Source organism: Salvelinus namaycush, chromosome 3 (assembly GCF_016432855.1).
Source record: "Salvelinus namaycush isolate Seneca chromosome 3, SaNama_1.0, whole genome shotgun sequence".
Taxonomy (NCBI): domain Eukaryota; kingdom Metazoa; phylum Chordata; class Actinopteri; order Salmoniformes; family Salmonidae; genus Salvelinus; species Salvelinus namaycush.
Window position 1 is genome coordinate 16,437,957 of NC_052309.1, and position 72,089 is coordinate 16,510,045.

At 42.4% G+C, this 72,089-nt stretch overlaps 3 protein-coding genes across 4 annotated transcripts; 2 read left to right on the plus strand and 1 right to left on the minus strand.

Annotated features, from left to right (window-relative positions):
* The first annotated feature begins 10,701 nt into the window (after positions 1 to 10,701).
* Positions 10,702 to 12,268, plus strand: LOC120045013 (TP53-regulated inhibitor of apoptosis 1-like). Its single transcript, XM_038989825.1, has 2 exons — positions 10,702 to 10,964; positions 11,338 to 12,268. Exons 1-2 carry the CDS (start codon positions 10,791 to 10,793, stop codon positions 11,413 to 11,415), a joined length of 252 nt encoding a protein of 83 aa, XP_038845753.1. The 5' UTR covers positions 10,702 to 10,790; the 3' UTR covers positions 11,416 to 12,268.
* On the minus strand, positions 12,138 to 16,418 carry LOC120045012 (serine/arginine-rich splicing factor 9-like). Of its 2 annotated transcripts, none has more exons than XM_038989823.1 (5): positions 16,326 to 16,418; positions 14,386 to 14,565; positions 14,015 to 14,199; positions 13,060 to 13,232; positions 12,138 to 12,942 (listed from the first exon to the last, which is right to left on the minus strand). In XM_038989823.1, the coding sequence occupies exons 2-5, from the start codon at positions 14,541 to 14,543 to the stop codon at positions 12,709 to 12,711; spliced, it is 750 nt and encodes a 249-aa protein (XP_038845751.1). In that variant the 5' UTR covers positions 14,544 to 14,565; positions 16,326 to 16,418; the 3' UTR covers positions 12,138 to 12,708. The 2 variants fall into 2 exon arrangements, with proteins under 2 accessions (XP_038845751.1, XP_038845752.1); XM_038989824.1 differs by having other exon boundaries at positions 14,386 to 14,562; positions 16,326 to 16,408.
* A 3,691-nt stretch (positions 16,419 to 20,109) lies between these two features.
* On the plus strand, positions 20,110 to 34,671 carry LOC120042998 (galactosylceramide sulfotransferase-like). Its single transcript, XM_038987727.1, has 2 exons — positions 20,110 to 20,201; positions 33,519 to 34,671. Exons 1-2 carry the CDS (start codon positions 20,110 to 20,112, stop codon positions 34,669 to 34,671), a joined length of 1,245 nt encoding a protein of 414 aa, XP_038843655.1.
* Positions 34,672 to 72,089: the final 37,418 nt, after the last annotated feature.

Below are 72,089 nucleotides of genomic sequence, written 5' to 3' on the forward strand. Positions count from 1 at the left end.
TGAAAAACATCCTCACAGCATGATGCTGCCACCACCATGCTTCACTGTAGGGATGGTGCCAGCTTTCCTCCAGGCGTGACGCTTCAAATCAAATCAAATTTTATTTGTCACATACACATGGTTAGCAGATGTTAATGCGAGTGTAGCTAAATGCTTGTGCTTCTAGTTCCGACCATGCAGTAATATCTAACAAGTAATCTAACAATTTCACAACAACTACCTTACAAGTGTAAAGGCATTCAGGCCAAAGAGTTCAGACCAGAGAATATTGTTTCTCATCGTCTGAGAGTCTTTAGGTGCCTTTTGGCAAACTCCAAGCAGGCTGTCATGTGCCTTTTACTGAGAAGTGGCTTCCATCTGCCACTCTACCATAAAGGCCTGATTGGTGGAGTGCTGCAGAGATGGTTGTCCTTCTGGAAGGTTCTCCCATCTCCACAGAGGAACTCTGGAGCTCTGTCAGAGTGACCATCGGGTTTTTGGTCACCTCCCTGATCAAGGCCCTTCTCCCCCGATTGCTCAGTTTCAGCTCTAGGAAGAGACTTGATGGTTCCAAACTTCTCCCATTGTGTTCTTGGGGACCTTCAATGCCTCAGATTTTTTTGGGTACCCTTCCCCAGATCTGTGTCTCGACACAATCCTGTCTCGGAGCTCTACGGACAATATTTTCGACCTCATTGCTTGGTTTTTGCTCTGATATGCACTGTCAACTGTGGGACCTTATATAGACAGATGTGTGCCTTTCCAAATAATTTCCAATCAATTGAATTTACCATAGGTGGACTCTGATAATCCTTCAGATGTTTCTACAACTTGATTAATGGAAACAGGATGCACCTGAGCTCAATTTTGAGTCTCATAGCAAAGGGTCTGAATACCTATGTAAATAAGGTATTTCTAATACATTTGCAAACATTTCTAAAAAACAGTTTTTGCTTCATCATTATGGGGTATTATGTGTAGATTGTTTTTCAAATCTATTTTATAATAAGGCTGTAATGTAACAAAATGTAGAAAAATTCAAGGGGTCTGAATAGTTTCCGAAGGCACTGTATGTGTTATGGCTTTACACCCCTGCTATTTTGTGGATAAAGAGTTACCTGTCTAACAGAACACAGAGGGAGTTCTTTAATGGAAGCCTCTCCAACATAATCCAGGTATAATCAGGAATTCCCCAAGGCAGCTGTCTAGGCCCATTACTTTTTTCAATCTTTACAAATGAATTGCCACTGGCTTTGAGGAAAGCCATATGCGGATGACTCAACACTATACCTGTCAGCTACTACAGCAACTGAAATGACTGCAACACTTAACAAAGAGTTGCAGTTAGTTTCAGAGTGGGTGGAAAGGAATAAGTTGGCCCTAAATATTTCAAAACTAAAAGCATTGTATTTGGGACAAATCATTCACTAAACCCTAAACCTTAATTAAATCTTGTAATAAATAATGTGGAAATTGAGCAAGTTGAGGTGAGTAAACTGCTTGGAGTTACCCTGGATTGTAAACTGTCATGGTCAAAACATATTGATACAACAGTAGCTAAGATGGGGAGAAGTATGTCCATGATAAGGCGTCGTCACCACCAGAGGGCAGCATGCAGCACCTATTCAATGTACCGGCTCACTCACAGCTTGTGATGTGACAGTACATTTCTGAAACTCTGAATTCAAGATTTTCTTAACTATGTTTACGATTAACAGCACTGTCAACAAGGCAGGTCCTACAGGCCCTAGTTTTGTCGCACCTGCACTACTGTTCAGTCGTGTGGTCAGGTGCCACAAAAAAAGGACTTAGGAAAATTGCAATTGGTTCAGAACAGGGCAGCACGGCTGGACCTTGGATGTACACAGAGAGCTAATATTAATAATATGCATGTCAATCTCTCCTGGCTCAAAGTGGAGGAGAGATTGACTTCATCACTGCTTGTATTTATGAGAGGTATTGACATGTTGAATGCACCGAGCTGTCTGTTTGAACTACTGGCGCACAGCTCGGACACCCATGCATATCCCACAGGACATGCCACAAGAGGTCTCTTCACAGTCCCCAAGTCCAGAACAGAGAATGGAAGACGCACAGTACTAAAATAGAGCCATGACTACATGGAACTTTATTCCACATCAAGTAACTCATGCAAGCAGTAAAATTAGATTTAAAAAACAGATTAAAAAACACCTTATGGAACAGCGGGGACTGTGAAGCAACACAAACATAGGCACAGACGCATGCATACACACACACACACACACACACACACACACACACACACACACACACACACACACACACACAATAGCATACGCACTATACACACACGTACACATGGATTGTGTACTGTATATACCTATGTGGTAGTGGTGGAGTAGGGGCCTGAGGGCACACAGTCTGTGAATGTACTGTAATGTTTTTAAAATTGTATAAACTGCCTTAATTTTGCTGGACCCCAGGAAGAGAAGCTGCTGCCTTGGCAGCAGCTAATGGGGTTCCATAATAAATACAAATACAAAATGTATAATAATATGTCAATCTCTCATGGCTTAAAGTGGAGGAGAGATTGACTTCATCACTATTTGTTTTTGTAAGAAGTGTTAACATGCTGAATGCACTGAGGTGTCTGTTTAAACTACTAGCACACAGCTCAGACACCCATGCATTCCCCACAAGACATGCCACCAGAGGTCTCTTCACAATCAAAGTCAAGAATAAACTATAGGAGGCGCACAGTACTACATAGAGCCATGGCTACATGGAACTCTATTTCACATCAGGTAATTGATGCAAGCAGTAGAATCAGATTTTAAAAACAGATACAAATACACCTCATGGAACAGCAGGGACTGTGAAGAGACACACACACAGGCTCAGACACACATACACATGATAAGACACGCACTATGCACACGTACACATGGATTTTGTATCGTAGGTATGTGATAGTAGAGTAGTGGCCTGAGGGAACACACTTAATGTGTTGTGAAAAGTGATTTGAAATATCATGTCATGTAATATTTTAAATTGTATAAAACTGCCTTAATGTTGCTGGGGTTCCTTAATAAATACAAATGCAAAATATTTGTAGGTTGTTGTTCGTAATTGTGGTCACGCTTTTCACTCTTACAAAAATGTACCATGGTAGTACAATGAAAAAAATACCATGTTTTTTGGTCACTACCATGGCAGGAAAATTGTAGTTTTTACATTGCACTACTATGGCAGAAAAATACCATGGCAGAAAAAGTAAAGTGACCAAAAACATAGTACTTTATGATGCTCGCGTAATGCAACATTGACTAATCGCTCTGCAATGGAAAAGCATAGGACTTGTAGGCCAGTGCAGTGTTGCCAACTCCTCAGTAAGGAAAGTAGCTATTGGCTGTCCTAAAAGTCGCTAGAAGTTGCTAAATGACATCATCGCCTAATTTGCATAATTGGCCATGTGCATGTAATTGTGATGGACGCTGTAGGAGAGAGGAATAACGTCGTGGGAGAGACAAAAAGTGAGTTAAAAACACCCAAAATATGTTTAGAACTACAAATGAGCAAGCTGCAGAGAGTGTCACACACAGCGAATTGGAACAAGATATTTGAGGCCATACTCCTCCATCAGTACTTTATGGACCCCATTGTTAATCCCCGTCATAACAGAGGCATTGTCAGTCCCTATCCCCAGGAGTTTCTCTTTTTGAAGACAACACTTCTCGAGGAAAGCCACAACAGCACGGGCTATGGATTTGGCATCTCCAGAAATGTTGATACAATTGTCTGCTTGGTGTCACTAAAGTACCTTATCACAACCCCCAGGTACTTAAAAACACTTACATCCGTGGACTCATCGAGGAGGAGGCTGAAACGCTGGTCACCCACATCTGCGACCAACTTTTTCAGAAACTATGGTGCTAGAACACCATTAATCATTTCTGTGCACTTTGTCCTGTGCATTTTGAAGTGGGTAGCAGCAGTGGAGTCTGAGAAAGCAGCTCTACATGCTTCTCCAATGTGATCACATGTCACGCCCTGACCTTAGAGATCCTTATTATTCTCTGTTTGGTTAGGTCAGGGTGTGACTCGGGTGGGAAAATCTATGTTTTCTATTTCTTTGTGTTTTTGGCTGAGTATGGTTCCCAATCAGAGGCAGCTGTCTATCGTTGTCTCTGATTGGGGATCATATATAAGTTGTCATTTTCCTTTTGGGTTTTGTGGGATCTTGTTTTCTGTTTTTATGCCTGACAGAACTGTTCACTTTCGTTTTTTGACTTTCGTTATTTTGTTTGAGTGGTTTTGAATAGAAAATCATGAACACTTTCCACGCTGCGCTTTGGTCCACTCCTTTCGACGAGAGCCGTAACATCACATGCCAGCATGGAACAGTGTTCAGCGATAGCTAATGCCATGGTGGCCTCAGCCTTTTTTGCGGAGTATTTTTTTAAAAACCATAAATGGCAGCTTGTTTTGGGTGGAAAGGCTTTGCCTTTTGAGCATGTTTTTGAGTTGCCATGTGTTTTTTTACATCACTAAGTTTGGTGTAGAAATCAACCTTACAATACAGGCAGTATGCCCGTGTATCATTTCCAATAAACGGCTTCAACCAGCCTTTGAATTCAGGGGTTGATTCCCACTCCTTTCTGTATTTTTGAGTGTACAGTTTAGACTGAGACATGATGAGCTAGCCAGCTAGATGTTTAGCTTATGTCACAGAGAGGCACACACACAGTGGACAAGGTGAGTAAGTGACTGAGGCTGTGTGAGTCAAATGCAGTGATTTATTTTTGTGCAGTGATTTATTTTAGACAAAGAACATTTTACATTTACATCCCGCCCTGAATGTAAGCCAGGGCGGAATCAGCTAGCGGCTGAGGTCTGGACACTGAGGGGTGAACATCTCCTGCGCGAGGACTGGGCCGTCTGTGAGTGCTTTGGGACGGGGTGGGGCCCGGGTGGGGCCCACGGCAGCACCTGCTGCTCGTTGAGAAGAGTAAGAACGATATGTGCTTTCATGTCAGTCTCCAAAAGTCTCCAATAACACCATAAAAAGTTGCTAGATTTGTCGCTAGTTGATATTTTGAAAATGTGTCGCTAGAGGGGTCTGAATACTCACTAAATATAGCGACAAAGGCGCTAAGTTGGCAACACTGGGTCAGTGCCGTTTAAGATGAGGGAGGGCGATTTTTTTTCTTCATGAGCATGGCCTTTTACAGCATATTGGATGACTGTCATTCATATTCCATTCACCCAGTTCAATGTAACAGCTATTGGTTTAGGCTACTACATGGAACCCACATTTTCCATTTACCCATCATGAGGTTGCTACAACCTAGCCTACGAAGGAAAGTTTACAAAGTAGGTGGACACAGGTCGAGAGAAAAAAATTGAGGTGACAGAATGAGACATGGACAAACGTTGACACATTCAATACCGCCTTGCAGACTCTTGCCTGCATCTAGCTGATACGGGGTGTAATCATTAGTCCAACAGTTGCAAAAGAGAGTTTCTATTGGACAAATTGAGAAATGTTTTTCAACAGAATCGGCGCAATGAATACACCCATGATCACGAGTAAACACAGTTCACTTTCATTGCAGCCATGTTGTATTCATTCTCGCATCTATGCACTCTCCTCCCCTCACATTGTCCCTTCGCTTGTGGACTTCAATGCACAACACATCAGCTGTATGTGACCAGGCGAAAAACCTTTCCAAGCCAAACCATATCATAACTGCTACACATAGCCTACATGTTGTCACTATATTGGCTAAAGTAAAGTCATAGTCAACTTAGCTAATAGAACTAATGTGTTATTAAACCCGCTACAATCATGCAGTAAAGTTACGGTGTACAGCCAGTAAGCAGTTACATCGGTGGTCCCCGGTGGCAATAAATTAGTAAAACCTAAAGCTTACCTTGACTTGGAAGAGTTCCAGTGTTATCTTGGATAGTCATACCCAGCTAGCTAACATAGCATCCCTCTGTTTGAGCAGGGTATTTGAGTAGGCAAAACTAGCTAGCTGCATTTGCTAGCTAAGTGAAAATGAAAGTGAAATCTCTCTCTTGCTACTTCTTCATTTTGGAAGAAATTGTTTTGTTCAAAACTGTTCAACTACAGTGCATTCGGAAAGTATTCAGACCCCTTCCCTTTTTCCACATTTTGTTAAGTTTCAGCCTTATTCTAAAATTGATTAAATAAAAAATGTTCGTCATCAATCAACACTCAATACCCCATAATGACAAAGCGAAAACAGGTTTTTGGAAATGTTTGCAAATGTATTAAAAATAAAAAACAGAAATACCTTATTTACATAAGTATTCAGAACCTTTGCTATGAGACTCGATATTGAATTCAGGTGCATCCTGTTTCCATTTATCATCCTTGAGATGTTTCTAGAACTTGATTGGAGTTCACCTGTGGTAAATTCACTAGATTGGACATGGTTTGGAAAGGCACACATCTGTTTATATAAAGGTCACACAGTTGACAGTGCATGTCAGAGCAAAAACCAAGCCATGAGGTGAAAGAATTGTTCGTAACGCTCCGAGACAGGATTGTGTCGAGGCACATATCTGGGGAAGGGTACCAAAACATTTCTGCGGCATTGAAGGTCCCCAAGAACAGTGGCCTCCATCATTCTTAATTGGAAAAAGTTTGGAACCACCATGACTCTTCCTAGAGCTGGCCGCCAAACTGAGCAATCGGGGGAGAAGGGCCTTGGTCAGAGAGGTGACCAAGAACCCAATGGTCACTCTGACAGGGCTTCAGAGTTCCTCTGTGTAGATGGGAGAACCTTCCAGAAGGGAAACCAATCTCTGCAGCACTCCCCCAATCAGGCATTTATGATAAAATAAAGGTAACGTTAACTAGTTAACATACCGGTACATACTGCTGTAATGCTACGCAGTTCGTAAGGATAGCATAGCTAACAAATTGTCAGCCAACATAACGTGTAATGTCACTTATTTGAAAAGTCATTAATTTATTACATTGCTCAACATTTTGTTAACATTTGTCATAATTAGTTAAAGCAATGAATTTGTATCCGCTCTCGTTGGACTTCGGCTGCATATTTTCCGACATTTTCTTCAAATCGGAAAATGTTAAAGCCACGCCCATTTTCTGAAGAATTGCATTATGTGCCCTAAAAGCACGGAGTGTCCACTACTATTTAGTTTTTTTTTTTATTGCATTTCAGAGAGAGGTCACGCTGGAGCCAGTTATTAAAGATGGATTTTGTTTTCATTCATCTCTGAGAGATATTGAGCTGTTGATGGACAATATGTTTTTTTATGCCATGTGCACCCCTAAATATTTCACATGATTTTACACTGGAATATTCTCAACAGATTGGTAATTGGAGTTATGTATGGACAATATTTCGCATTTATTGAAGTTAAGTTCCAGACCAGAAGCAGAAGAGAATGATTTGATAATATTAAGTGCAATAGCAACTTGATCCTTGAAACCGAGCTGTATCGTCTGCTAATTTAGATTTTTTATTTTCAAAATATTGAATTGTCTTTTAATTCAGGGTTGTTTAAAATGCTAATAGATGGTAATTCTACAACTAAAAGGAATAAGAAAGGTGAAATAGGGAAACCATGGTGTACACTACGGTGAATATTACATATTTTAAATGCGTTACGATTAATCATAGAACTATTAATATCTCTATAAAAAGTATTGATAACCGAGACAAAGCTAGTCCCGAAACCAAAAGTGTACAACGAATGTATTAGGAATTTATGTTCAATTGTATCAAATGCTTTACAAAAGTCGAGGAATAAAATAATAGCCTCTGGGTCAATTGAATCTGCGTAATCAATCAAATCTAAAACTAACCTGTTACAGCTAATTTGGAGATCTTTTCACAAAACCAGTTTGGGTTTCATTAATAAGGTGGTTTAGGCCCATTTAAAGTTTATTAGAATGTGCAAAAGTGATCCATTTATAATGTATATAATCATTTAAAAGGTATCCAATTATCTATGAAAAGGGAATCTTTATCAGGTTTTGGTATTAAGGAAATAACCCCTTGTTTCATGGAAGTAATCAGCTCACCATTAGCTAGACATTCTTGGAACATGTTGAATACTGGTCCCTCTAAATGTTCCCAAAAGTGTAAATACAATTCCACAGAAAGACCGTCTGTTCCAGGTTTTTGCCCTTCATAGATTGAAGCGCATCTCTAATCTGTTCTATAGAAAACTAATCTTCACATATGGACTTGAACTCATCAGAAATAATTGGAATATGACCATGGACATGTTTCATAAAACGTTCATATTCAATCCCATTCAAATTAGATTTATATAGATGTTCATAGAAAGAATACACATAGCTAGAGATGATCTTGGTATTTACACAATCTATTGTCAATATTTAAGGCAGAAAGATATTTTCTCTTATAGTTTCTTTTTTCAAGTGCAAAAAAATAACTAGTGTTTTTCTCACCCTCCTCAACCCATTTTGCTCCAGATCTAATAAAGGCCCCTTTAGCTAAATCAATGTACATTTGAACTAGTTCTTATCTGTTTCTTTCTCTGCTTTAAGGGTATCCTTTTCTAAAAGAACATTCAATTTATTCATAGGCTCATCTTCTTTCAAACAGTTTTGCCTCTTTAGTTCCTTACAGTGTGTAATGGCAATAGAGCTTACTTTGAATTTAAATATTTCCCAGTTACTTCCATGCTTTGGTTCGAAATCATTTGAATTAAACGAGTCTATGATCAAGTTATTTATGCTCTTTTTAAAGGCTGGATCATTTAGGAGTGAATTATTAAGTTTCCAGTATGCTCAAATGCCACTGGATTTTTCAGAACATTCTAACTTCAATAATATATTTTTATGATCAGTCGAAGGAGAATGTTTATGACTTACTTCCTGTACATACTGTAAAAGTGGGGGAGAAATGAGAAACAGATCAATTTTGGATCTGATCATCATTGACCTATTACACCAGATGTATTTGTTTAAGTTTGAATTAAAGAAATGGCATGTATCAACCACTGTCAGTTTACTGCAAAATGAAGTGATAATGTCACTATTCTGTTATCTTTGAGCTATTCTAGGTGGAAATCTATCTAAAAAGTTATCAGGAGTTTAATTAAAGTCTCCAGCTATTATAAGCCATGCATTTGTATACTTGTTTTGCAGCTCAGTAAGCTTATCAGCAAGATCCAAAAATAAACTGTTATTTGAGGTGTGAGAATTGTACCCATACACATTGCATATAATAAAACAAGCATCTAGTTTGGAGATCAAAATAACCCATCTCCCATCTTTGGACACACATGACTCTGAAATATTGCCTCTAAGCTTATGAAGCAATATCATAGTACCAGCTGAGTGATTAGACCCATGACTAACTAACATTATTTCCACATTGTGATTTCCAAAAACTATACGTTTTTTGTTGTTGAGTTTCCTGGAATAGAATGAGATATGCATTGGAGTATTTACAACATTAAAGAAAGTGTTTTTCTTGTAGTTATGTTTCGTAAAACCCTGGCATTTAGGGATACAATATTTAGTGCATTGAATTCAAAATGTTGTATAACTTGAAAAAAATAAAATAACAATAAAACAAATAGAGTAGTGATATGAATAACTTGTTAACTATTTGAACTAGTATGCTAGGTAGCTAGTATGGAAACCTGAGCTTAGAGAAAGAACTGGACTACAATAAACCAAGGTAGTGGTGATCAAATCAAATTTATTTATAAAGCCCTTCTTACATCAGCTGATATCTCAAAGTGCTGTACAGAAACCCAGCCTAAAACCCCAACAGCAACCAATGCAGGTGTAGAAGCACGGTGGCTAGGAAAAACTCCCTAGAAAGGCCAGAACCTAGGAAGAAACCTAGAGAGCAGTTGATGGGTTTAAAAAAAGCTCTATCTACAGATTGGTAGACACTATTCCTAATCCGTTTTCAGATTTGAAAAGCAGAGAAGTAGGGGAAGATTTCATACACTCAATGTTTTTGTCTGACTTGTTGGGGCAGTGGTCAAAACGGCAGTTGTTTGGGAGAAAATGTGGTAATGTAGTTACTAAAACAGCTGTACCATAAGTCCGTAGTGAATATTATGGTTCCGAGAACAGATATGAACAACAGAAGTAGACGAAGATTTCACACCCTCTAGACAAAAAGTTAACTTGTTGGGGTAGTGGTCGAAACAGCAGTTTACAAAAGTTAGAGAAAATGTTGATGTGGTTACTAAAACAGCTATAACTTTTTTATCAGAATATCATTTTACTTTCAACCGCCAGATTTGAGTAGCAGAGAAGTAGACAAAGCTGTAAACGCTCTAACTTTTGTTGCAAAGTGGTCAAAGTAGCTGATTTGTGTCAAAAGTTGCATTATTGCATTTACAGTGAATGTAAATTGTAATTGATGTCACAATGTGGCCTTTTAGAATCTTGAGGAAGTCCCATACAAGGGGATGAAAAACAAAAAACAAATGTTTAACATTTAAAAAAAATTTTTTTTTAAAACAGTATACAAGAAACTCAAGCATGGCCATCCTGCACGTTTTAAAGTTTGAACGGCGTTTCTAGTTTGAACTGTGTAAGAGGAGTATCGTGCTAATTAATAATAATAATAAGTATGTCGAAGATTGAAGTTGGAGCATTTGCTTCGCAAGGTGTAGTGTAGATTTACGATGTGTCGCTTATTCAATTACGTCATCAATATACGCCGTGCTGTCTGGCCAATCAGACCACATGGTTCAAGGAAAGTCAAGCGAGCTGTGCGGAAGAGACACTTAAGCTGAAATAATTGACCGTAAACTTTATTTCTTATTCTCATATGTTCTATGGTTATTCTGTCTTGAAGATGAATAGTGTTGGAGAGGGCTGCACTGATCTAAAACGGGAATATGACCAGTGTTTTAACCGTTGGTTTGCTGAGAAATTCTTGAAGGAAGATCGAAGCGGTGATCCCTGTACCGAAATGTTCAAGAAATATCAGCACTGTGTCCAGGTAAATAGATTTGATCAAACACGGACAAATGTTGTTAGCTAGCTATCTGCTCATAATCACCACTCATTGATGCTGTACCTTACTTCTAGGTAACCAAAACAGCCATGATGCAACAGCATTGTGTCAGCTGTCATATTAGGCCCCAGAAGTATATTATTCAAAGGACTGAAGCACAGATGCAAGGGGAAACTTAGCTACTTTGTTATAAAACATCTTTGACTTATGGACATCTATGTATTGGAAATAAATATCCTCAATTCATGATATAGGCCTATTGTCTTCTCAGAATCCATTATTATTTAGTATTTTTAAATGTTGGATGCAAGTGTCTAATCTAATGATACAACTACATATGTTGTGCTTGTATTTGCAGAAGGCCATCAAAGAAAAGAACATTCCCATTGATGGTGTAGAATTCATGGGCCCCAATAAAGAGAAACCAGACAGCTGACAGATGCGATGGATGATCTCCCCAACAACATTATGCTCTGTGACTCACTTGCAATGCTCACTGGGCTTGCCATGGACAGGGTTTCCACCCTTTTATCTTGGATTGGGTTTTGTTTAAGGTCACTGTCCTTCTAATGTGGAGACTAATGAGCATTCATATGAAGGCTCCAACATGCTAAATTACATGACGATGGGTTTTGTAATTTGTATGTTGGGCATGGATTACAAGTGGAAGCTATGAATCCAGACATTTGGGTCAGGCCAATAAATATCCATGGTCACAAGATGCATGTAAAGTGGTGGTCACATCAGATACTCATTCATTGTAAAGGACTATGATGCTTTGCAAAGGGAGTTTCATTTTTTTCAGTTATAGAATTATTGACGCCTACTATAAGAGTGCCCCGGCTTAATGTCCCTCAAGACAAATGAAGGCATTAATATGGAAGCATTGGGCTAGAAGAGAAAGCTCAAACATCATACAAGGACGTTTATTTGGTTTACACTGTGCAAGAGCAGATCTTGCTCCATTGCACTTCAGAGTTTTCAGTGTATGATTTTTTTCTCTCTGTGTATGATGCAATGTAATGCTGTGATTGACATGTACATTGACAAAACAATAAATAGGAGAATCATGTTCCATTACTGCCAAGTAATATTTTTAGCTCTGGATGGACATCACTGTCACAGGAAACCTAATCTGCAATGTGACAAACCATTGAGTACAGGTGTTGGGTTTGTTTGTGTTTTAATTGAAAACAAAATGCTTGCATATAGACACCACAGGTTACAAAAACAGAGGAATGAACTGGCTAAAGTTCAATATTTCTTTAAAATAAAACATGGGATTTTCACAGAGGTTTACCAGATTACAATCAATTTCCAAATGTATTCATTCATTCTTAGAGGTTCACACACACACTTACAATTCATTTAAAAGGAATAGACGATGCAGGCAGATGTTCACATTTAGTTTTTGTTGGGTGTCGCACTTCTCAGGGCAGTGTTCATCAAACTGATAATGTTCATACATGTACTTGAGCAGCAAGACCAGTTAATTGGCATGTTAACAAATGGTCTCACCAGACATCAGAACTGAGCTGACTAGTGACCTGACATGGGGAGCTGAAGCTTAAGGAAATCAACAATATTAAGGCCAACAGGAGGGCAGGGGTGACTGATAAAGGAATGTACATAGCAAGCAAAAGGGGGACAATTATTTGAGATCTGGGATAAAAATAATAATTAAACTGCCCCTAATCATCAGTGCCCTCTTGTGCAATGGCCGGCTGGTCTATCGATAGTGGCGTGGGGGCGGGCTATGGTACGGTACTGGGTGTCGCCTCGCTGGGGGGCTATGGCGGGACACAAGGCGGCGTGGGGGTGACTGGTAGCGCTGTGGAGTGGACCCTCTGCTTTGGTAAGGAGGTGGTGAGTAGCCACGCCCTCGGGGGGATCTGGAGCGAGACCGCGAGCGACCGTAACTGGCACCACGTTCTCCGTGGACACGAATGTTCGCCGTCTCCCCCTGAGAGACAGAGCAAATTAAAAACGACCCGTTTTCCTTCATGAGCTTGAATAAGCTTGATTTGACTCGATAATGGACTCATATTTGTCTTGTTTTACCGTGGAGAGGTGTACTCACCTGATGGGAACGGAACTCAGTCCTGTCCAGTCTGCGCAGGGCGTATTCCATGTCCTCCCGACGAACAAACTCCACCACTCCTTCACCATCTCGCTGCACGTCGGCAAAACAAACATCCCCCGCCTCACGCATGTGGTCTTTCAGATCCTGCCAGCTCCCGGTTTGGGGCAAGCCTGGATGGGGATACAGCACATTGTCATTTTACCAAAAGCTCTGCTTGTTGGAGTGGAAGAGTGATATTTTTGATGCCATCAAATATGAGTTTTCAAGTAAAGTTTCTATAGACCTGTTTCAGGTGGCATGTACCCAATTCACATTTGTATTTACATTTCAGCCAAAGTTGAGGGATAGTATAAGTATGCAAATAGTCAGTCACTACTAATATTTTCCCTTGATTTGAAAGAAAAGTACTGACTGACTGCCAGTTGTGTTGAAACCTAAGAAATAAGCTCTTCTAGCTATACTAGAGGATATACAACACCGATACAGTTAGGGCCAGGACGATACCAGTATCCAGATAACTCTTTAGTCCTTTAAAAAACCTGCTGTATATAAAATAGTGTGCTATAGCTAGGAAAATAAATGTGACTCTGGATGACAAGATGATGTTTGTTTTCAACATTCGGGCTGTTTTCCTAAAGAAGATACGCTTCGTGTTGTTTCCTTGCCACGACACTAATGAGTACCGCGATACTGGTATCGTCCCGGGCCCTAGATACAATAGCAAAATACCTCTAAGCAATGGCTAAAACAAAGATTTATAAAACATACACCTACCAGTCACTATGGCCGGGTGTTTGGGTTTATGCAGTCAACATGATCAGTTTGAGTTTTTATTGTTTTGCTCGTGTTTGTTTTGGGCAGCTGACTTGACCTCCACTTAGTCCCCTTGACTTCCAGTCCGCCAAGAGATAGACAAAAATAACACTTCCTACGACTCAGAACGTCCACCTACCAGTCACTATCACCCGGAACTCAGATCTCCGAGTTGGGGGCCCAAACCTCCCCCTAGGACCCCCTCCTTCTCCTCCTCCCATAGGGCCACTAAATTTGGCGCCAGAGGAGCGAGGGTATTCTACACGCAGCTTGGAGTCTCCGAATCCATATCCATTCCTTCCATAGACCGCGTCTTCCGCATCCCTAAGAGAAGAGAGCACAGAACTCCTTACTTACTTGCCTAAGGGAAATACACTTGGCAACGCCTTCTCCATCCGTTCCCTGAGGTCAGTCCCTGGTGATGTTACTAAATCAGAGGAGAACAGCTTGCCAAACAGCCAGGAATTGTGATTGGACTTGTACACGCACTAGATCATCCCTGGAACTCACCGTGGATCATCGAAGCGAACAAAAGCAAAAGGGATGGTTCCCCTGTTATTCTTTAGTTCGATATCCCGGATTTTTCCATATTTGAAGAAGAGATCCTCTATGTCCTTCTCCTGGACGTCCATTGGAAGATTTCCCACGTAGATCCTTCCATCAGTCATTGTTGGTATTGGTTAGGTCCTGCTAAAATAAACCGAAGGCACCTGCAGGCTTCAAACTCACTGATCGATTCCAAGAACAATGGTGGAGATTATCCGTATCCTAATCCTAGTCCATCCTCTTCTAATGCTTTAAATAAATAAAAAAAATCTAGAATCCGTATCCTAATCCGTCCTCTTCTAGTGCTTTTAAATTGCATAGAATCCGTATCCTAATCCTAGTCCCAATCCATCCTCTTCTAATGTTTTAATTTGGAAAAATCTAGAATCTTTGTGGAGCAGGAGTAGTACATGTTGAGTTCAATATAATCGGCACAGCACCTTGGACCAGTCTGAAAGCTTTAGAACACAGGATAATGCTGATGAATGCCTTGGACTATTATCTAGCAGAAGTATTTTGAACATGCACTAGTTAGTGGCTAACTAACTAGTACTACCAGAAATACTTTCTTTAAGACATTTAATGTATTTCTGGTACTACTGACCTTCCTTCAATGTGACATATCATAACAAACCACTTCGATAGGTTATGTAGCAAAAAGAGGCGAGCTACAGTTAGCTTACTAGAAGGCAAAATCTAAAGAAAGGCTACGTTTCAAACTCAAAGTAGACAGCCCTCGGCCCTAAACCCTTAGCCCTTGGGTGAATCCCCGCGGTCTAGCAAGGGAAATTTGCAACGTAAGCCCCTCAGCCCTCGTTTTTAATGGAGTTTGCGAGTGTACAATTATGTTCACTTCGGGGCCTGACACGCCCCATAATAAAATGTTCGATGATTATACATCCGCTAAGAAAAGTCTGCCAAACCTTAAAACCTCAATATGGAGACAACATACAAGTGTAAGTAAAAGCGAATGTAAATAAGATAGAAATTGTGCTACTAATGCCCACACGTCTCATAAAAGTAATGATGCTTTTGTTTGGTTAGCTTTAGGAAATTGTAGAAATAAACATTTTCCTTCTTCAGAAGTAGCTAGGCAGGCTAACGTTAGATAGCTAATTCATTTGCTAGCTGTCATACAGTAGGCGTATAATAATAATTATATAGTAAATAGACATGCAATAATAAATTACCGTAGCGTATATAAAGCACCCACACGCTACCGGTGGCTGAAAACACAATCATCGCGGCATGAATGACTGACGAATTTCCGGGCAAGGGCGGTCCATTTAAAAATAATTCCTTCCCCCCTCAACCTGCAAGTGTATACTCGTCAGACGTCATCAGAAGTGTCCACTTACTTTGAGGGCTGAGGGAATAGGGTGTGTCTTAAGTGTTTGGAATGCAGACAAGGTCTGGCAGTTACAAGTACACACAGTCAGAAACAAGTCAGCCCGCTAAATAAAGTTAGCATGCTAAGCTAACAACATGGCTAGCTACCTATGTGTTAGCTCTCGAGAACACAATGGAGCCATGATAATACTAATGTTAGTTAGCTAGCTATGTGTTTGCATTCGACAAAACATGCTTTTGAATATGCTTTTCCCCCCTATTGAATTCGATTAACTAGATAACGTTATTATATCTACAGTTCGCTAGGTCCGAAAATGTGTTATAACACTATAATACGTGAACGATTAACTGGCTAGCTTGGTAGCGACGTTCAACTCTAGTTCGAGCTAGCTAGCTAACTTTAGTCCTCTTGTTGTTTCCGTCCATGCTAACGTTAGCTATAGTCTAGTCCTCTCTTTAATTTTAAAGTGTAAATATCAACAAGTATTTAGATCGGTTATTAACCTTTATGAATAACAAATTATTTGCTATTAAAAACATAATTTCAGACATACCTCAGAGTAATTTTTGGAAAATATGTGGAAGACTATCGAGCAGTCTCAAAGCAGGAAGTCAGCTCGAGTTGTCTCTGGTTCGCTACGTCAGAAATACCCGCCCACTTTTGAGACTAATGCATTTGCATAGGGCAGGCTAATCAAAAAAATCTTCCCTTTGAAGGCATGGCACAATCTGTAATTTCGACAAACTGACCCTGCCACTTTGTGTAGTGAATTGATGGTTGGATGGGGCTGGCGAATAATCACTCTCAAATTAAGTTACAGTTAGAAGCTATGGATTAAATGACAGTACAGAAGATTGACAAAAAAATTATCTGATGATATTGAACTTCTATAGGCCTATGCTGTCTATCATCAGATAATTTACACTAATTTCATGTCAATCTTCTTGACTGGCCTATTCAAGACATTTTATGATTCTGTCAATATTCTGTCCATGTTTCTGTTATGCCTTCCCAGTAAGCAAAATTATGTTGAAAATACAGTGCATTCGGAAAGTATTCCGACCCCTTGACTTTTCCCATATTTTGATACGTTACAGCCTTATTCTAAAATTGATTAAATCGTTTTTTCCCTCAACAATCGACACACAATACCCCACAATGACAAAGCAAAAACAGGTTTTAAGAAATTTTATTTAAAAAGAAACAACTGAAATATTACATTTACAAAAGTGTTCAGACCCTTTACTCAGTACTTTATTTAAGTACCTTTGGCAGCGATTACAGCCTCAAATCTTCTTGAGTATGACGCTACAAACTTGGTAGACCTGTATTTGGGGAGTTTCTCCCATTCTTCTTTGCAGATCCTCTCAAGCTCTGTCAGGTTGGATGGGGAGCGTCGCTGCACAGCTATTTTCAGGTCTCTCCAGAGATGTTCGATCGGGTTCAAGTCCGGGTTCTGGCTGAGCCACTCAAGGACATTCAGAGAGTTGTCCCGAAGCACTCCTGCGTTGTCTTGGCTGTGTGCTTATGGTCGTTGTCCTGTTGGAAGGTGAAACTTCACTCCAGTCTGTTGTCCTGAGCGCTCTGGAGCAGGTTTTCATCAAGGATCTCTCTGTACTTTGCTCTGTTCATATTTCCCTTGATCCTGACTCGTCTCCCAGTTTCTCCCGCTGAAAAACATCCCCACAGCATGATGCTGCCACCACCATGCTTCACTGTAGGGATGGTGCCAGGTTTCCTCGCTTGGCATTCAGATCAAAGAGTTTAAGTGCCTTTTGGCAAACTCCAAACAGGCTGTCATGTGCCTTTTACTGAGCAGCGGCTTCTGTCTGGCTGCTCTACCATAAAGGCCTGATTGGTGGAGTGCTGTAGAGATGGTTGTCCTTATGGAGGTTCTCCCAACTCCACAGAAGAACTCTGGAGCTCTGTCAGAGTGACCCTTACCAAGGCCCTTCTCCCCCGATTGCTCAGTTTTGCCGAGCGGCCAGCTCTAGGAAGAGCCTTGGTGGTTCTAAACTTCTTCCATTTAAGAATGATGGGGGCCACTGCGTTCTTGGGGACCTTCAATGCTGCAGACATTTTTGGTACCCTTGCCCAGATCTGTGCCTTGACACAATCCTGTATCGGAGCTCTACGGACAATTCCTTCAACCTCATGGCTTGGTTTTTGCTCTGACATGCACTGTCAGCTGTGGGATCTTTATATAGACAGGTGTGTGCCTTTCCAAATCATGTCCAATCAATTGAATTTACCACAGGTGGACTCCAATGAAGTTGTAGAAACATCTCAAGGATGATCAATGGAAACAGGTAGCACCGGAGCTCAATTTCGAGTCTCATTGCAAAGGTTCTGAATACTTATGTAAATAAGGTATTTCTGTTTTTTATTTTTTTAAACTGTTTCGCTTGTCATTATGGGGTATTGTGTGTAGATTGACGAGGAGGAAAAAACAATTTAAACCATTTTAGAATAAGGCTGTGTCGTGACTTTACTTTCATTAATCTGATGACTGTTATTTATTTAATCCACTAACTATGTTTAATTGTTACCCGATTAAATTAATCATGTAACAATTAACCCATTAGGAATTTGGGCGCCACGGAAGAGTTTGTTTAAAGAGTTATCATCTCCCGAATTAAACTCTATAAGATATATATCCATTTCATCAATAAACCGTCATCTTATTAATCATTACCTCTTATATCATAATTCTGAACGTCGTCTACTCCTTGCATCTGCAAAAACCTTACTCATGATTCAGGACTACACCAATTGGTTTAATTATTTATTTACTAGCTAACTAAAATGAGAAAACAGGATAACATACACACTTAATACATGAGAAGAAAGTCCCTAGCGGACTGACAATATGACGGATTATTACACAGAGATGGAGAGGGGGAAAAAGTGAGAGATAGAGAAAAGGGACACTTATCGTGGATACATTTTAGGACTATTCCTCACATTAATCATATGCTTTGCACACGAACCGCCGCCTGTTTGGAATAAGAAATCATGAATGTATTTACATTGAGTGACCTTGTTCGCCGTCTATATCTGTCAGAACCAGGCCTTCTTAGGAAGGAGATGGTTTGGCCTTTCAGCAGCACGCTTGTAAGGGTCAGGACCCGTCTCTTCTGCTGTTGTTCTTCTACGGCTCTTCTACAGCTGTGTCAACGATTCCCATGGGTGATGATAGTCGGAGAATACAGTGATTTGAGAATCGTAGTAGGATGGGAGGGTTTGCAGTGTAGTATGAAGGTCCCTCTTCGATTCGCTTTCCTCGAAATCTGACTTAGGACAGCTAATCAGCCGTACCAGTGATTGTCTGGGAAGTGAGCTTCTAGCCTACACCTCATGTTGATTATTCAGTATTCAGACCACTTTACACGCACAGCAGCAACCTGCCAATGTTCTGGTCTGATAAGTTCATTCTTAGCCAGTTCTTTTAAGCACTCTGGTTCGAAAAGGACTCTGACATGCTCTTCTGACTTCACTCAGGGCGTGGCTACTTAATGTGCAAAGGATATGATTAGAAGTTATCTTATGACTACTAAAATGACATTCATATCTTAACATAAATACTTTCATCATTTTAATATCGTATTGGATGGAAACTTTACAGATAAAGGGGGTATCCTTTCCAAGTTACAGTATTTAAACAATATGACATTTGTTGTCTACATCTCCCCACCGTCCATTCCCAACATTCTTTATGTAAGAATTATTGTTCCATTATCCACGTTTGACTGTGGATAGGGTTTCAGTGTGAAATGTGTGAACGGTCGACCATCCAGCAGCTCCCCCTCTCACCTCTGTGGGAGAGAGAGGCCTGGTAACTGTCCGGACATTGAAAATACTTATTTTCCGGACATTTAAATCAGGTGCATTATAGGTGATGAATGAAAGGTAAAAAATACCTATTTTCCGGACATAAAACATTTGTATCTTCTGGAAGTTGAAAACATGTAATTTACAGACATTGAAAATACATATTTTTCGGGCAAATATGGGCAAATTTCCACTGCTATACATTCTCAATTAAGTAAGCATTATATCACCATCATATTTTGTTCACACCTCTTAATAGGAAAGATGAGCCAACTTAAGATCGCAACAAAATATTTATTATTGCTCCCATCTAGCACGTGAGCTTTAAAACTGCCAGCGCTGATTTTCAAAATAGTCCAACTGTCACGCCTGCTCCCACTCCCCCTCCCTAACTGGCTCGAGAGGTTAACCGGTCGGCTCGGCAGGCACCCATCCCAAGTCAAGCCTCAGCCGGATCGCCAGGCCTAAGCCGGATCGTCAGGCTGCCACACCTCAACCGGATCGTCATGCTCCCACGCCTCAGCCGGTTTGCCGGGCTCCTACGCCCCAACCGGCTGGTCCAGCGCCCAGGCCTCACCGGCCCGTCGGGCTCGCCCGGGTGGGGGGTACTGTCACGCCTGCTCCCGTTCCCCCTCCCCAGCATTGCGCACTCCTGCCACCATCATTATGCACACTGCCTTCCCTCGTCATGCAAATTATTGGACTCACCTGGACTCAATCACCTGTTTATTACCTCCCCTATATTTGTCAGTTCCCCAGCTCTGTTCCCCGCTGCTGCATTAATGTTCGTATGTCGTTGTGTTACCCGTGTGCTGACGCTGTTCCTGTCCTGTTACATGTCCGTTCCACATGAAATGTTCAACTCCCCATACCTGCTTCTCTACTCTAGCGTCGGTCCTTACACCAACGTACAGAATAAACCAACAGACCATTTCAACACCAATAACATTTTGAGTAATGGTTACAGATTTTTTTATTTTCATGCTATGACTGTGCCATGTTGTTGATTACCTTAGTTGAAAAAAAAGAATGCTGGGTTCTACTCTAATTAGCTTCAGTAGAGTACAGTACAGTAAAGTAGAGTTCAATTTTGTAGATTAGAGTACAATAGAGTCAAGTACAGTACAGTATAATTCAGTACAGTACAATACAGTAGAGTTTAATTCAGTAGAGTAAAGTAGGGTACAATACAGTACACTATACTTTTCTTTACTGTACTCTAGTGTGCACTACTGTATTGTTCTGTACTATACTCTACTTTTCTTTACTGTACTGTGTACTGTACTCTGCTGTGCTCTACTGTATTGTGCTGTCCAAACTTGTGAAACATAGCCTATGGCCTATAGACGTCTATGTTTAGTCTAAATCAAGGCTGGTCGGGACCGTCGCCTGACTTCAAATTGTTAGTGGGAGCGTTGAACCATAGAGACGAGGAAATAGGCCAACAGAAGAAAGTGACAATCACTTCTCAGAGTGTCAACACTGTCTATGTCATGACAATCACTTCTCAGAGTGTCAACACTGTCTATGTCATGTTCTGAGAGGGGACACATCTCATCTGACATCTCAATGTTTTCACAACAGAGATGTGTATGTGAAAGGGAGGTCAGATTTTTCAGGAACAGGTAGAGAGTGGTAACTCAGAACAGAGGATTTAAACATCTGCAGATAGTCCTATCAGGTAAAGCATATCACTTTATTTGTTTCAATTAAGTTTATGTGATTTGTCTCTGATAAAAGGATTTCTGATTGAAAATGCAAAAAAAGGAAATGTCTAAAACATTACAGCCATTTTGCTTATCACAAAGTTGTTACAGAGGGTAAATATGATTTATAACATGAAATGAGCATTGATTGATTACAGTGTCTTGCAGGCATGGTATTCGCTAGAAAATCAAGTCACACACACACACCACCATGAATCATACACAAATAATGTGTGCTAAACATAGGCCTACAGTATAATGACAAGAAAAAACAAATAAACAATACAAAGCAAAAACAAAGCCACCTCAATGACTCCCTTCCGAGGCATCTCAAGATAAGCTGTAGACCACACTATCTACCTAGAGAGTTTTCATCTGTATTTTTCGTAGCTGTCTACATACCACCAGATACCGAGGCTGGCACTAAAACCGCCCTCAATGAGCTCTATTCCGCCATAAGTGTCACGCCCTGACCATAGTTTGCGTTGTATGTTTCTATGTTTTGTTTGGTCAGGGTGTGATATGAGTGGGAATTCTATGTTGTATGTCTAGTTTGTCTGTTTCTATGTGTTTGGCCTGATATGGTTCTCAATCAGAGGCAGGTGTTAGTCGTTGTCTCTGATTGGGAGCCATATTTAGGTAGCCTGTTTTGTCTTTGTGGGTTGTGGGTGATTGTTCTTGTTTCCTGTGTCTTTGTGTATGTCACCAGACAGGACTGTTTCTTTTCGTGTTATTCTCGTTTATCGTTATTTTGTTGTTTTGTTCGAGTATTCGGTTTTCATTAAAAGGAATATGAATACTCACCACGCTGCAGTTTGGTCCTCCTCTCTTTCGCCCGACGAAGAACGTTACAATAAGCAAACAGGAAAACGCTCATCCGGAGGCGGCGCTCCTAGTGGCCGGGGACTTTAATGCAGGGAAACTTAAATCAGTTTTACCTAATTTCTATCAGCATGTTAAATGTTCAACCAGAGGGGAAAAAATTCTAGACCACCTTTACTCCACACACAGAGACGCGTTCAAAGCCCTCCATGTCACACCCTGGCCTTTGTTATATTGATTTTCTTGATTAGTTTAGTTAGGTCAGGGTGTGACATGGGGGATGTTTGTGTGTTTTGTCTAGTTTAGGGTGTGTGTATTGTTTAGGGGGTTTTGTAGTATGTATGGGGTTGTGTTCAGTGTAGGTGTTTAGGAAAGTCTATGGTTGCCTGATTTGGTTCTCAATCAGAGACAGCTGTTTATTGTTGTCTCTGATTGGGAGCCATATTTAAGGCAGCCATAGGCTTTAGGTGTTTGTGGGTAATTATCTATGTTTAACGTTTGTAGCTTATGTATGCACTAACGTTTGTAGCTTCACGGTCGTTTGTTGTTTTGTTTTGTAAAAGTGTTCGTTTTCGTGTTTCGTCATCTCTATTAAAAGAAGATGTACTCATATCCCGCTGCGCCTTGGTCCGCTTATTATGACGATCGTGACACTCCATTTGGCAAATCTGACCATAACTCTATCCTCCTGATTCCTGCTCTACAAGCAAAAATTTAAGCAGGAAGCACCAGTGATTCGGTCTATTAAAAAGTGGTCAGATGAAGCAGATGCTAAACTACAGGACTTTTTTGCTAGCACAGACTGGAATATGTTCTGGGATTCTTCTGATGGCATTGAGGAGTACACCACATCAGTCACTGGCTATATCAATAAGTGCATCGAGGACGTCCTCCCCACAGTGACTGTTCGTACATACCCCAACCAGAAGCCATGGATAACAGGAAACATTCGCAATGAGCTAAAGGGTAGAGCTGCCACTTTCAAGAAGCGAGACTCTAAGCCGGAAGCTTATAAGAAATCCCGCTATGCCCTCCAAAGAATCATCAAACAGGCAAAGCGTCCATATAGGACTAAGATCGAATCGTACTACACCGGCTCCGATGTGGCAGGGCTTGCAAACTATTACAGACAACAAAGAGAAGCACAGCCGAGAGCTGCCCAGTGACACGAGCCTACCAGCCGAGCTAAATAACTTCTATGTTCGCTTCCAGGCAAGTAAAACTGACACATGCATGAGAGCACCAGCTGTTCCGGACGACTGTGTGATCACACTCTCTGCAGCCGATGTGGGTAAGACCTTTAAACAGGTCAACATTCACAAGGCCGCTGGGCCAGACGGATTACCAGGACATGTACTCTGAGCATGTGCTGACCAACTGGCAAGTGTCTTCACTGACATTTTCAACCTCTCCCTGACTGAGTCTGTAATACCAACATGTTTCAAGAAGACCACCATAGTCCCTGTGCCCAAGAACACTAAGGTAACCTGCCTAAATGACTACCGATCCGTAGCACTCACGTCTGTAGCCATGAAATGCTTTGAAAGGCTGGTCATGGCTCACATCAACACCATTATCACAGAAACCCTAGACCCACTCCAATTTGCATACCGCACCAACAGATACACAGATGATGCAATCTCTATTGCACTCCACACTGCCCACCTGGACAAAAGGAAGACTTATGTGAGACTGCTATTCATTAAGTACAGCTCAGAGTTCAACACAATAGTGCCCTCAAAGCTCATCACTAAGCTAAGGACCCTGGGACTAAACACCTCCCTCTGTAACTGGATCCTGGACTTCCTGACGGGCCGCCCCCAGGTGGTAAGGGTAGGTAACAACACATCCGCCACGCTGATTCTCAATACGGGGGCCCCTCAGGAGGCTTGCTCAGTCCCCTCCTGTACTCCCTGTTCACTCATGACTGCACGGCCAGGCACGACTCCAACACCATCATTAAGTTTGCCGATGACACAACAGTGGTAGGCCTGATCACCGACAAGCAGGAGGATAGAATTATGGTCAGATTTGCCAAATGGAGGGCGAGGGAGAGCGTTGCATGCGTCTCTGTGTGTGGAGTAAAGGTGGTGCAGTTTTTTTCCCCCCTCTGGTTGCACATTTAACATGCTGATAGAAATGTTAAAGTTTCCCTGCATTAAAGTTCCCGGCTACTAGGAGCGCCATCTCTGGGTAAGCGTTTTCTTGTTTGCTTATGGCGGAATACAGCTCATCAATGCTGTCTTAGTGCCAGCCTCAGTCTGTGTTGGTATGTAAACAGCTATGAAAAATACAGATGAAAACTCTCAAGGTAGATAGTGTAGTCTACAGCTTACCATGAGACAGTCTACCTCAGGCGAGCAATAGCTCGAGACTTCCTTAGATATTGTGCACCAGCTGTTATTTACAAAAATATGTAGTCCGCCACCCCTTGTCTTACCAGACGCCGCTGTTCTATCCTGCCTGTATAGCGTATAACCAGCCAGCTGTATGTTGATAGTGTCTTCGTTCAGCCACGACTCCGTGAAGCATAAGATATTACAGTTTTGAATGACCCGTTGGTAGTTTAATGTTCCGTGTAGGTCATCAATTTTATTCTCCAAAGATTGCACGTTTGCTAGCAGAATGGAAGGAAGTGGGGGTTTATTCGATCGCCTGCGAATTCTCAGAAGGCAGCCCGCCTTCTGGCCTCTTTTTCTCTGCCTCCTTTTCACACAAATCACAGGGATCTGGGCCTGTTCCCGAGAAAGCAGTATATCATTTGCGTCAGGCTCGTCAGCCTAGTTAAAGGAAAAAAAGGATTCTGCCAGTCCGTGGTGAGTAATCTCAGTCCTGATGTCCAGAAGTTACTTTCGGTCATAAGAGACGGTAGCGGAAACATTATGTACAAAATAAGTAAAAGAACAAGTTACAAACAATGCAAATAAACAAACAAAAAAACACAATCAGTTGGGGACACGTAGAACGTCAGCCTTCTTCTCCGGCGCCATTTAACACGACTCCAACACCATCATTAAGTTTACTGATGACACAACAGTGGTAGGCCTGATCACCGACAACGATGAGACAGCCTATAGGGAGGAGATCAGAGACGTGGTCGTGTGGTGCCAGAACAACAACCTCTCCCTCAACGTGATCAAGACAAAGGAGATGATTGTGGACTACAGGAAAAGGAGGACCGAGCACGCCCCCATTCTCATTGACGGGGCTGTAGTGGAGCAGGTTGAGAGCTTCAAGTTCCTTGGCGTCCAAATCCCCAACAAACTAACATGGTCCAAGCACACCAAGACAGTCGTGAAGAGGGCATGACAAAACCTATTCCCCCTCAGGAGACTGAAAAGTTTTGGAATGGGTCCTCAGATCCTCAAAAGGTTTTTACAGCTGCACCATTGAGAGCATCCTGACGGGTTGCATCACTGCCTGGTATGGCAACTGCTCGGCCTCCAACTGCAAGGCACTACAGAGGGTAGTGCATATGGTCCAGTACATCACTGGAGCCAAGCTTCCTGACATCCAGGTCTCTATACCAGGCAGTGTCAGAGGAAGGCCCTAAAAATTGTCAAAGACTCCAGCCACCCCAGTCATAGACTGTTCACTCTGATACCGCACGGCAAGCGGTACCGGAGCGCCAAGTCTAGGTCCAAGAGGCTTCTAAACAGCTTCTACCCCCAAGCCATAAGACTCCTGAACAGCTAATCATATGGCTACCCAGACTATTTGCATTGCCCCCCCCCCCCCCCCCCAGTCCTACGCTGCTGCTACTCTCTGTTATTATCTATGCCAAAAGTAAACTGCCTGTTTCTCAGGCCCAGAAGCCAGGATATGCATATAATTGGTACCATTGGATAGAACACACTTTGAAGTTTGTAGAAATGTTAAAATAATGTATGAGACTATAACACAATTGATATAGTAGGAGAAAATCCAAAGACAAACTAACCGGAATTTATTAAACCTTTGTTCAAGGTTTCAGGCTTGTTTCTTCCCAAACAAGGAAGAATTTTGAGTTTTAGAACTGGGAGTCAGAGTTGGAAATTAGTCTGTGCACCTGCTAATTTTGCTTTCCTATTGAACATACTTCTTTCCGTATTAAATATTATAGTTTAATTACATTTTAGGGTACCTGAGGATTGGATAGAAACGTATTTTGACTTGTTTTAACAAAGTTTAGCAGTAGCTTTTTGGATTCCTTTCTCTGCATGTTGAACGAGTGAATTACTCAAATCGATGGCACCAACTAAACTGACTTTTTGGGATATAAAGAAGGATTTTATCTAACAAAAAGACCATACATGTTGTAGTTGGGATCCCTTGGATTGCAAATCAGAGGAAGATTTTCAAAAAGTAAGTGAATATTTAATCACTATTTATGATTTTATGAAGCCTGTGCCGGTGGAAAAATATGTTGATGTGGGGCGTCGTCCTCAAACAATCGCATGGCATGCTTTCGCTGTAAAGCCTATTGTAATTCGGACAATGCAGTTAGATGAACAAGAATTTAAGCTTTTAACTTGTATTTACCTAAATGTTTAATATCCATAATTTTTATGATTATTTATTTGAATTGCGCGCCCTCCATGTACATAATTACCTCAATTACCTCGACACCGGTACCCCCGTAAATAGCCCCGCTATTGTTATTTACTGCTGCTCTTTAATTATTTGTTATTCTTATCTCTTACTTTTTATTTAGGTATTTTCTTAAAACTGCATTGTTGGTTAAGGGCTTGTAAGTAAGCATTTCACTGTAAGGTGAATTTGACCTGTTGTATTTGGCACATGTGACATTTTATTATTATTTTATTTGATTACCTAAACTACTCTACCTTCCATTCATGTGTACAGTAAACAGGAATATTTGTAGACTCTACAGGTGGCAAAACACTACTTACTGGGTTGTTCCACAAAAAGAGTGCATTTGGACAGTGTAATTATGTCAAAATTACACCTAATTCACAGAATTTTTATATTGTGTCATAAAGAGTGTTCCACTTCATAAAAAACATGTTCCCTTCTCAAGAGTTAAAAAAAGAAAGAAGCCAATTCAAGTGCTTGGAAAAGAGCCAATTAAAGTAACAGGGATGACTCTACCAGGGTTGACAATGTCATTTTTAATCTGCCATAACTCCTCTCATGACTAGAAAACAGGAACTATAGACAAGACAGGAGCAAGGGGAAAACCGCTGGTAGGTTTGAAGAACAACACGAACTGGCAACAGACAAACAGAGAACACAGGTATAAATGCACAGGTGATAATGGGGAAGATGGGCGACACCTGGAGGAGGGTGGAGACAAGCACAATGACAGGTGAAACAGATCAGGGCGTGACAGATGGTGAAAACCTGGGGAAATGTGGGGGTTATTTGTGTTAAAATCTTTCTAGAAGTCAGAAAAACATGAGGAACATTTTGGCACTTTAAGTCTTTATTCATATGAAAAATCAGATTTAGAATTTTTTTATGTGGTTTATATTAAAAGGCACTTCATTTAATACAACATGCTTTTAAATGCAATATTTGTTCACAATTTCTACTTACAATATCAAAAGGATGCAAAAAGGCACTTTATTCATGGAGTGACCCATCTTTGCAATAGGTTAAGAATTATATGAATCTGGGTTAAATGTGACGTACAGAACTGGGAGTCCCATAAGTGTGCAAAGTGAAGATGAAATCCTTTACCTTTACAAACTTTCATATGGAGAGGTTTCTCAATTGAGGATTGGATCCAGGGCTTTTGCAAGGTTTGCTTCTAATGTATCTACAGGTCCTTCAGAAAGTATTCAAACCCCTTGACTTAGTCCACATTTTGTTGTGTTACAACCTGATTTCAAAATGTATTAAATAAAATTCTCAACCATCTACACACAATACCCTATAATGACAAAACAAATTTAAAAAAAATGAAATATTTGCACATTTATTGAAAATGAAATACAGAAATATCAAATTTACATAAGTATTCACACTCCTGAGTCAACACACTCCTGAGTCCACACATAACACGGCCAACCGAATCGTTTCTAATCATCTCTCCTCCTTCCAGGCTTTTTCATCGTTTAAATTATATGGTGATCGCATCTAAACTTTCATTGTATTACCACGACTACTGGCAAAACAGTTCGTCTTTCTATCACCCACGTGGGTATAACCAATGAGGAGATGGCATGTGGGTACCTGCTTCTATAAACCAATGAGGAGATGGGAGAGGCAGGACTTGCAGCGCGATCTGCGTCAGAAATAGGAACGACATCTATTTTAGCCCTTGGTGTCACAGATGCTCGTTGGCGCGCGCAAGCAGTGTGGGTGCAATAATTGAATAACATGGATTTCTAAATTTATTTTGCGACGCTCGCGCACGCGACGTGTCCGGTCTGGTCAGCATGTAACTCACAGTGCCGACCCGTCATTCAGGTAAAATAAAAAGCATTACAAAAATTTGTATATATAAAAAAAAAGGTTTGGCATTGCCTGTTTTGCATGTTGTTTTGGCATTAATACATGTCACTTATCAGTTTGCAAACTATGTAAAAAAAAATATATAAATATAACTGAGTTAATAAAGTAATAAAGCTGCATACAAATATGGTCTCTTTTTTGCTTTCTTGAGTAAGGCATCTCTGAAATGCAGGTGTTTCAGCCTAGCTCAGTGCTTTCTGTGGTGGTGGGGCAAGCCAGCAGAAAATAGGAGCATTGCGCCTGATTGGCTCAGTGTTCTGTCACTCATGGGGACACTACATCACAGGCCAAGTCTAAAGTCCTTAGTAAGGGTAGACATCGAACATTTCAGCCCTGCCATAGAGTTACATTATAAGTGCCCTTCCAAGAAGGCTCAAGGTCATTGGGCACAGATAAAATTACGTCAAATCACGTTATATGTACAGTAGCTTTGATTGGACTGATCATGTCAACATCTTACTTTCAAAATCTTAGCTAACAGTCATCATTATGAATGAATCAAGTCGACAATCTAATGGCAAATCCTTTTCAATCCTTGTCATATGAAGAGAAATAATGAAGTGAAATTATAGATAAAACGTATCGGTGCTCATCGGCCATTGGACATACCCATTCCACAACAAGTTGGATATTGCTAATTCAACAATGAGTGGTTTGGAAGGAATCATTGGCTAACTGCAAGCATTGCAAAGCAATCACTAACCTGCTATTCAGTGGAGTGGCTGTGTGTTCTTTTTTCCGAGTTCCCACCATAAATCCAGAGAATGCCAGACTTCGACGACAAATTTGCTCAAAATGGACCACCGTGCCACCTTCCTGTTTAAGTGAGCAAGGTGAGTCCAAAAATGTCTTGTATGCTTCTGTATAAATCATGTAATATGCCAGGTAGATATGTGTAACAGTATAACTTTAGACCGTCCCCTCGCCCCGACACGGGCGCGAACCAGGGACCTTCTGCACACATCAACAACGGTCGCCCACGAAGCATCGTTACCCATCGCTCCACAAAAGCCGCGGCCCTTGCAGAGCAAGGGGAACTACTACTTCTAGGTTTCAGAGCAAGTGACGTAACTGATTGAAACGCTATATGCGCGTACCCGCTAACTAGCTAGCCATTTCACATCCGTCACACTCACCCCCCTTTCAACCTCCTCCTTTTCCGCAGCAACCAGTGATCCGGGTCAACAGCATCAATGTAACAGTATAACTTTAGTCCGTCCCCTCGCCCATACCCGGGCTCGAACCAGGGACCCTCTGCACACATCAACAACAGTCACCCACGAAGCGTCGTTACCCATCGCTCCACAAAGGCCGCGGCTCTTGCAGTGCAAGGGGAACCACTACTTCTAGGTTTCAGAGCAAGTGACGTAACTGATTGAAACGCTATAAGCGCGTACCCGCTAACTAGCTAGCCATTTCACATCCGTTACATATGTATACTCTAGCTAAGAAAGTAATACTAAGTGTATGTTGTGTAGTAAGCTGTTAGTAGCCAATGTGCCTCACCCTAATAATTTGGTCTGTTTTCACCAACACAGTATTGTAAAAACATTGTTTGTGGCCGTTGTGTGATTGTTAGCAGACTTCTTTTGGTACAGTTCTGACAGTGCTACTAATAGTAGTGGTGGCACTTGGCTTGCACGTGCAAATTCAGCACATACAACATTCTATAATAGAATTGTGTTATTTGACATATACAAAGACCCAAGCGGCATTCAATATGCTTCACCCTAATAATTTGGCCTATATTCACCTCTTAATTTTGCCTACTGTTCTAATTTGGTGGTGCCTATAACCTGTTTTAGAGAAATGTAATCACTGAATATTGTAAGAGCTTTCATTGTCTGTTTATATGCCCCATTTATTTATCCTACGGTTCTGACTGTAAGAACGGCCCATGTTCTGAATTCTGTCGCTGTACATTTCAAAAGTGCTGAACAAATAGTTATTGACTACGTCCGTCGTCGCTCGCTCATTAATGTCTTAATCGAAATTACAGATTGCCTTTTATCCACTTGTCGTCCCCTTATACCATAGTTTGTACATCTCAATTGTCAGTAGAAACCACATTTATTTAAGCAAGTCAGCCACATCAGCTAAGTTTTTTTTAAAGGCAGTAAATGAGGCTGAATGAACTGTTTCGCTGCCAGACAAGGCTCTGCTGATAGCCAGGTGTAGCAGAGGTAAGGTGTTGGGACTGCTTTTGGGACAGCTTTATGTAGGGCCTAACTGTTTGTGGGCACCGTTTGTCACCGTTATAGTGCAATTAATGTATTGTGTTGTGTTGTGGCTTTGCTGGCAGGCATCCCACTTTTTTTGTGTTGGCGACCAAGATTTACATGCTAAAATCGCCACTGAACTCACAGCAAAAAAAAATTAGGAAAGCAATCCAATGTTATTTGTTGCCTAGACTTTACTGCAAATGACACTCAAGTCCAGAGAAAAAAACAATACACTAATATTGTAGTTAGCCATGACAGCCTTCATAATAGAACGCTTGTGACCACACACATCTAAATATTGCACTTGGGAAAAAAAGATCTTAAAGTAGAAATAGAATGAAACAAACAGGCATTCTATTTTTCTATACTATTGTGGCCACTGTAGCAGACATCGATCAAGTGCACAAGGCTATGTGTGCAAAAATAACGTTCACTGAGCAAAAACTAAAAGACCCCCCCCCCCCCCCCCCCTCACACACAACTGTATATCAAGTTCAACACAACAAAAGCAATAGCTTTGAGCTACACTGCACGTTATTACATTGTACACTTTCTGCCTGTGGACATCTGTTCTACAATGTGCCAGCAGCAGAGCATGAAACCCTTTGTTGGCATAATTGATCTCTTTCAGGCAGAGTAAACCTGGCATACCCCTTTTTATCTACAGCATTGAAAAAGTGAGAAAGAGGGAAAGGTGTTCCTTACACCTCTATAGTGGCATCCAGTTTAAACCAGGCCCAGCTCAAGCTCCAATTCATCCCCGAATCCACTTGTTCAACAAGCAACGCCTCATTTTCACATAATTCTCTCATTCTGAAAATTAACCACATAACGTTAATGTACAGGGAAAACATTAGTTCATAGATAGCTAGCGAACTAACTAACGGAGAATTCGATCCAGCTAGCAAGAGGTACTTAACAATGCTAACAATTATTGTTCCACCACACTTGCTCCCTCACCTCAAACTTTCCAAATGCCAGTTGTTTTTCGGTTACAGCTCATGAAGTACGCTTCATTCATCACCTTCTCACCCCCGTAGTCAGGCTTCTCACCTACCACGTCGTTTTCGTTCAGTGGACGCGCTGCTGTAGCTTTCTAGTGCGCGCGCTGATGCTGTCACTAGCAAGTTGGTTGTCTCTTCTCTTTAGTTGCGTGCTGCGTTCTGTTGTTATGTGAACGATTGTTGAGCCTTGGATACAGCCAATATTGCGCCAAACGTGCATCACCCCCCAAAAAACTTTTCTCATCGGATCTACATGAATCACGCAGGTTACCTATTTTGGATTCAAAACGGTGAATTTCGCCGAAAGGTGACTAGTTTGCATCCCTGCTAAAACGTCTACATTGTTGTGAATGCAACCATGCTCATGGATAATCTTGAATGAATTGTAAATAATGATGAGTGAGAAAGTTACAGACGAACAAATATCAAATCCCCATGACATGCTAACCTCTCACCATTACAATAACAACAGGAGAGGTTAGCATTTTTGGGGGTATGATATTGTAATTAAACAGGCAGGGAGTAGGTCTCGAACTTATAAACCCAGGGTCGTTACAATATTTATGAGTCTGTAACTTTCTCACGCATTATTCACGATTCATTCAGTACTTCGTAATCATGGTAGCAGCCACATTAATGTAGAAGCCAAAACAACAAAAAATGTGTCACCGTCCCAATACTTTTGGAGATCACTATATGTATATATATATATATATATATATATATATATATATATATCAAGGGCATTTTTCCAAGTCCTCAGATTGTTCCTGCTGTGAAAGGAAAAGGTCAAAAGCTAAAACATGTTTGATGTGTAAACATGGGGGCAGTGTCTTGTTGTTTGGAAAAAGGATGACACATTCCCTCTCTTGGGGCTTATCAGACTATCTCTTCTTTCGCTAGATGGTTTTCTATTTCCCTGCATTGTTTTACCACATTGTTTTACCAATCTTGTGTTTTACCACAAGATTCACTGCTATTCAAATTATATTTTGTTCGTACAATGTCTGTGATGGCCATGAAATACCTGTGAAGAGTACCTGTTCCAATCATTATAGTAAGTACGGACTTCTTTATTATCTAGCTACAGTATGGCAAAAAACATTATTCATGATGACTGTCTTCTACACAGATTGGCCATTTTATTTGGTTTTTCCCATGACATTACTCAGGGTTAATAGATACATTTAATCCTATTCAGAGAGATTTCCATAAGGGTGACCGGAACAGGCTGTGCGTTTCCATAAATATTGTGACGGGAGCATGTGTAGGGAAAAGTGCTCATGGGACTAATTTCACACAATATGTGCCTATTAATTAGGCAAATGAGTAGAGCCCAAACCACTTGATGACAAAGAACAGTTCACTTTGACATCTGCCTTTCATTCCAGGTTGGCTTGACGTTGCAGGAATGCTTGGTTTTGGTGTGAGGAAAAGACGGTGCAAGTCAATAGCAAGAAGACTGGCTGTAGGAGTTCTATTGACCAGTTTCATGGTGGTATTGCACTGCTTATCTACCCCAGCAGTCCAACAAGTCAATCAACAAAAGTAAGTGTATGCTGGACTTTTGTTGTGAAATACAGTCTATCTATTATTTGCTATACGATGTGATTTACTTTTAAATCAATTCATTTGACATAAATAGGTAACATAAAATGTAAAATAAATGTCAGTTTACTCTTTTTTCACTTTTTCTCTACAGGGTTACAGTGGCTCTGTCATGTTCTCACCACTTGTCTCAAATATGGGTCCACAATTTGACCAACTACTCTCAAAGCAGAACAAGTCTGTCAGGGGAGTGTGTGCCCAAGGTGGACATCATGTTCATGAAGACCCACAAGACTGCCAGCAGCACATTACTCAACATCATCTTCCGCTTCGGTGAGAAGCACGGTTTAAAGTTTGCCTTTCCTAAAGGTCGCAATGACTTCTTCTACCCATCCCCTTTCCTTTGCTCCCAGGTCAAAGACTACCAGCCTGGGGTATGTTTCAACATCTTATGTAACCACATGCGCTTTAATGGGCATGAGGTGGCAAAGCTCCTCCCAGCAGACGCTCCCTATTTCACCATCCTACGAGACCCGGCGGAGTTGTTTGAGTCATCCTTCCATTATTACAGCCGAGCGATTCCCCTCACCTGGGGGATCCACGGAGATAGCAAACTGGCTGAGTTTCTGCGTGAACCCATGAACTACTACACCCCAGGGAGCTACAACTCATTCTACCTCAAGAACCTGCTCTTCTTTGACTTTGGATTTGATAACAACTTAGAGCCGGACCACCCTCTGGTGGAGAGGGGTATTCAGACCTTGTCCCAACGCTTCCAGCTGGTCCTGATGGCGGAGCATTTTGAGGAGTCTCTCATCCTGCTGAAAGATACACTCTGCTGGACGATGGAAGATATGCTGTTCTTCAAGCTCAATGCCCGCAAGCACTCATCTGTGTCACGACTGACCCCTGAGCTAAAGGCCAAGGCCCGGGAGTGGAACGGGGCCGACTGGAGGCTCTACCAGCACTTTAATGCCACATTCTGGGCCAAGGTGGAGGCATACGGGTGGACACGGATGGAGCAGGAAGTGAAGGAGCTGAGGAGGAGGAATGCAGAAATGGCTGCCATGTGCATTGAGGGTGGGGGAGCAGTGGAGGCTGGGCTGATTCGGGACACAGATCTGCTTCCCTGGCAGCCAGTTGGAGAGAACTTCATCCTGGGTTACAATTTAAGGAAAAACATTGACCCCAAATACAGGGAACTCTGTCGGAAAATGCTCACACCTGAAATACAGTACCTATCAGAGCTAGGGGTCAACTTGTGGCTCACAAGATTATGGGGTTGGTTAAAGGATACTATATTCTAGCTACAAACTAATTTATGGGAACAATTTGGATTAATCCTTAAGAATATAAGTTAGGGTTGGGGGGGTGGGGGGGGTGCTACTAGTATAATATATGGAATCGTTTTTTTATGATCATACCAAGGATCATTTAGCTATTTGATTTTAAATTGTAGAAGCCCTTTGGCCTTATTGCTATTAGCCCATAGCAACACATTGAATGACAGATTCATACATGGAAAAACAGATAGTTAAAAATAAATCATAAGGAAGTTTGTTTTAAAGTGTTTGTCCTATGTCTGTCCTATATCATCAGTGGAGGCTGCTGATACCAAACACATGTGAGACTCACATGTTTGGTACTAAACACATCAAACACGTGGTTTCCCTGTTCCATTGACCTCCTTCCAGCCATTATTATGAGCTATCCTCCCCTCAGCAGCCTCCACTGACTTCCATACATTTTTTTCAACTGCTACCGGGCTACCTTCAGACGAGTCCTGTGAGGCTTGTGGGCATCCTAGAGCAAAACAACATGTACGTGTTTATGAGTCTCACCTTTCCATAGAGGGGTCATATTCGTGTGTAGCCCAAACTGTTTGGACGCTACAGACAGAAGTTGGCAGATCGGCGGTACTGAATTCAGACGAGTGCCATGACGCTTGTGGGGGTCATAGAGCAAAACGGAGAACACCACCGTTTTTGTGAGAGTCAAATTTTTTCAGAGTGGTCATATTAGTTTGTAGGCCAAACTGTTCGGATGCTACTGACGTTTTCGTGAGAAGACCAATTTTTGGGATGTCTCATGGTCTGACAAACACTGCTGTAGCTCGGCCACCTTCCACCGCAGATGTGGAAGGCCGCCATTGGCAGATGCGGTGGATTGCAAAAAAACTTATTTCTAGCTTAAACAGACGTATTTTGATGGCAAATTTTTTATTATGCTAATTCGATTTTCACGGAGGCTTGGATATCAACTGTAGGGGTGTTAAACAACTTGGGGTTGCAAATAAAGATACACTTTGTGACTGACTCCTTATGCAGTGCTATCTTATTGCATTGATGTATAAGTGGAAGAGAGGATCATAACAGCTATGTGCTGATTAATCTCTAAATTGTACATATTCGTTTTTTCTAAGTCAGCATATTACTCTCAGAGCTTGACTCTTGAAGCCTGCATGAAATCCTTTATCCCCTCCTCTCATACTGAAGATGCCAAAGTATGTTATTCAGTATAAAGGCGTATAAATTAGTGTGAACATCTTCATTCACAATTGTAATGACAGTCGATGTTCATTAAAACAGGGCATGGTTCAAGTGCTTTGGTCATTATTATTTTCTAAATGAGTCATGCTTCCACCAAAACGGGTATTTTTTCATCCTATAGCTTGTTCTCCATCTTCTTTATAGTGAGCCAACATGTTTTCAGCACTTTTAGTACAAATTTTCTCATGTTCTCTCTCTCTGCAGCAGACATATAGTGAGCAATATGCTTGGAACGTCAAATCACAATAAAAACACAGTATCAAATCGCAATACATATTCAATCGTGAGAATTGCAATACATATCGTATCAGCACCTAAGTATCAAATCAAAATATAATTTTATTTGTCACATGCGCCGAATAAAACGGGTGTATACATTATCGTGAAATGCTTGCTTACGAGCCTTTCCCACCGATGCAGAGTAAAAGTAATAACACGAGAGGAATAAAATACACAAGAATTAAGCTATATACAGAGAGTACCAGTACCAGATCAATGTGCAGAGGTAAGAGGTATTTGAGGTAAAGTGTGTACATGAAGACAGGGTAAAGTGACTAGGCATCAGGATAGATCATAATAAGGTATTTGAGGTAAAGTGTGTACATGAAGACAGAGTAAAGTGACTAGGCATTAGGTTAGATAATAATAAGGTATTTGAGGTAAAGTGTGTACATGAAGACAGGGTAAAGTGACTAGGCATTAGGTTAGATAATAATAAGGTATTTGAGGTAAAGTGTGTACATGAAGACAGGGTAAAGTGACTAGGCATTAGGTTAGATAATAATAAGGTATTTGAGGTAAAGTGTGTACATGAAGACAGGGTAAAGTGACTAGGCATTAGGTTAGATAATAATAAGGTATTTGAGGTAAAGTGTGTACATGAAGACAGGGTAAAGTGACTAGGCATTAGGTTAGATAATAATAAGGTATTTGAGGTAAAGTGTGTACATGAAGACAGGGTAAAGTGACTAGGCATTAGGTTAGATAATAATAAGGTATTTGAGGTAAAGTGTGTACATGAAGACAGAGTAAAGTGACTAGGTTAGGTTAGATCATAATAAGACTACAATTAAGAACAGAGTAGCAGCAGCATATGATGAGTGTAAAAGTGTGTGTACGTGTGTATGTGTGTTTGCGTTGTGTCGGTATGTGTGTGTGTGTGTGAGTGTATATAGTGTGTATATATAGTCTTGTCTTGTGAGTTTGCACAGGGTCAGTGCAGATAGTCCGGGTAACCATTTAATTAACTATTTAGCTGTCTTATACCTTGGGGTAGAAGCTACCTCGGAGCCTGTTGGTCCGACAGCCAATGCTCCGGTACCTTTTGCCGGACGGTAGCAGAGTGAACAGTCTATGGATTGGGTGGCGGGAGTTTTTGACAATTTTTTGGGCCTCTGACCTGCCTCATGTAGGGGTCCTGGATGGCAGGGAGCTCGGCCTCAGTGATATGGTGGGCTGTCTGCATCACCCTCTATAGCGCTTTGCGGTCGAGGGTGGTGCATTTGCCATATCAAGCGGTGATCCAGCCTGTCAGGATGTTCTCGATGGTGTATAACTTTTTATTGTCCGAGGGTTTATGCCAAATATTTTCAGCCTCCTGAGGGGAAAAGCCTTCTTCACGATTGTACGGGTGTGTCTGGACCATGTTAGTCCTTATTGATATGGATGCCAAGGAACTTGAAGCTCTCTGTCGATGTCGACGCACTCTCCCCTATTGCTCCTGTAGTCCACGATCAGCTCCTTGGTCTTAATGACGTCGAGGGAGACGTTATTGTCCTGGCACCACACTGCTAAGTCTCTGACCTCCTCCCTGTAGGCTGTCTCATCGCTGTCGGTGATCAGGCCCACCACCGTTGTGTCGTCAACAAACTTGATGATGTGTTAAAGTCGTGCGTGGCTTTCTCTTTGAAATTTGTTAGCGTTTGCAAGCCCTACCACATACAACAAGTGTCGAAGCCGGTGTAATAGGTAGTATTCCTTCTTCCTCCTATAATTTCCTTTTGCATGTTTCCTCTCGTTAGAGGTCGTAGTGGGCTTTCTTGTCCATGTCCGTATCCCGTTCCTTGTGGGCGGTAACTTATCCTGATATCGTATCGTGAGGTCCCTTACAATTTCCAGTGCTAGTTAATGATGCATAGATTCAGTTCGTTTGCAATACACTATTTTGTCCCACTAATGAGAGAAAGAAGATTAAGCCCACATAACTGTTTAATGAGGATACTTCTCAATGGCAGACAGAAGCTGTGCACATATTGCAGTCTGCAACAAACTAAGCCAGTGTTGAACTAGAGTAATTGAAAGTCATTCTGTCTGATAAATCTCCAATTGCACTGCAGCTGTTGATACAGATAGAGCTGTAGCTGGAAATGAGGTATACATTTCAATTATGGGACAATTTCGTTAGTGGCTTGGTTGTTATCAAGGTGATATCAAATGCTGTATGGCAACGGTAGTGTATTTGTTGGCTGCTAGAGGGCAGTAAAGCACCTTCATAATGAAGACCCATAAACACCATGCAGAATCTGATTCAGACAAAAATGTTCTAACTGGTTTATAGCATAATAAAACCATATACATACATTTGTTTAACTAAATTGTAAAACTTAAGTTCATATTGGGGGTGGTAAAAATGTGCAGCCATGACATGTATGGTGAAACTCCACTAAAAGAGGGTCCCTCTCACTCATCCCACTTAAACCCACTGGTGCAGTCTGATAATCCTACGTGGATAGTTTGATAAAATACTATTAATGGTTGTGAAGGGAAGTAGACCCTGGCCTCTGTAATGAGAAGACTGTATCGGACTCCATCTCCTGGGATCTATAGTATTGCAACAAGGAAGTTGGGAGAAGACAAACTCATTTTGTGAGCTGGTTACCATGGAAACATGCAGTGTCCAGCCCACTACAGTTGTCTCATGATACAAATATATCTTGGTGGTAAACTGGGATTCATAGATGCTCAAAACACAGACAAGGTAATAATCATGACTACATGGGTGTGTATATTTTGTTTATTCAGCCTGCAGTTTGCACGCTCTCCCCCTCTCCCTCCCCTCCCACCCCTCCCCTCCCGGCTGGAGTGGTGTGAAGCTCACCGCCATTGGACTCTGGAGAAGTGGAAACGCGTTCTCTGGAGTGAAGAATTACGCTTAACCACCTGGCCGTCCGACGGCTGATTCTGGGTTTGGCGGATGCCAGGAGAACGCTACCTGCCCTGATGCAAAGTGCCAACTGTAAAGTTTGGTGGAGGAGGAACAACGGTCTGTGGTAACAGTTTGGGGAAAGCTCTTTCCTGTTTCAGAAAGTGTCCACATACTTTTGGCCATATAGTGTATTTCATGTGTGTCCATAACATCTTAATAGTTAATACACATTCAAATTTGGATTAAGCATGAACTTGAACACATCTGTCACTGTCAGGCATTGTGTGTGAGGCATGATGATGAAGTGACCAGTTTCCTATACTACACTCTTGTATTTTAAAAAAAATGTGGGGGGGGGGAAGATCAGCTTTAATATTGCAGATAGATTGTGGCTGCCATCAATGTACACTACCGGTCAAAAGTTTTATAACACCTACTTATTCAAGGGTTTTTCTTTATTTTTACTATTTTCTACATTGTAGAATAATAGTGAAGAGTGTAAAGTCAAACCTGGTGAAGAATAGGGCCCATCTAGCCTGACGCGGGTTCAGCCTCTTCGCTGCTCAAATGTACTCCAAGTTCCTGTGGTCCATCCAGCCAACAACTCACGATCGCCCAAGTCGTAATTGGGTAGAGGGTAGAAGGCGCATTGATGGAGTTTAGGTGCCGATCCAGTTCGTTAGGAGAGAACAGCCCCTTCGCCAACCTCTGAGGCGTTCACCTCCACGATGAAGGGCAGAGACGGGTCAGGGTGAGCCAGAACAGGTGCATTTGTAAAATGTTCTTTTAGAGCACGGAAGGCTTTGTTGGCCTCCCCAGTCCAGCGCAGCTGTCGAGGACCAACCTTCAGGAGGGAGGTGAGAGGGGCAACCACTGTGCTGAAACCCCTAATGAAGCGCCTGAAATAGTTGGCAAAACCAAGGAAGCTCGCCTTGATGTTGGATGGAACGGGCCACGACCGTTCTGCACTGACGCTCTGCTCTTCCATCTCCACTCCCGCGGTGGATATCCGATGCCCAGGAAGGAGACCGCCTGCTGAAAGAAAAGAAGGCACTTATCCACCTTGGTGTACAGGTGATACCCTATCAGCCTCTCCAAAACGGACCTGACATGAGAGACATGTTGCTCGCGTGTAGTGGAGTACACCAAGATGTCATCTATGTACACCACTACACAGCGACCCAACATGTCTCTAAACACCTTGTTAAGGAAGGCTTGAAACACAGAGGGTGCATTTGTCAGGCCGTAGGGCATTACCTTGTATTCGTAGTGCCAGGTGCTGAAGGCGGTCTTCCATTCATCCCCTTCTCTGATGTGCACCAGGTTCTAGGCACTGTGTAAATCCAATTTGGTAAAGTACTTAGAATTGTGCATCTGTTCGATCACAGTGGGTATGAGAGGTAAGGGAAAACTGAATTTAACAGTTGCCTTATTCAGTGTCCGGTAATCGATACAGGGGCGGAGACCTCCCTCCTTCACGAAAAAGAAGCTGTAGGCGGCCAGAGAGGTGGACGGACGGATGAATCCTTGGGCCAGTGCCTCCTGGACGTAGGCCTCCATGGATTCGGTCTCTGCATGCGAGAGAGGGTAGATGTGACCCCGCAGGAGGGTACAACCAGGCAGTAGATCGATAGTGCAGTCCCATGGGAGATGAGGGGGCAGGCACGTGGCACGAGTCTTCACAAAGGCCACCTGTAGGTCCCGATACTCCTCTGGGATAGGGACGTGGGTGGCCTGGTCCAGACTTTCCACGGTTGTGGCACAGATTGACACAGAGAGACACCTCCCCTGACACTCCTGCGACCAACCCAACAACCTCCGCTCTGTCCACGATATACTGGGGTTATGCAACTGTAACCAGGGGAAACCTAAAACTATGGGGTGTTAAGGAGAGTCTAAGATGAGGAAAGTGTTGCGTTCATGGTGGTTGTGAGTAACTGTGAGGGAAATGGGAATCGTGGTCTGGCACACCAGTCCTGATCCTAGGGGACGGTTGTCTAGGGCAAGGACTGGGATAGGGGGTTGTAAAGGGACTAGAGGAATGCGTAATGATAAGGCCACTGACCGGTCTAGGAAATTGCCTGCAGCACCTGAGTCCACTAGGGCAGAACTCAGTGGGGGGCCAGGATAGTCAGGGAGGGTGACAGGGAGGAGGACGTGCTTGGTGGACAGAGAGGAGCAAGGCACATCCACGCCTACCTGAGAAGGTGCAGGAGCGCTCCTCGGCCTGTCGCTTCCTCGCCTGGTTCTTCTTCTGGGACAGGTGTTCCAGGGGTGGTCCGACTCCATGCAGTAGGAGCAGAGACCCTGTTGACAGCGGCATTGACTTTCCTCAGGGGGAAGATGCGTCGTGCCAACCTCCATGGGCTCAGTCTCGCTGGAGGCTCCTGGGAGAGACCCGAATCCCCGGTATGGGCGACGACGGGCATGCAGGAGATTATCCAGGCGGATGGCCATGGCGATGAGCTAGTCCTGCGTGAGGTCATCATCTCGACAGGCCAGCTCGGTCTGGACGTCCACCTGTAGCCCGCTGCGGAAAATCATCAACACGGCCTGGTCATTCCAGGCAGTGGACGCAGCCACCGTCCGGAAATCCAGAGCGTACTCTGACGTGATCCTGGACCCCTGGCGTAGACGGAGGAGACGCTCACCTCCCTCTCGGCCCTCTGTAGGGTGGTCGAAGATGGCACGGAAGAGTTGGATGAAGTGCTCATAGGACTGCACTTCTGGTCCGTCCCTTTCCCAGACGGCGTGCGCCCACTCCAGAGCCCGGCCTGTCAGCACCGAGATCACCAAAGCCACCTTGTCCTTCTTGGAGGCCATCCCGGCATGACGGGCCAGGTGGAGGTCACACTGCAGGAGACACCCCCTACAATGAGCTGGGGTGCCGTCAAACCGATCCGGGATGGGCAGCTGGACGTTGCTGATCTTACCGGGTGATGTAGATGATGTTGGGGTGGCTGGAATGACTGCGGGGAGCTGGGAAGGTGGTTGTGTAACATGCAGTTGGCGTACGGCCCGGAACCCCTTGGAACGGAGCATCTGGTCCATGGCAGTTCCGAGGCGCTCCAGAAACGAGTTGTGGGTGGCGGTGCTTTGCTCCTACAGCGGAGAGGCCGGGATGTCCTGCTGCTTCCTGTTTTCTTGGGTCGGTCATTCTGTCACTGGTGTAGAGAGTAGTAGGCAGGAGGCAATCGCAGGTTTAGAACTACTGAATTTATTTAAGCACCATAGAACAAAGCGGGACGAAACCCAAACGCTCAAAATATATCTTCATAAACAAAAAGGCAAAGGGCGAACCTAAAGTGCAAAATATAAAGTACTCTGGAAATAGTAGGAGAGATTCCTCTCAGGAAAACAAGTATCATTTACAATGACCAATAAAAAACTAATGGCAGAGGGAGTATATATATACAGTGTGTCACGACTTCTACCGAAGGTGGCTCCTCTTCCTGTTCGGGCGGCGCTTGGCGGTCGTCGTCATCGGTCTACTAGCTGCCACCGATTCCCTTTTCTTTTTCTGTTGGTTATGTCTGTATTGGTTTCACCTGTTTCTTGTTTGGGGGTTGTTTCAGGGCTATTTAAGCCTTTTATGCCCGCCTGCTTTTGTGCGGGCTTGTTCTCTGTTTTATTTGTGGATGGTTATGTTTTGTATTTTCCGGACTGTTTGGTGTCCTGTTTTGGGTCAGTCATTATTTTCGCCTTTTGTTTTGGCGTGACCATTTACTTACCGAAATAAATATGTTTTTTTCCCCCGAAACCTCTGCTCTCTGCGCCTGACTCCACACCCACCACTCCTAGCTATGTGACACAGTGATAGAGTGGGGATTGGAACCAGGTGTGTGTAATGATGACGAGACAAGTCCGGGGTTGATAAGTGAAGGGCATTTGCCAGCAGTAGGTTCGGCAGCAGCTAGAGGGCCAGCGACGCGGGAAACGTCTGAGCTGGACAGGAGGGGGAGCCAAAGCTAAGGTGTGACAACAATGTAGAAAATAGCACAAATAAAGAAAAACCCTTGAATGAGTAGGTGTGTACAAACTTTGACTGGTACTGTAGTTATTCAGACCCTTTACTCAGTACTTTGTTGAAGCACCTTTGGCAGCAATTACAGCCTTGAGTATTCTTGGATATGATGCTACAAGCTAGATACACCTGCATTTGTCGAGTTTCTCCCATTCTTCTCTGCAGATCCTCTCAAGCTCTGTCTTGTTGGATAGGGAGTGTCACTGCACAGCTATTTTCAGGTCTCTCCAGCAATGTTCAGTCGGGTTCAAGTCTGGGCTCTGGCTGGGTCACTCAAGGACATTCAGAGACTTGTTCTGAAGCCACTCCTGCGTTGTCTTGGCTGTGTGCTTAGGGTCATTGTCCTGTTGGAAGGTGAACCTTCGCCCCAGTCTGAGGTCGTGAGCACTCTGGAGCAGATTTTCATCAAGGATCTCTCTGTACTTTGCTCTGTTCATCTTTCCCTCGATCCTGACTAGTCTCCCAGTCCCTTCTGCTGAAAAACATCCCACAGCATGATGCTGCCACCACCATGCTTCACCGTAGGGATGGTGCCAGGTTTCCTCCAGACGTGACGCTTGGCATTCAGGGAGTTCAATCTTGGTTTCATCAGACCTGCGAATCTTGTTTCTCATGATCTGAGAGTCTATAGGTGCCTTTTGGCAAACTCCAATCGGGCTGTTATGTGCCTTTTCCTGAGAAGTGGCTTCTGTCTGGCCACTCTACCATAAAGGCCTGATTGGTGGAGTGCTGCAGAGATGGTTGTCTTTCTGGAAGGTTCTCCCATCTCTACAGAGGACCTCTAGAGCTCCCCCGATTGCTCAGTTTGGCCAGGCACCCAGCTCTAGGAAGTCTTGGTTTTTCCAAACTTCTTCCATTTAAGAATTACAGAGGCCGCTATGTTCTTGGGTACCTTCAACGCTGCAGAAATGTTTTGGTACCCTTCCCCAGATCTGTGTCTTGACACAATTCTGTATCGGAGCTCTACGGACAGCTCCTTCGACCTCATGGCTTGGTTTTTTCTCTGACATGCACTGTCAACTGTGGGACCTTATATAGACAGGTGTGTGCCTTTCCAAATCAAGACCAATCGATTGAATTTACCACAGGTTCACTCCAATCAAGTTGTAGAAACACAGAAACACATCTCAAGGATGATCAATGAAAACAGGATGCACATGAGCTACATTTTGAATCTCATAGCAAAGGGTCTGAATACGTATCTAAATAAGGTATTTCCGTTTTTCTCGCCTTGTCATTATGGGGTATTGTGTGTAGCTTGATGAGGGAAGAAAGTATTTAATCAATTTTAGAATAAGGCTGTAACGTAACAAAATTTAGAAAAAGTCAAGGGTTCTGAATACTTTCCGAATGCACTGTACTCCGCTCTTAACCTGTTACCTGAGGAAAGGCTGACCTTCCGCCATCTTCCTTTGTTGTTGCATTAAACTGTATCAGGCAGAAAATCAATGGAGGACATGGATCAACCGACAGCCCTAGAAAGACCTGCTTAATTGCCAACATCGATCAATTGGACACAGCACACAATTTGCAACAGATGATCAAATCTAAAAGGGGGACAACCAAATAATCACACTCATTTTACATTTATTAAGAGTTATTTGTTTCAAATTAGTCACTATAGGTTAATTTTATGCCTGCATTCGTTATGCATCAGGGTCTTTTTTTGTAGTAAATTGAGTTAATTCTCTGCTTTTCAACAAATTACTATTCCCATTTTTTCTCTAGATGACATGACTCACGGATTCCTTTAATTTTGGTTAATAGATGCTCCTTAAAGAGCTGTGAAGCTGAACTCAGTGATCAAGCTGGAGAGGCGGATAAAAAACAATTTGATTAAATGAGCGAAATTGGTGAGGCTGTTGAGTGGGTGAGAGAGCCCACAATGTTTACTCTCTGTAGATGTTGTTTTTAATATTCATCACTGCATTATAGTGTCAGAAATCACTCCTGCATCTCTGGGTTCAGATCTATTCCAGAACAATGGTGCTCATACAGATGTAGGATCTTATTTTCAACACTATTTTGTTGCTGAGAATATTTCTGCACAGCAGGAAATGCAAACTTGTGTATACAAGGTTTGAAAAAGGCTTCTAAAGTTTGCAATTTCCACTTTAAAATGTCAGACTTGATTTGACCTAATGAAAATGTTATCAAGCCCAACAATAAATGTCCATTAATAATAATCCACACAATAAATCACATATCCTGTTGCTGCAGGATTATTTACCTGCTGTAGCAAACTGGCTCAAATTAAGATCCTACATCTGTATCTATTCAGTTTGCACTCGTTTGCACTCATATCTCACCTCATTCCAGCATTCACACCTATTCCCTCTATTCTCTAGTGGTCATATGTATTCAGTTCACATTTATATCTAATTCTAGAATCTCTATCAATATCTATCTCTGTATTCTTTTGTGTATACTCCTTCACGTCCATGGACCTTGATATTCATATACTGTAACTCTTTCTGTTTGGTAAGATTGGAAGTTCTACTGCTTCCAACAGATGTCAAACGCCATACAAGTGACATTTTGTTATGTCAGTTTGGTAAATATGAATAGTATCAGTTGCTGGTAACACAGAGTTGGTGGTAACACAGAGCTGCTGGTAACACAGAGCTGTTGACGGGTGGCTGTGATCCTTTGCTCAGAGAAGAGAGACAGGGAACGTGCGCAGGGTGAGTGACACAGATAAGAAGATTCTCTGACAGAGTCACTGATGACTTGCCTCTGCATAACCAGTTCATTTCAATTCCGACACTTGCAGATATTGTTGATTTCCTTTTAAGTGTGTGTAAATAACACCTGAAGGAACTGTAATCTGCCAAGCCATAGTGAAATGTATATTATTGCTGGGTGTTCACTGGTCAGACTCACATTGACCACAGATGAACAGCGTTGTGTTGATGATGGCGTGTTCACGGAATTAAATCGAACCCTATAAGTATTGTATCTATGGGGCTATTTTATTGGTGGTAATAAAGAGATCATGCTATTTTTTTAATATATTTTTTTAATATATTTTTTATTTAACTAGGCAAGTCAGTTAAGAACGAATTTTTATTTACAATGAATTGTGCGCCGCCCTTTGGAACCCCCAATCTAGGGACTAGCATCTTTCCCTTTCAAGACGAATCGATACGTGGAATATGATACATGGGTATAACATACTGTACATGGAACGATCATTTTTACGATAAGTTTTAGTTTCAAACGATTCAGTGCGATTTAGTTTGATTAGAGAACGAGTCGATGTGATTTGGTTCGATGCAATACAATTCAATGTAGCCTATGTTTTTTGTCCCTCCAATTTCGTTCAGAAATTACCATCACCCACTAATTAACTTGTCATTTTTGCAGATTAAGTGATTGAGCTAGTAATATATCAAAATGTTTTGTTTACAAATGAACTATGACATAGCCAATTAATATATAGCAATACCTTGGATTTCACCCCCATCTCAAAATCGAATGGTTTTGACCGTTTGGAAGTTTTTAGGGAGAGATCTTCAATTCTCCTCTTCGTCTATGCAGTGCGCCTCACAAAAGGGATTTTTGTCCTCGTTATGAAATTATCAACTTTACCCTGTATATGTAAAAATGACCATGTACACTGATTGTTTAAAGCAAAACTACCAACATTTTTGCTGATGGTGAACCTGAAATATCAAAATAAAATATATTGTTAGCCCTGTTCAGGAGGTATAGCCAGATGAGAGTTGTGTCTCCGGTAGATTACTTTAATTCCGGTAAAATACTATTTTTAACAGCGCAAAGATAACAATAACCTAGCAAATGACATAGGTTTCCAGTTAGTACATCTGGATCCTTGGAAGTTGTGGGAATGTACGTTCTGGTTTCCCATTGGTTCTGGGAACTAAGCCATACGTTTCATGATTGGTAAAACTGAACGTTTTTTTAAGCATTCTGAGAATGGAAGTGAACATTTAACCTGTTCTGGGAACTTTCATTTTTAGTTTGCAGGGAGGTTCTGAGAACGTTTTACTATGGTTCCCTGAAAGTTTTCCTAGGAGGTTTTATTAATGTTCTGAGAACAGAAATTATATGTAATTTTGAGTTTTTTAATAGCTTTTACTGAATAACACTGCTAGCTTAGGTTAATTGTTTTGAACACAAATCACAGATAGGAGACATGGAAATTAATTTGCTTACGCATTAATCATTTTTTTTGTGGCAAAGCAACAATAAATAGTCAAACCTATTATATTCTGTTCTCTATCCATGGAATTAATCCACTGCACCACCAGGATGGAACTAGAATGCAATGTTTTTTTTAAACTCATGCAAAGCTGTTCATTTTGGTCTATTCAAACAGACCCCATTTCAAAAGAAACAAGCTATTATTAATATCAGGTGTTGTAAATTGGTGGGTACGGCCAACACACCAAAAATCAAATCAAAATGGATTTGTCACATCAGCTGAAAACAACAGTGAAATGCTTACTTACAAGCCCTTAACTAACAATGCAGTTAAAAAAAATAAGTGTTAAGAAAGTATTTACTAAAAGAAGTTAAGAAAGTATTTACTCTGGGGACTCCTGAGGGGGAAAAGGCATGGTCGTGCCCTCTTCACAACGTTCTTGGTGTGTTTGGACCATAATAGTTTGTTGGTGATGTGGACACCAAGGAACTTGAAACACTACAGCCCCATCGATGTGAATGGAAGCGTGTTCGGCCCTCCTTTTCCTGTAGTCCACGATACTCCACTTTGTCTAGCACCCGTTTAGGGAGAGGTTGTTGACATGGCACCACAATGCCAGGTCTCTGACCTCCTCCCTATAGGCTGTCTCATCGTTGATCAGGCCTACCAAATCAAATCAAAATAATCACAGCAGCGGCATACAACAGGTGTAGACCTTACAGTAAAATGCTTACTTACAAACCAACAATGCATTTTTAAGAAAAATACCTAAAGAAAAAAAAGAAAAGTAACAAATAATTAAAGCAGCAGTAAAATAACAATATACCGGGGGTACCGGTACAGAGCTATATACCGGGGGTACCGGTACAGAGTCAATGTGCGGGGGCACCGGTTAGTCGAGGTAATTGAGGTAATATATACATGTAAGTAGAGTTATTAAAGTGACTTATGCATAGATAATAACAGAGAGTAGCAGCAGCGTAAAGGGGGGGTGCAAATAGTCTGGGTAGCCATTTGATTAGATGTTCAGTAGTCTCATGGCTTGGGCTAGAAGCTGTTTAGAAGCCTACCCTCTGTAGCGCCTTGTGGTCGGAGGCCGAGCAGTGTTCATACTAGGCAGTGATGCAACCCGTCAGGATGCTCTTGATGGTGCAGCTGTAGAACCTTTTGAGGATCTGAGGACCCATGACAAATCTTTTCAGCCTCCTGAGGTGGAATAGGTTTTGTCATGCCATCTTCACGACTGTCTTGGTGTGCTTGGACCATGTTAGTTTGTTGGTGAAGCTCTCAACCTGCTCCACTACAGCCTTGTCGGTGAGAATGGGGGCGTGCTCGGTCCTCCTTTTCCTGTAGTCCACAATCATCTCCTTTGTCTTGATCACATTAAGGTAGGGGTTGAAAATGTCAGTGAAGACACTTGCCAGTTGGTCTGCACATGCTCGGAGTACACGTCCTGGTAGTCCGTCTGGCTCTGCATCCTTGTGAATGTTGACCTGTTTTACTCACATCGGCTGCAGAGAGCTCGATCACACAGTCGTCCGGAACAGCTGATGCTCTCATGCATAGAAGTAATTTAGCTCATCTGGTAGGCTCGTGTCACTGGGCAGCTCTCGGCTGTACTTCTCTTTGTAGTTTGTAATAGTTTGCAAGCCCTGCCACATCCAACGAGCGCCGGAGCCGGTGTAGTACGATTTGATCTTTGTTCTGTATTGATGCTTTGCCTGTTTGATGGTTCGTCGTAGGGCATAGTGAGATTTCTTATAAGCTTCCGGGTTAGAGTCCCGCTCCTTGAAAACGGCAGCTACACCCTTTAGCTCAGTGCGGATGTTGCCTGTAATCCATGGCTTCTGGTTGGGGTATGTACGTACGGTCACTGTTGGGACGACATCATCGATGCACTTATTGATGAAGCCAGTGACTGACATGGTGTACTCCTCAATGCAATCAGAAGAATCCCAGAACATATTTCAGACTGTACTAGCAAAACAGTCCTGTAGCTTAGCATCTGCTTCATCTGACCACTTTTTTATAGACCCAGTCACTGGTGTTTCCTGATTAAATATTTGCTTCTAAGCAGGAATCAGGAGGATAGAATTATGGTCAGATTTGCCAAATGGAGGGCGAGGGAGAGACTTGTACGCGTCTCTATGTGTGGAGTAAAGGTGGTCGAGAGTTTTTTTCCCCTCTTGTTGCACATTTAACATGCTGCTAGAAATGATGTAAAACAGATATAAGTTTTCCTTCATTAAAGTCCCCTGCCGCTAGGAGCGCCGCCTCTGGATGAGCGTTTTCCTGTTTGCTTATGGCGGTATAGAGCTCATTGAGTGCGGTCTTAGGGCCAGCATCGGTCTGTGGTGGAATGTAGACAGCTACGAAAAATACAGATGAAAACTTTCTGGGTAGATAGTGTGGTCTACAGCTTTTCGATGAGGCTCTCGTTCAGATATCGGTAAGTGGACTGGAGGCAGGGCATGAAAGGGATAATGAATCCAGTTGTTTGTGTCATCCGTTTCAGGAAAGTATCTGCATAATTGCGCACCCAACTCACTCAGGTGCTTCACTATATCACATTTGACATTGTCCGTAAGCTTGAGTTCATTTGCACACAAAAAAATCATACAATGATGGGAAGACGTGTGCATTGTCCTTGTTAATGCAGACAGAGAAGAGCTCAAACTTCTTAGTCATAGCCTCAATTTAGTCCCGCACATCGAATATAGTTGCGGAGAGTCCCTGTAATCCTAGATTCAGATCATTCAGGTGAGAAAAAACATCACCCAGATAGGCCAGTCCTGTGAGAAACTCGTCATCATGCAAGCGGTCAGACAAGTGAAAATTATGGTCAGTAAAGAAAACTTTAAGCTAGTCTCTCAATTTAAAAAATCGTGTCAATTCTTTGCCCCTTGGTAACCAGTGCAGTATGTTGTAAAAGCGTTACATGGTCGCTGCCCATATCATTACATAGTGCAGAAAATACCCAAGAGTTCAGGGGCCTTGCTTAAACAAAGTTAACCATTTTCACTGTAGTGTCCAAAATGTCTTTCAAGCTGTCAGGCATTCCCTTGGCAGCAAGAGCCTCTCAGTGTACCCAAGTGGTGTCAGGAGCAACTGCTTGCACGTGCCTTACCACTCCACTATGTCTCCTTGTCATGGCTTTTGCGCCATCAGTACATATACCAACATGAGCAGCAGCTACGTTTGGCTACATACGGACCGTTAGTGAAATTCCCGCGAGAGAGTAACGGTTAATTTGACAGGATGTTAATTATTTGACTAGGCTACCTGTATTTGACATTGTGTTGTTATTTCGCTGAACACTAGATGGTTTAATTTTATTTATGGCAGTGAAACGAGTCTACTCTGGCGAGAAAAAAAACTCACACAAATGTATAGCCCCGTTGGAAAATATAAATGGACTGTTTGAAAATGTGAAGAAAAAAAATGTACCAATATAAGGTTTTTATTTATTTATTTTTTAAAAATGTGAATCACATTTTTATTTGGCGTACCCCCGACAGCATTGCGTACCCCAGTTTAGGAATAGCTGCTCTAGTCCCTTTACAACCCCCTATCCTAGTCCATGCCCTAGACAAATCAAATCAAATCATTTTTTTAATATAGCCCTTCTTACATCAGCTGATATTCCAAAGTGCTGTACAGAAACCCAGCCTAAAACCCCAAACAGCAAGCAATGCAGGTGTAGAAGCACGGTGGCTAGGAAAAACTCCCTAGAAAGGCCAAAACCTAGGAAGAAACCTAGAGAGGAACCAGGTTATGAGGGGTGGCCAGTCCTCTTCTGGCTGTGCCGGGTGGAGATTATAACAGAACATGGCCAAGATGTTCAAATGTTCATAAATGACCAGCATGGTCAAATAATAATAATCACAGTAGTTGTCGAGGTTGCAACAAGTCAGCACCTCAGGAGTAAATGTCAGTTGGCTTTTCATAGCCGATCATTAAGAGTATCTCTACCGCTCCTGCTGTCTCTAGAGAGTTGAAAACAGCAGGTCTGGGACAGGCAGCACGTCCGGTGAACAGGTCAGGGTTCCATAGCCGCAGGCAGAACAGTTGAAACTGGAGCAGCAGCACGGCCAGGTGGACTGGGGACAGCAAGGAGTCATCATGCCAGGTAGTCCTGAGGCATGGTCCTAGGGCTCAGGTCCTCCGAGAGAGAGAAAGATAGAGAGAATTAGAGAGAGCATACTTAAATTCACACAGGACACCGGATAAGACAGGAGTAGTACTCCAGATATAACAGACTGACCCTAGCCCCCCGACACATAAACTACTGCAGCATAAATACTGGAGGTTGAGACAGGAGGGGTCAGGAGACACTGTGGCCCCACCCGATGATACCCCCGGACAGGGCCAAACAGGCAGGATATAACCCCACCCACTTTGCCAAAGCACAGCCCCCACACCACTAGAGGGATATCTTCAACCAAAATTTTAGCATCCTGAGACAAGGCCGAGTATAGCCCACAAAGATCTCCGCCACGGCACAACCCAAGGGGGGCGCCAACCCAGACAGGAAGATCGCGTCAGTGACTCAACCCACTCAAGTGGCGCACCCCTCCTAGGGACGGCATGGAAGAGCACCAGTAAGCCTGTGACTTAGCTCCTGTAATAGGGTTAGAGGCAGAGAATCCCAGTGGAGAGAGGGGATCCGGCCAGGCAGAGACAGCAAGGGTGGTTCGTTGCTCCAGAGCCTTTCCGTTTACCTTCACACTCCTGGGCCAGACTACACTCAATCATATGACCTACTGAAGAGATGAGTCTTCAGTAAAGACTTAAAGGTTGTACCGAGTCTGCGTCTCTCACATGGGTAGGCAGACCATTCCATAAAAATGGAGCTCTATAGGAGAAAGCCCTGCCTCCAGCTGTTTGCTTAGAAATTCTAGTGAAAATTAGGAGGCCTGCGTCTTGTGACCGTAGCGTACGTGTAGGTATGTACGGCAAGACCAAATCGGAAAGATAGGTAGGAGCAAGCCCATGTAATGCTTTGTAGGTTAGCAGTAAAACCTTGAAATCAGCCCTTGCCTTAACAGAAAGCCAGTGTAGGGAGGCTAGCACTGGAGTAATATGATTCAATTTTTTGGTTCTAGTCAGGATTCTAGCAGCCGTATTTAGCACTAACCGAAGTTTATTTAGTGCTTTATCCGGGTAGCCAGAAAGTAGAGCATTGCAGTAGTCTAATCTAGAAGGAACAAAAGCATGGATTAATTTTTCTGCATCATTTTTGGATAGAAAGTTTCTGATTTTTGCAATGTTACGTAGATGGAAAAAAGCTGTCCTTGAAACAGTCTTGATATGTTCGTTAAAAGAGAGATCAGGGTCCAGAGTAACGCCGAGGTCCTTCACAGTTTTATTTGACACGACTGTACAACCATCAAGATTAATTATCAGATTCAACAGAAGATCTCTTTGTTTCTTGGGACCTAGAACAAGCATCTCTGTTTTGTCCGAGTTTAAAAGTAGAAAGTTTGCAGCCATCCACTTCCTTATGTCTGAAACACAGGCTTCTAGTGAGGGCAATTTTGGGGCTTCACCATGTTTCATTGAAATGTACAGCTGTGTGTCATCCGCATAGCAGTGAAAGTTAACATTATGTTTTCGAATGACATCCCCAAGAGGTAAAATATATAGTGAAAACAATAGTGGTCCTAAAACGGAACCTTGAGGAACACTGAAATGTACAGTTGATTTGTCAGAGGACAAACCATTCACAGAGACAAACTGATATCTTTCCGACAGATAAGATCTAAACCAGGCCAGAACTTGTCTGTTTAGACCAATTTGGGTTTCCAATCTCTCCAAAAGAATGTGGTGATCGATGGTATCAAAAGCAGCACTAAGGTCTAGGAGCACGAGGACAGATGCAGAGCCTCGGTCTGATGCAATTAACAGGTCATTTACCATCTTCACAAGTGCAGTCTCAGTGCTATGATGGGGTCTAAAACCAGACTGAAGCATTTCGTATACATTGTTTGTCTTCAGGAAGGCAGTGAGTTGCTGTGCAACAGCTTTTTCAATTTTTTTTGAGAGGAATGGAAGATTCGATATAGGCCGATAGTTTTTTATATTTTCTGGGTCAAGGTTTGGCTTTTTCAAGAGAGGCTTTATTACTGCCACTTTTAGTGAGTTTGGTACACATCCGGTGGATAGAGAGACGTTTATTATGTTCAACATAGGAGGGCCAAGCACAGGAAACAGCTCTTTCAGTAGTTTAGTTGGAATAGGGTCCAGTATGCAGCTTGAAGGTTTAGAGGCCATGATTATTTTCATCATTTTGTCAAGAGATATAGTACTAAAATACTGGAGTGTCTCTCTTGATCCTAGGTCCTGGCAGAGTTGTGCAGACTCAGGACAACTGAGCTTTGGAGGAATACGCAGATTTTAAGAGCAGTCCGTAATTTGCTTTCTAATTATCATGATCTTTTCCTCAAAGAAGTTCATGAATTTATTACTGCTGAAGTGAAAGCCATCCTCTCTTGGGGATTGCTGCTTTTTAGTTAGCTTTGCGACAGTATCAAAAATACATTTAGGATTGTTCTTATTTTCCTCAATTAAGTTGGAAAAATAGGATGATCGAGCAGCAGTGAGGGCTCTTCGATACTGCACAGTACTGTCTTTCCAAGCCAGTCGGAAGACCTCCAGTTTGGTGTGGCGCCATTTCCATTCCAATTTTCTGGAAATTTGCTTCAGAGCTCGGGTATTTTCTGTATACCAGGGAGCTAGTTTCTTATGACAAATGTTTTTAGTTTTTAGGGGTGCAACTGCATCTAGGGTATTGCGCAAGGTTAAATTGAGTTCCTCAGTTAGGTGGTTAACTGATTTTTGTCCTCTGATGTCCTTGCGTAGGCAGAGGGAGTCTGGAAGGGCAACAAGGAATCTTTGGGTTGCCTGAGAATTTATAGCACGACTTTTGATGCTCCTTGGTTTGGGTCAGAGCAGATTATTTGTTGCGATGCAAACATAATAAAATGGTGGTCCGATAGTCCAGGATTATGAGGAAAAACATTAAGATCCACAACATTTATTCCATGGGACAAAACTAGGTCCAGAGTATGACTGTGACAGTGAGTTGATCCAGAGACATGTTGGACAAAACCCACTGAGTCGATGATGGCTCCGAAAGCCTTTTCGAGTGGGTCTGTGGACTTTTCCATGTGAATATTAAAATCACCAAAAATTAGAATATTATCTGCTATGACTACAAGGTCCGATAGGAATTCAGGGAACTCAGTGAGGAACGCTGTATATGGCCCAGGAGGCCTGTAAACAGTAGCTATAAAAAGTGATCGAGTAGGCTGCATAGATTTCATGACTAGAAGCTCAAAAGACGAAAACGTCATTTTGTTTTGTAAATTGAAATTTGCTTTAATAAACATTATACATTTGTAAAAACAAAACACATACAAGAGTAAGAAAGACTAAACAAAAAATCTAAAAAGACTTTAAAACCCATATTGTTTCTAAGCATTTCAAAAAACCGTCGCCTAGGAACAGGACTGGTGTGACAGATCACGAGTCCCATTTCCCTCACAGTTGCTCACAACCACCATGAACACATCCCTTTCCTCATCTTAGACTCTCCTGCACACCCCGTAGTTTTAGGGTTCCCCTGGTTACAGTTGCATAACCCCAGTATATCGTGGACAGAGAGGAGGTTGCTGGGTTGGTCGCAGTGTCAGGGGAGGTGTCTCTCTGTGTCAATCTGTGCCACCTCAGTGGAAAGTCCGGACCAAGCCGCCCACGTCCCTATTCCGGAGGAGTACTGGGACCTACAGGTGGCTTTTTGAAGACCCGTGCCATGTGCCTGCCCCCTCATCGCCCATGGGAATGCACTATCGACCTACTGCCTGGTTGTACCCTCCCGCGGGGGCACATCTACCCTCTCTCGCATGCAAAGACCAAAGCCATGGAGGCCTACGTCCAGGAGGTGCTGGCCCAAGGATTCCTCCGCCCATCCACCTCTCCGGCCTCCTCCAACTTCTTTTTCGTGAAGAAGGACGGAGGTCTCTGCCCCTGTATCGATTACCGGACACTGAACAAGGCAACTGTTGAAATTCAGTTATCCCCTGCCTCTCATACCCACTGTGATCGAACATATGCATGGTGTTCAGTACTTTCCCAAATTGTATTTACGCAATGCCTACAACCTGGTGCACATCAGAGAGGGGGATGAATGGAAGACCGTCTTCAGCACCAGCACCGGGCACTACGAATACAGGGTAATGCCATACGGCCTGACAAATCCACCCTCTGTGTTTCAAGTTTTCATTAACAAGGTGTTTAGAGACATGTTGGGTCGCTGTGTAGTGGTGTACATAGATGACATCTTGGTGTACTCCACTACACGCAAGAAACATGTCTCTCATGTCAGGTCCGTTTTGGAGAGGCTGGTAGGGTACGAGGCAAAGAAGTGCCTTTTCTTCCAGCAGGCGGTCTCCTTCCTGGGCTATCAGATATCCACCGCAGGAGTGGAGATGGAAGAGCAGAGGGTCAGTGCAGTACGGTCGTGGCCTGTTCCATCCAACATCAAGGCGATGCAGAGCTTCCTTGGTTTTGCCAAACACACCTGTCCTGGCTCACCCTGACCCATCTCTGCCCTTCATCGTGGAGGTGGACGCCTCCGAGGTTGGAGTTGGGGCTGTTCTCTCCCAACTGGATCGCCGCCTAAACTCCATCCTTTCGCCTTCTACTCACGGAAGCTGTCTCCCGCGGAGTGGAATTACAACCTGAGGGATTGTGAGTTGCTGGTCGTCAAGCAGGTGCAGAAAACACGGCGGCACTGGCTGGAGGGTGCTCAACACCCATTCCTTGTTTGGACGGACCACTAGAACCTAGAATATATTCGAGCAGTGAAGAGGCTGAACCTGCGGCATGTAAGGTGGACCTTATTCTTCGCCAGGTTTGACTTTACCCTCTCCTTCTGGCCAGGATCTAAGAACGTCAAGGCCGATGCGTTGTCCAGGGTGCATCGCACAGTGGATCGGAGGGAGAAAGTGACACCCATTATTACCCTGTCCCGAGGGGCGTACCTACATGCCCTTTGATGTGCAGGACTTTCTTCTCGCCTGGGCACACACAGCACTTGTGTCCGGTACAGCACCTGTGTCCGGTACAGCACCTTTGTCACAGACCTTCCCCCATCGGAGGGGCACACCACCATCCTAGTTGTTGTGGACCGGTTTTCCAAAGCCTGTCGCTTGATTCCTCTGCCTGGTCGCCCGACTGCCATGCAGACTGCGGAGGCTCTCTTCTCTCATGTCTTCCGGCACTACGGGACCCGGAGGACATCGTGTCTGACCATTGTCCTCAGTTCCCTTCCCGTGTCTGGAAGGCCTTCATGGAACGACTGGGGATCACGGTCAGCCTCACCTCCGGTTACTGTCTCCAATCAAATGGGCAGGTGAAAAGGGTAAATCAGGAACTGGGTAGGTACCTTCGTAGTTACTGTCAGGACCGGCCAGGGTAGTGGGCTACGTTTCTGCCTTGGGCAGAATATGCCCAAAACTCCCTCCGTTACTCCTCCACTAACCTCACACCCTTTCAGTTTGTTCTAGGATATCAGCCAGCCCTGGCATCTGACACCGGAGTCAAATCGAGGCTCCTGCGGTGGACGATTGGTTCCAGTGCGCCGAAGAGGTATAGAACACAGTGCACACCCGTCTCCAGCGTGTCGTCCTCCGGCAGAAGTCAGAGGCCGATCGTCACCGCAGTGTGGCCCTGGTCTTTCACACCGGTGACAGGGTCTGGCTTTCTACGAAGGACCTGCCCCTCTGCCTGCCCTGCCAGAAGCTGAGTCCGTTGTTTGTGGGACCGTTCAAAGTCCCGAGGAGAGTCAATTAGGTGACGTACAGATTACAGCTCCCAGTCAATTACCATATCTCACCTTAATTTCATGCATCTCTCCTCAAGCCGGTGGCAGCCGGTCCCTTGGCAAGTGCTGGACCCCACGATGCACATCCCCCTCCCTTGGACATCGAGGGGGCCCCAGTGTACTCCGTCCACAGCCTGTTGGACTAACGACGTCGTGGGGGGCCTCTCCAGTACCTGGTCGACTTGGAGGGGTACGGTCCCGAAGAGTGGTGCTGGTTCCCGGCACGGGACTTCCTGGACCGTTCTCTAATTCGGGACATCCACAGGCATTGTCCTGACCGAAACGCACCGCGTCTCCGGGGTCATCCCCAGGGTCGGCGGCGGGTACTGTCACACCAGCCTTCACTTTGGCTCCCCCTCCTGTCCAGCTCAGGCATACGGCGTCGCCGGCCATCCAGCTGCTGCCGAACCTGCTGCTGGCAAACACCCTTCACTCATCAACCCCGGACTTGTCTCATCATCATTACACACACCTGGTTCCAATCCCCACTCTGTCACTGTATATATATATATATATATATACTCCCTCTGCCATTTGTCTTTGTCGGTCATTGCAAATGTTGCTTGTTTTCCTGAGAGGAATCTCTCCTACTATTTCCTGAGTACTTTATTATTTTGCACTTTGGGTTTTTTCCCGCTTTTATAGATATAGTGCTTTAATAAAAAACTATAACAACCGGATATTACACAATACATCCGAACATAATCTGGCCAACATGAAACCCAAAACTGTAGTAACACCCTCATTACAATATACTGTAGAACTTTCAAAATACAGAAAATGTCACAGTATTTAAAACGCATCATACTGTGACACTTTCTGTATTTTGAAAGTTCTATATCTTGAAAACTTGATTGCTGACATGCAAAACATTTTGGGACTGTATCAACATTGGACTAATGAAACAAATACCAAAATATTTCCTTTAACTTTCTCATGTTTGCCAACACAGCCATCTGGTTTACCATGGAGAAGATTAAATCTGTTGCCAGTTTGAATCCCAGGTGGGCAGAATGCTGTTTGTTGATGCCTTATAAAATGTAACATCTCCTTATGCCAGATTTTTCTCACCCAACTCTGTGAAGAATACTGTATGCTGTCACTCGTTCAATTAACAAAAAAAGAAAGTACATGAATAGAACATCTTGGACCGATCCCCACTGAGATATATGAAGGAAGTATTAACTTGTAAGAAAGAACATTGCTGGATTATGGAAAACATTGCCAATGCCTTTTTCTCTCTGTGGGAGAACCATTCTCGGCAGTCTTCTAACACCACAGGCTGTCTAGTTAAACTCCATCGAACGGCAGGACCTCATTCTATAGGCCACCAGGAGGCATTTCTATGAAAGCTACCGTGGACCAGGTTTCTGAGAACTTCCAGGGCTGCCATCATCCTCTTATCAGATGTCATTAGAGGGAAATCTGTGCTAATGTGGTTTGGGGGTAATTCAGTATTGTTACCATGGAAGAGCTGCTCTCGCTCATTGCTCTTGTATTTCCTACACATTACATAACCAGAGGCTCCTCTTCAGACCACTGAAAGAGATTGGCAATCATTTGTGTTTAGACAATAATTGAGACAAATCTATTCAAATCTATGTTTATTTTTTCCATGAATATTTACATTTTGTCATCTAAATTTTTCTGTTGTCTAACAATAATTTGGGCACATAACTGACAACCTGGGAGGGAGGTCAGGATGAAAGGTGCTAGGACTGTTCTGGCCGCAGTATCCTAATAGCGATTGAATTTAGGCTTACGAGTGTTTTAACAATGCATCTTTCCTACAACGGCTGAAGATGTAACATCCCGCTGGGCAGACCACGTTATTTCTACTTGGAGAATTGGGTAATATTTGGTAGATACGTTTCTCAATGAGATTCTAACCTATTTTCACCCACTCAAAAAGAAAGCCAAAAGTTTGTTGAATTCCCAATGTGTTATCATTATGGTTTCAACCATCTAAAAGCACAACAAATTCCTAATGGAAAATAAATGTCTGATTTTTGGTTTAGTTGTCACTTAAATGTATTATCACTGCACTTTGTATTTATTATGGATCCCCATTAGCTACTGTCAAGGCAGCAGCTACTCTTCCTGGGGTACAGCAAAATTAAGGCAGTTATACAATTTTAAAAACATTACAATACATTCACAGATTTCACAACACACTGACCCTAGTCCACAACTACCACATATCTACAATACAAAATCCATGTGTATGTGTGTGCATAGTGTGTATGCATGTGTCAGTGTCTATATTTGTGTTGATTCACAGTCCCCGCTGTTCCATAAGTTGTATTTTTATCTGTTTTTTAAAATCAAATTGTACTGCTTGCATCAGTTACTTGATGTGGAATAGAGTTCCATGTAATCATGGCTCTATGTAGTACTGTGCGCCCCCCATAGTCTGTTCTGGATTTATTTATTTTCTTTTTCTTTATTTAACTAGGTAAGTCAGTTAAGAACAAATTCTTATTTAAATGAAGGCCTACCAAAAGGCAAAAGGCCTCCTGCGGGGGCAGGGGCTGGGATAATAAATAAAAAATAGGACAACACTACACTACATAAAGAGAGACCAAAGACAACAACATAGCATGGCAGCAACACATGACAACAACACATGACAACACAGCATGGTAGCAAAACAACATGACAACAACATGGTAGCAACACAACATGGCAGCAGCACAACATGGTAGCAGCACAAAACAGGGCACAAACATTATTGGGCACAGACAACAGAGGGCAAGAAGGTAGAGACAACAGTACATCACGCAAAGCAGCCACAACTGTCAGTAAGTGTCCATGATTGAGTTTTTGAATGAAGAGATTGAGATAAAACTGTCCAGTTTGAGCGTTTGTTGCAGCTCGTTCCAGTCGCTAGCTGCAGCGAACTGAAAAGACGAGTGATCCAAGGATGTGTGTGCTTTGGGGACCTTTAACAGAATGTGACAGGCAGAACGGTTGTTGTATGTGAAGGATGACGGCTGCAGTAGATATCTCAGATAGGGGGGTGTTGTGATGTATATAGGACTAACTCATTCCTTGCCACCCACTCTGAAACTAGTCATTTCAGTCGCTGTAGTAGCTGACGTGTATAGTGTTGAGTCATCCGCGTACATAGACACACTAGCTTTACTCACACTGGCTTTAGCCAGGCATGTCGTTAGTAAAGATTGAAAAAAGTAAGGGGCCTAGAAAGCTGCCCTGGGGAGTTCCTGATTCTACCTGGATTATGTTGGAGAGACTTCATTAAAGAACACCCTCTGTGTTATGTTAGACAGGTATCTCATTACCCACAATATAACAAGGGTTGTAAAGCCATAACACATACGTTTTTCCAGCAGCAGACTATGATCGATAATGTCAAAAGCCACGCTGAAGTCTAACAAAACAGCTCTCACAATCTTTTTATCATCAATTTCTCTCAGTCAATCTTCCGTCATTTGTGTAAATGCTGTGCTTGTTGGAATGTCCTTCCCTATAAGTCTATTGAAAGTCTGTTTTCAATTTGTTTACTGTAAAATAGCATTGTATCAGGCCAAGAACAATTTTTTCCCAAAAGTTTACTAAGGGTTGGTAAAAGTCTGATTGGTCGGCTATCTGAGCCAGTAAAGGGGGCTTTACTGTTCTTAGGAAGCGGAATGACTTTTGCTTCCCTCCAGGCCTGGGGGCACACACTTTCTAGTAGGCTTAAAACCTCTTAAGGATTAGCCCCTTTTTTTTCTATTTTTGCCTAAAATGACATACCCGAATCTAACTGCCTGTAACTCAGGCCCTGAAGTAAGGATATGCATATTCTTGGTACCATTTGAAAGGAAACACTTTGAAGTTTATGGAAATGTGAAAGGAATGTAGTAGAATATAACACAATAGATCTGGTATAAAATAATCCAAAGACAAAACCAACCGCTCTTTTGTATTTTTTTGTACCTTAATCTTTGAAATGCAAGAGAAAGGCCATAATGTATTATTCCATCCCAGGTGCAATTTTGATTTTGGCCACTAGATGGGATCAGTGTATGTGCAAAGTTGTAGACTGATCCAATGAACCATTGCATTTATGTTCAAACTTTTGTATCAAGACTGCCCAAATGTGCCTAATTTGTTTATTAATAACTTTTCATGTTCAAAATTGTGCACTCTCCTCAAACAATAGCATGGTATTATTTCACTGTAATAGCTACCGTAAATTGGACAGTGCAGTTAGATTAACAAGAATTTAAGCTTTCTGCCAATATCAGATATGTCTGTTTCCTGGGAAATTTCTTGATACTTACAACCAAATGCTAATCGCATTAGTCTATGTTAGCTCAACCGTCCTGTGGAAGGGAGACCGATCCCGACGAAGTTAAATTGAAAATATGGCAAATAGGAGGGGCAATTTCATCCGCTGTTATCCTCAGTAATTTTCCATCCAAATTGTCAGACCCCGGTGGCTTGTCATTGTTGACAGATGTCATGTCTTTGGCTATGCCGGATTAAGTGATATGACATGCTATTCTATAAAATCGTTTCTCCGTAATTAATATTACCTGATTGAGCTAATCATGTAAATGTAATTAACCTGTTTGGGCTGCAGGGACAGTATTGAGTAGCCAGATAAAAGGTGCCCATTTCAAACGGCCTCGTACTCAATTCTTGCTCGTACAATATGCATATTATTATTACTATTGGATAGAAAACACTCTCTAGTTTCTAAAACCGTTTGAATTATATCTGTGAGTCAAACAGAACTCATTTGGCACAAACATGACCAGGAAGTGGAAAGTCTGAAATCGAGGCTCTGTTCTACTTCCTGCCTATAAATGGGCATGATACATATTAGTATACATGCACTTCATAGACCTTCCCCTGGATGTCAAGAGGCGGTGAGAGAAGAAATTTAGTGTTTATCTTGGTCTGAAGTGGAATACAAGCTCTTTGTATGACGTGTCCCCCATTTCCTGTTTTCTGGAGAGCGCGAGGAGGTACCTGGATTTGCCTTCTGTTTAGCTGCCGTTATAGGCGACTACTATCTCCGGCTTTGATTTTATTTGATACATGTGACCATATCATCGTAAAGTATGTTTTTTCAATATAGTTTAATCAGATTATTGACATTTTTTCGGGAGTTTTGCCGTGTTCCGTTCTCTGACTTTGTTGACGATGGAGAGATTCGCGCCACTTGGCTAGTGCGCTTGCTAATTCAAGAGGGAAAATGGACGTTCTAAATCCAAACAACGATTGTTCTTGACAAAGGACCCCTTGTCCAACATTCTGATGAAAGATCAGCAAAAGTAAGAAACATTTTATGATGCTATTTCATATATCTGTCGTACTTGTGAACTAGTCGTCGGCGCCCAACTTTTGGGTACTCTAGCTATACCGAAGCTGGATGTCGTAATGAAGTTATTTTTTAGAATTCTAACACTGCGATTTCATTAAGAACTAATGGATCTATTATTTCCTATACAACATGTATTTTTTAGTTATGTTTATGAATAGCTATTTGGTCAGAATATGTGTGTCAGAAAAAGTGTCAGAAAAATATCCGAACGTTGTGGGAAATAGTAGCTACGTTAGCAGAATGTATAACCACTGATTTCAGCTCTAAATATGCACATTTTCGAACAAAACATAAGTGTATGTATAACCTGATGTTATAGGACTGTCATCTGATGAAGAATATCAAGGTTAGTCAAAAATTATATATATTTTACTGGTTTGTTACGATCGCTAACCTTTTGCTACTGGGAAATGGCTTGTGTTTCTGGCTATTGTGGTAAGCTAATATAACGCTACATTTTTTTTTCGCTGTAAAACACTTAATAAATCGGAAATATTAGTTGGAATCACAAGATGCCTGTCTTTCATTTGCTGTACACTATGTATTTTTCAGAAATGTTTTATGATGAGTAATTAGGTATTTGACGTTGGTGTCTGTAAGTTTTATGGCTGCTTTCGGTGCAATTTCTGACTGTAGCTGCAATGTAAACTATGATTTATACCTGAAATATGCACATTTTTCTAACAAAACATATACTATACAATAAATATGTTATCAGACTGTCATCTGATGAAGTTGTTTCTTGGTTAGTGGCTATTTATATCTTTATTTGGTCGAATTTGTGATAGCTACTGATGGAGTAAAAAACTGTTGGAGTAAAAAAAGTGGTGTCTTTTGCTAACGTGGTTAGCTAATAGATTTACATATTGTGTCTTCCCTGTAAAACATTTTAAAAATCGGACATGTTGGCTGGATTCACAAGATGTGTACCTTTCATATGCTGTATTGGACTTGTTAATGTGTGAAAGTTAAATATTTAAAAAATATATATATTTTGAATTTCGCGCCCTGCACTTGAGCTGGCTGTTGTCATAAGTGTACCGACGTCGGGCTTGCAGCCAGAAGAAGTTAAGGGGCACCAGTGTAGATTTTTCCCAGTTTATTTTATATCCAGAGAATGAACCAAAAATAGTAAATAATTTCAGAATCTGTGGAAGGGAAATTGAAATGTCTGAGAAATAAAACAAGGTGTCATCAGCATAGAGTGACACTTTATGCTGAGTACCTTTCATTTTTATGGGTGAAATAAGTGGGTCTAATCTAATCGCTTGAGCAAGGGGCTCCAAAGACAGTTGTTATGAATTTTATGAATAATGACTAAATGATATATACATTTAACGTAGAACTATAACTAACAGAATTCTACCCTGTCTCTGTATAATGATAAATAATGTTTGTCCACAAGAAAGAGGGACTGTTAGCAGGCAAGGAACTGTGGCAGACAACTTGTGACCACTGTGGAACTGATAACAGGGAAGGAAGTCTCCCCACCGAGGGAGGGGAGAAACCTTGGGCTTGTAGTAGATTGTATAACAGGTGGCAGGCAATGTATGAGAAGGAGAAGACTTGTGAACAATGTTGTCATTGTATTAGAGGAGGAGGGACAGTTATGACGAAATGTGAGGTATATAAACCAATGTACAGGAAATGATAAGCAGAGCGCTCTCGTAAATACATGTTCTGACTATTGTGGCTGGGCCTCCGTCTGAATCATTTCAACCAGTTTCTTACAAATTCTGGGTTTCAGGCTGAGTAATTAATTCAATTGGGTATTATGAACACTGAGAACAAAATTCTCTTAACACAGTGCAAAGAGCGTTGGTGATAATGGACATCCTTGTTTGTCTCTATGGATTCTCCATGGTTTAATGCATGATTGATAGAACCAAGAATTAGTGGCCTGACAGTATCCCATATTTCAAGAAACAGCTCAGGAGGGATACCATCAAGTCCTGGTGATTTGCCTCTTTTCATAGATGTTAATGCACTCCTGAGTTCTTCAAGAGTAAGTTGGGAGTCAAGGAATCCAGATTGCTCTCTGTCGAGTTTGGGAAGGTCAATGATGAGAAATGTGTCATTTTACTATGATCAGGGTCTGCCTCTGTCGTATATAATTGAGAATAAAACTGCCTAAACATATCATTAATTTCTGCCGGGTCATGTGATATCTTACTAGATGATGTTTGAATTGTATTGATACAAGAACGGGCCTCATTTTGCTTAAGCCTGGCAGCCAAAAGTCTACTATCTTTCTCCCCTTCAGAATAGTATGTTACTCTTGTGCGATGCATTATAAATTCTGCTTTAGATTGTAGTAAAGTGTTAAACTTGTGTTTTAATGCTGTTAAAATCTTCCCCTTTTGCTCTGTACATTTTTGTTTCTGCTCATTTTCAAAAAGAGTGATCTGTTTTTCCAGGTCTACTACTTTTTTCTGCGAGTTGAATTAAGATGTGAGGCAAACGAGGTACAGTTTCCCCTCAAAAAACATTTAGTCACCTCCCAAAGTCACGGTATCTGTATTAAACAATAACAATTCTTTCAACTTTGCTGAAAGTTGTGTCAAAAAAGCCTTATTCTGCAGCAATGTTGTGTTAACTTCTTATGGCTGCAGGGCGGTGCCGGTACGCTTATGACAACAGCAAATGAAAGATACACATCTTGTGAATCCAGCCAACATGTCCGATTTTTAAAATGTTTTACAGCGAAAACACCACATATATTTATGTTAGCTCACCACCAAATACAAAAAAGCACAGACATTTTTCACAGCACAGGTAGCTTGCACAAAACCAACCTAACTAACCAAGAACCAACCAAACTAACCAAGAAACAACTTCATCAGATGACAGTCTTATAACAAGTTATACAATAAATCTATGTTTTGTTCGAAAAATGTGCATATTTGAGGTATAAATCATAGTTTTACATTGCAGCTACAATCGGAAATAGCACCGAAGCAGCTAGAACAATTACAAAGACCAAATTGAAATACCTAAATACTCATCATAAAACATTTATGAAAAATACATGGTGTACAGCAAATTAAAGACAAACATCTTGTGAATCCAGCCAATATTTCCGATTCTTTAAGTGTTTTACAGCAAAAAAACAATATAGCATTATATTAGCTTATTACAATAGCCAACCACACAACCGCATTGATTCAAGCCAACAGTAGCGATAATGAATAAACCAGCAAAAGATATTAATTTTTTCACTAACCTTCTCAAACTTCATCAGATGACAGTCCTATAACATCATATTACACAATACATATATGGTTTGTTCGAAAATGTGCATATTTAGCGGCACAAATCGTGGTTATACATTGGGAAAACTTAGCATCTTTTTCCCAGAATGTCCGGATATATTTCTGACACTCACCTATTCTAATCAAATAACTATTCATAGACTTTACTAAAAAATACATGTTGGACAGCAAATTAAAGATAGCTTAGTTCTTAATGCAATCGCCGTGTTAGAATTCTAAAAATAACTTCATTACGACATGCAGCTTACGTTATGGCGAGAGAGCGCCCAAAATCTGGGCGCAAACTAATAGTACACATGTTCGACAGATATATGAAATAACATCATAAATGGGTCCTACTTTTGATGATCTTCCATCAGAATTCTGTACAAGGGGTCCTTTGTCGGGAACAATCGTTGTTTGGTTTTAGAATGGCATTTTTCCCTCTTGAATTAATAAGCACACTAGCCAAGTGGCGCGAAGCTCTCCTTCCTGAACAAACGCAGAGAACGCAACACGCCTAACCTCCCGAAAAAATTTCAATAATATGATAAAACTATATTGAAAAAACATACTTTACGATGATATTGTCACATTTATCAAATAAAATCAAAGCCGGAGATAGTAGCCGTCTATAACGACAGCTTTTCAGAAGGCAATCCCCGGTTCCTTCTCGCGCCTTCCAGAAAACAGGAAATTTGTGTCACGTCATGCCAAGAGCTCTTATTCGACCTCAGATCAAGCTATACACTCCATTTCTTCTCTCACTGCCTGTTGACATCTAGTGGAAGGCGTATGAAGTGCATGTATACTAATACACATCAAGCAAATTAATAGGGATGCCCTGGAACAGAGCATCGATTTCAGATTTTCCACTTCCTGTCAGGAAGTTTGCTGCAAAATGAGTTCTGTTTTACTCACAGATATAATTCAAACGGTTTTAGAAACTAGAGAGTGTTTTCTATCCAATAGTAATAATAATATGCATATTGTACGAGCAAGAATTGAGTACGAGGCCGTTTGAAATGGGCACCTTTCATCCAAGCTACTCAATACTGCCCCTGCAGCCCAAAGAAGTTAAAGCACCATCTTCTTTCTGGCACCTTTCTGCTTGGAGCTGTCAAGCAAGATACTATACAGGACAGCTCCATGGTCAGAAACAACTATGGGGAGCAGCTCGGTTGTGTGAATACATCTATTTATATAGGGAGATACAAATATGTAGTCTATCTGTGAAAATGTATTATGTCTTGAGGAAAAGAAAGTATAGTCAGTCTTTGACAGTCAAATTTCTTTTAAGCTCTGCAGCAAATGAGATGAGATCACCAGAGGCCTAATCAGTTTGAGAATGCGACGAAACATGAGACCTATCTAACTGAGAATTACATACTTGTTTAAAATCTCCTCCCACAACAAGTTGGTATTCTGAAAGATCTTATAGTCTTTTCGAGATAGAACTAAGGAAATTAGAATCAGGTATGTTTGGACAGTAGATTGAGGTGAAACACATCTTAGTGTGATTTATAAACGTAGTTACAAATGCAAAGCGTCCTGCATCATCATTATCAGAACCATCCACCTGGACACATCGTTTTCTATTAAATAGTATTAAAACACCTTTCGTTTTGTTAGTCGCTGACGAGTGAGCAACACATTTATAGTATCTGTTTTAGGTGGTTTAAGGTGGGTTTCTTGAATTCGGGTGATATCAACCTTTTTGCATTTTATGTATTCTAAACATTTGGTACGCTTGATAGCGGAATTCAAAGCACGTTTCATTTAAAACCTTTGTCATATAGAACGTATGGATAAGTGTATGACAAAATATACAATAAATTTAATAAAAACACAGGAAAAAATATTTGTGCACCATTATACATATTTGTGAACAAACTCTGACAGCTGGGTTTTAACAATAATCGAAACAAAAACAGTAACCACCCACCAGAGAGGAAGTCTATAGCTTCAACTGCTCTCTTTGGCTAGTAGGAACTCAAATTCAGGAGGCTCCCAAACAGCAACGCAGGTCTCAAGTCCAGTCCCATTATGTCAGCCTCTTGTTTTTATCCAACATGACATGAATAGGTGGCAACATTACTTTTCACAGAACACGTTCATACCAAGCTGAGCGCTCTGTATGTTAATCCCCATCATGTTTACCCTACCCCAGGACTGCTTTACTGATTGCTAAATATTTTAGCCAGCTAACGTTTGCAGCCTGACCCAAATACTTATCCAGCCAGCTAACCTAACCAGCCAGCCAGCCAATCAGCTAGCTAGCCACGTGCCAGCCAGCTGCCTGTTAGTCATATAACCAGAATGCTAACCGCCAAGTTAACAAATCCACCATGCCCCTCGTACCAAATTAACTACATTATGTTGCTGAATAACAAATAAACATGGGTGAAGTTAGCTTGTTAGTTTAGCATTAGTTGTGTCCATCTTACTAGTTAAGATGGGCCTTCATGCGATCGGGTATCCAAGGAAGGAGGAGGGCCGTAGTTGTCTGTTTCTTCCGTCTGCAGTGGGGAGAATCTGGAGGAATGGGGGGGCGATGACTGGGCTCCTTCACTTGCAGTTGTCCTCAGCTTCAAGGCATGCCTCTGCTTCCTCCACAGTATGGAATTCTTGCAGTGATCCATTTTTCCTGATCTTCAGGATAGCTGGGTATATCAGGAACAGGCGAATTCCTCTTGCTGTCATCTGTTGTTTGACGTGGTCAACGGATTTCCTCTTCAGTGTGGTTTCGTTGCTGTAGTCTGAGTAGAATGCCAGATTGGATCTCCCGTGTCTCGGTAGGTTCTCGAGGGCTCTGGTTCCCCACAGAATATCCACTCGGTCGTCATATCTTAATAGGCAGAATATGAGGGTGTGAGTACGGCCACTGTTATTATTGCCACTGTAGATCCGGTGTGCCCGTTGAATTTCAATCTTCCTTGTAGCAACGGTATCCATTTTGGTAGATTCTCCTGAAGAAAACCTTTTGGGTCAGAACCCTCTGCGGTTTCTACCAGGCCCACCAGACGTATGTTCAGTCTCCTCTCTCTGTCTTCAAGCTACGTAATTTTCTCCCACAGTTGCTTCACTGCATCCCGGCAGGTGGCTACGTCGTCTCTAGCAGCCCTGGCACCAACCTGCATCTCATCACAGCGCCGCTCCAGGTACTTGCATGTGACCGATTGGCTGGCAATGTCATTTGAGGGTTAAGACAGACATGTTGGAGGCTTCCTTAAGTGATTTAATTTAAATAGGGATTCCTTAACTGCTTGTTTGACCATTGCCTGCATCAAAGTTTGTTGTTGATTCAGAGCCTTCAATATGGCGGAGTTGGATGTATCCTCGCTGGTCTTAGTTGGCTCAGTTTCTTTCTTTGTTTGGGATGTTTTTAGGCTTCCCTGTGCCTTAGTTGAGTGTCCTCTGTCACGTAGGGCCATGTTATTAAGCATTTTGATGGTTCAGAGGCCAGTTGTCAGGAATTTATGACGGATTTTGGACTTTTGAGACGGTACTCAGAACTACACGTGCATCTTGCCAAAAGGCCACCGGAAGTCTCAACGGTTCATATTCCTGATCACCCACTTTTTTCTTTCTTCATTACTGCCCTTTCTTAGGGTAGGAACAAAACTACCTTCATACTTCCATTCATTTTTTAAAACCGGTACTGGTTACCTTCAGACGTGTCCCTTGACACTTGTGTGGGTCATAGATCAAAACGGAGAACACCATTGTGTTCGTGAGAATCTCCCCTTTGCCATTAGTTAGTAGCCCAAACGGTTCGGACGCTACCAAACAGAAGTTGGCACATCGACGGTACCAATTTCAGACGAGTGTCCTAACACTTGTCAGGAGAACACCGTGTTCGAGAGTCTCCCCTTCGAGCACACAGCCATGTAATCTCCATAGACAAACATTGGTAGTAGAATGGCCTTTTTGAAGAGCTAAGTGACTTTCAACATGGCATCGTCATAGGATGCCACCTTTCCAACAAGTCAGTTACTCAAATTTCTGGTAGGCCACACAAGCTCACAGAATGGGACTGCCAAGTGCTGAAGCGCGTAGCACGTAAAAATCGTCTGTCCTCGGTTACAACACTCACTACGAGTTCCAAAATGCCTCTGGAAGCAACATAAGAACAAGAAGTGTTTAGTCGGTAGCGTCATCAAATGGGTTTCCATATCTGAGCAGCTGCACACAAGCCTAAGATCACCATGCGCAATGCAAAGTGTTGGCTGGAGGGGTGTAAAGCTCGCTGACAATGGACTCTGCAGCTCTCAGTAGTGATGAATCATGCTTCACCATCTGGCAGTTCGACGGACGAATCTGGGTTTGGCGGATGCCAGGAGAACGCTACCTGCCCCAAAGCAGATGCCAGGAGAACGCTACCTGCCCCAAAGCATAGTGCCAACTGTAAAGTTTGGTGGAGGCGGAATAATGGTCTGGGGCTGTTTTTCATGGTTCGGGCTAGGCCCCTTATTTCCAGTGAAGGAAAATCTCACCACTACAGCATACGATGACATTCTAGATGATTCTGTGCTTCCAAATTTGTGACAGCAGTTTGGGGGAAGGCCCTTTCCTGTTTCAGCATGACAATGCCCCTGTGCACAAAGCGAGGTCCATACGGAAATGGTTTGTCGAGATCGGTGTGGAAGACCTTTACTGGTCTGCACAGAGCCCTGATCTCAACCCCATCTAACACCTTTGGGATGAATTGGAACAACGACTGCGAGCCAGGCCTAATTGCCCAACATCAGTGCCCGACCCCACTAATGTTCTTGTGGCTGAATGGAAGCAAGTCCCCGCAGCAATGTTCCAACATCTAGTGGAAAGCCTTCCCAGAAGAGTGGAGGCTGTAATATCAGCAAAGGGGGGACCAACTCCATATTAATGCACATGATTTTGGAATAAGATGTTCGACGAGCATTACTTTTTTGTCATGTAGTGTAGATTGACGCGATTGTGCGTCAATCGACTCTAGGGCGTTAAATTATTAAATAGTATGTGCTCAGCAGAGCAGTTTCACTGGCTGGTTGTGCTAAGACCTATATTTGTACTGCCAAACACCTTTGCAGCTGAGAAAATGTCTTGGAAACATCTGCTTAACTGCTCACTCCCCCCTATCTCCCCCCTATCTGAGATATCTACTGTAGCCGTCATCCTTCACATACAACACCCGTTCTACCAGTCACATTCTGTGAGCACACACATCCTTGGGTCACTCGTCTTTTCAGTTCGCTGCAGCTAGCAACTGGAATGAGCTGCTACAAACGCTCAAACTGGACAGTTTTATCTCAATCTCTTCATTCAAAGACTCAATCATGGACACACTTACTGACAGTTGTGGCTGCTTTGCGTGATGTATTGTTGTCTCTACCTTCTTGCCCTTTGTGCTGTTGTCTGTGCCCAATAATGTTTGTGCCCTGTTTTGTGCTGCTACCATGTTGTGCTGCTGCCATGTTGTGTTGCTACCATGTTGTTGTCATGTTGTGTTGCTACCATGCTGTGTTGCTACCATGCTACTGTATGTTGTTGTCTTTGGTCTCTCTTTATGTAGTGTTGTGTTGTCTCTCTTGGCGTGATGTGTGTTTTATCCTACATTTTTATTGAATTTATTTTCATTTTAATCCCAGCCCCTGTGTCACGCCCTGGCCGTAGAGAGGCTTTTATTCTCTATTTTGGTTAGGCTAGGGTGTGACTAGGGCGGGCATTCTAGTTTCTTTATTTCTATGTTTTCTATTTCTTTGTGTTTGGCCGGGTGTGGTTCTCAATCAGAGGCAGCTGTCTATCGTTGTCTCTGATTGAGAACCATACTTAGGTATCCCTTTTTTCCACCTGTCTTTGTGGGAAGTTGACTTTGTTTAGGGCACATAGCCTTTAGCTTCACGGTTTGTTTTTATAGTGTTTATTGTTTTGTTCGGCGTCATTTTTATTAAATAAAAGAAAATGTACGCTCACCACGCTGCACCTTGGTCAAGTTCTTTCAACAACCGTGACACCTTGGTCCAGTTCTTTCAACAACCGTGACAGAACTTCCCACCACCTACAACGGACCAAGCAGCGTGGTAAGGAGGAGCAGCGTGTCCAGGATTCATGGACTTGGGAGGAGATCCTGGACGGTAAGGGACCCTGGAGACAGGCTGGGGAGTATCGCCGTCCACGGGAGTAACTGGAGGCAGCAAGAGCAGAGCAGCAACGTTACGAAGGGACACGGCTGGCAAGGAAGCCCGAGAGGCAGCTCCCAATTTTTTCTGGGGGGGCACACGGGAAGTGTGGCTGAGTCAGGTTGGAGACCTGAGCCAACTCCCCGTGCTTACCGTGGCGAGCGTCGTACTGGTCAGGCACCGTGTTATGCGGTGGAGCGCACGGTGTA

Bases quoted from the DNA above. Each gene is read 5' to 3' on its own strand.
- LOC120045013 (XM_038989825.1), top strand. From the start codon at position 10,791: ATGTTCTATGGTTATTCTGTCTTGAAGATGAATAGTGTTGGAGAGGGC. The intron at 10,965-11,337 runs GTAAATAGATTT...TTGTATTTGCAG, and splicing joins AATATCAGCACTGTGTCCAG to AAGGCCATCAAAGAAAAGAA.
- LOC120045012 (XM_038989823.1), bottom strand. From the start codon at position 14,543: ATGACTGATGGAAGGATCTACGTGGGAAATCTTCCAATGGACGTCCAG. The intron at 14,200-14,385 runs GTGAGTTCCAGG...CTCTTCTCTTAG, and splicing joins GTTCGCTTCGATGATCCACG to GGATGCGGAAGACGCGGTCT. The intron at 12,943-13,059 runs GTGAGTACACCT...TCTGTCTCTCAG, and splicing joins CTGAGTTCCGTTCCCATCAG to GGGGAGACGGCGAACATTCG.
- LOC120042998 (XM_038987727.1), top strand. From the start codon at position 20,110: ATGCTCCCACGCCTCAGCCGGTTTGCCGGGCTCCTACGCCCCAACCGG. The intron at 20,202-33,518 runs GTGGGGGGTACT...TTTTCTCTACAG, and splicing joins GGCCCGTCGGGCTCGCCCGG to GGTTACAGTGGCTCTGTCAT.